At 39.7% G+C, this 72089-nt stretch overlaps 1 pseudogene; it reads right to left on the reverse strand.

Annotated features, from left to right (window-relative positions):
- Positions 1-32945: 32945 nt before the first annotated feature.
- LOC149210477 (uncharacterized) lies at positions 32946-33690 on the reverse strand (annotated as a pseudogene).
- Between the last annotated feature and the right edge of the window lie 38399 nt (positions 33691-72089).

Below are 72089 nucleotides of genomic sequence, written 5' to 3' on the forward strand. Positions count from 1 at the left end.
GAAGGTTTCACATCAACTCAACAAAAACTAAGGATTTATTTGACTTGGATTTGATGAATTCAAAATCAAACTCCTATAGGATGAAAATCAATTTGGAATATTCCCCCCAGCAATTGATGTGAAAAAATGTATATCATAGGGTTGCAATCTAAAACAACCATTTTTTTACAAAGCAGGATATCGTGACAGAATCTTTGGACAACTTGGATAGCTGCCAAATATAACTTTTTGACATGGGTATACTTGACCTCGGTATCATCAATATTCCAACTCAAGTAATATATAGGAGGCTCAGTTCCTACATCATCCCAATACAATTGTGATGGTAGTAATTGTTGCAGTGGGATACAAGAAACAATCACGTCATTAAACTGGGGGATATAACAAGGATGCCTGAGTTAGTACATCTTTCGAGGAATAAAACAATTTCTGAGTAGCATCATCCTAATGGAAGGGAACCCATTTCTTTAACATGTGAGTGAATCCTTTGGTCAATTCAACATAGTTAGGGACAAACCTATGTAGAAATGTAACCTTCCCTTGAAGTCGTCAAAGCTGAAGGAGGGAAGAAGGAGAAGGAAGATTGCTGATCACCTAAACTTTCAACAGATCGATACGAATTCCATGTTTTGAAACAACAAAACCAAGAAGCCAAGTAGAACTAACACCAAAAACACATTTGTGAGGATTGAGTCGAATATTATAAATGTTACATCGTAAAAAGATGGCCATAAGATGCATCGGGTGGCTAGTCTGATGTTTTGATTGAGCAAGAAAGTTGTCCAAATAAGATTGCACGATATGTTTTATGTCGAGGAAGGAATAATCCATTGGCCTCGAAAACATAGCCCCAACATTATTTAAGCCAAAAGGGAGTTTCTAGTATGCAAATGTGCCACGGAGACAAGTGAATGCAGCTTTAGGTTGGTCCGTCGGGAGAATGTTGATATGATTATAGTCGGAGAAACCATCCATAAATGAAAATATCTCACAGCCATCACAATCATCAATAATATATTTGATGAATGAGGTGGGGTAATTATCCTTTGGACAAGCGTGATTTACGTCCCGATAATCAAAACATACAATCATTTCTCCCTATTTCTTCATGACAAGAACAATGTTTAACACTAAATCAGCTAAAGGTACTAGGTGGATGAAACCAACGCGTAGATTTTTTTTAACTTTAGCTTTAATTGCGACAAAATTCTTGGGATGGACCAGATGGAGGCATTGCCAAACTAGTTTGGCATGAGGATAAGTTTTGATTTCGTGCACCACGATGTTTGGATCGATTCCTAAAATTTCCTCCTAAGAGCAGGTGAAGACATCTCAAAATTCCTAGAATAGGACTATATAGGTCTTAATCTCATCTGGAGAGCAAGACACACAAATGTGTAGATTCCTACCAATGTCAGGTTTGGTCGAGACATCGAGAGAGATAGTCTCTTCAATATTTGATAGGTTCTTCTCGGAATCAAATTTGTGAATGGATACAGAATTTGTAGAAAACTCGATGATATTGGGTTGATATAGGTCACTTAGATTATCCTCAATGGAATCTGGTAAGGAGGAATGATCATGATTGTTGTCCCATGACACATCATCTAGCATCATAATCTCCATGATGCTTTCATCGATAGGAAACACTCAAGAGAAAATTTCTAAGGGCGTGCCATAATCCAATGAACAATCAACCGAATTTTTCAAAGAGGATAGATTAGAACAAGTCGCACAAGCCAAATAAATGGTTTTTTAATCAAGATCGATGGGGCTAAGTGGCATACTGTCACCAAAACAATTGATATTAGACTCATCTGGTACTATCCAAGGGCTAGTTGGAATAGTAGAAGAAGATATCATATTGATATAGGAAACTGAAGGAGAGTTGTCAGGAAGAGAAGGAGGAGGAAGTGAAAAGGTTCCCATGAGAGAGGAGTCCTTAAGTAGTCCAACCTTGACATATTGATACAGGTGTAGAGCTTCCCCTACGTGAGGGACACTTCTAGTAAGTTGAGAACTAGATGAAAAGAAGGCAAGTTGATCAATTACTGTTATACATTCTTTATGAGGAAAATTGATCATTCATAAATAAGTCAAAACGAAAACAACCATGGCATGAAACCATGTGGTACCCAATAGAAGATTATAGTCTAGCGGTCCATTCATAACTTCAACTTCTATGGATAAAAATTTACCTCCTAATTGTACTCATAGCGAATTCAAAATTCCAAAAGGTTTATATGTTCTTCCATTGAAAGCCTTCATGGTGGCTGGTGACTAACTCAATTGAGGAGAACCAATGACCTTCCAACAAGATAAGGACATAATTTTTATAGCACCATTTACAACCCTTCGTATTTGTGATGCTTGGTTTATGGCCTAGGGCAACCCCTCCTTCCAGACTTGGTCCAAACATATTAAAAATAGTGTTTTATTCCCTGTGTGCTACTTTGCCCTGAGATAAAAGCGTGTGCACATGGGTTAGTCAATACCCAACCCACGTATATGTGTTAAAACACTCAAAAAATTAAATTTCCTTAATTATCGGTAGAGTTCATGGGTTTTACCTGTTTATTACCTCCTATTGCCGATGGCCCAACTGTTTCCCAATTGTTTCCCATCTAAAAAACTAATTGGGAGAAGTATAAATATACTTCTATTGGAAGGCCTAAAGGAGGAAAAGAGATAGAGTTATTATACTGAGATTATCCCTCACCCAGTCTGATGAATCCCTATGCCTCATGCACTTCCCCAAGCTTCAGGAAACCCTTGTTTCCTTGATTATAGATATTCTCCCTCTTGCTTGAGATATAATGGTGTTGGTTATAGAAGAATATTGTTGAAGGGTGGGATAGGACAAATCTAGAGGATGGTTCCACTTGGAGCCAGAAGAAGAAGACTCAGGTGAATTCTCTCCATGTTATTTATAGCTTACTACAATAAAAGAAATGTTGTCTTGTTTCCGAAATTGACTTTGTTTATGCATCAAATTATGTTGTAATTCATATATGAATGTTGTTTTGATGTATGATCAATCATTTGCTGATATGATATGAAGTTAAATTTCGTGAATATACTTTACTTCTACATTGCTATGTATGTTCCAATTGAATGATTTTCAGGTTTCAAGAACACCAAGAGTTGCAGAGGGTCTAAACCTTGCGGGACTTACTCGAACTAAGGAAATCTAGGTACAGTCGCTCTTATGTAGTTTGTTTATATAAACATTTTGCCTGAGTTGTATGAGTGTTTCTTGTTGTAGTTTGCTTCTACTATGTTGGGGTTCTAAACCAAAGCCCTAGGGTACTTATTCCCGTAACAGAATTGGTGACTCCACTGGGGATAACAATCTTGTTATTCCTAGTTTGGGTTATTCAGTGTCAATCAGGGCTCAGTCTTTGGTCTGCTTGTTGTTACAGTCTTATTTGGTCTACTAGAGTCTCAGACCTTAATTCTGATCTTTTTTATCTGGCTTTGTTTTTTACTTTTATTGCAAAGCTTTTTATACGCATTTTACTCTGTTTACAGTAGCATATACATGCTTGTTTCTGTGAAGTGAACATGCATATATGCAAGTTTCCTATATTAGAAATGCGTGTACATGCCTCTGTGCTTGAACACAGTCACGTATACTAATTTTTGCATTGTTTTTTCAAATCTCTCTGCCCAGATAGATTTGTTGCCTGGTTTGTTTAGTCTCTGTGTGGTCAATTTCTGTCTGAATAATTTCATTATTCTGCAAGCTTACTATTTCGAAATCTCTTCCTCATTGAAAAGATTTGGCCTAGGTTTGCTTTTTGAGCGAGTTTGTAATTGGTGTTTTGGCACACAAGACTTCGTTCAAAAGTTCTTGATTGTTCTGGTCCTCCAAAACTGGAGACTTTTTTCAGTCTCAATGTCAAGCTCGGTTTTTTATCTACTTGCTTTGCTTTCCTTCACTTTGTGGCCTTATAGCTTTTCTTTCTTTTTAAAAGTCTTTTTGACAAATTTGAAAGTATTTCTTTCCTGGCTTCTTGGTCAGTTTGTCATGCTCTTTGCTATTGTTTAGGTTGTTTAGTACAAGTTGAAGCCTTTTTTTCTCAAGTTTTCATTCATCGTCGAGTTTGTAACTTGCAAAGACTCCTTGTGCTCTCTTTTCGATCTTTGAGTTTTAGTAGCATTTTGAGTAATTTCAAAAAGTGGTTTTGGTTGTTTCTTGAAAAAGAAAAGATCTCAAAAAACATTGTTTTTGTTTTCTTTTGCCAAGTTTGATTTTGGTTTCTTTTGGTTTTTGAAAGTGAATTGTGATCTTTTACGATTTGTCCTTCTTGTTTGGAGAGAATTTTGTGTTCAAAATTTGTATCCTCTTCAATACTTAAATTGGCTAATTAATAGTTATAAACAATTGCTTTCACTTTTTTAGAATGATTTAGGATCTTGCATCTTCATTATACCTTGCATTAGGGTAGTTTGCATTGTTAAAGCATTCGTAGTCTTTTTAGTTTTTGGGTGTGTGAAGTGTGTTTCAAGAAAAGAAAAAGAAAAAGTATTTTGCTTTATAGAAGTTTCGTAGAACCCACGTAGAGATCTCTTTTCATCAAAGAACAAATGATTGCATTCATGTAGTTAGTTTTTCATTGATTTCTTTTGCGTCATATAAACGCCATTGGTTTCACTTCCATCTATACCCTTGACTTAAAAGAACAACCATTAAAATGAAGCACTTAATTAAAATAAACTAGAACTTTTGTATTGTCATCAGAATACACAAACAAGTTTAGGTTTATTAGGGCCTTGGATTAGGTGAGAGAAGAGTTAACTCTCCAAGGCCGCTCTAAATTACAAAACATAGAAGTTTGATTAATGAGCAAAATCCAATAGCGTTAGGGAGACCAGAAAAGCTCCGTAACTGGGAGTAAAGAATGAGGGTTAGTGAAGATAAGGATGAGAGATACCCCCTCTCTTAATTTTCAGATCCTACCTCACGATTGTTCCGCCCGGCTTCTGATACGAGTTGGTGACCATAGTTGCCTATCCTAGGAACCACACAGGTGGCTGCAGAGGGGAATCCCGTGGCACTTGAGGTTGACATTGTGTCATGTTCAACAGTACTTCTGGAGGGCACCCTTGTGAAGCTTGGGGGCTTGCATAGGCAAAGGATGTTGTTTGGAGGTCAGCGTAACTACCTCTAATACCTTCGCTAGTAGGCCTAGGACGTAATTACCCTAGTCTATTTTTGGAAGTCCCTTGTTATTAACTTTCTCATATTTTGGTGTCCGGTCCTAATCACCCTGAGCAAAAATAATTGAGATTTGTTTGATTACTGATATCTTTAGGGACATTTTAGTGAGTGTTCTTTGCTCCTAGTTAGCCTAGCTTTATAATTTTTTGAGTCTTTAAGTAGATATTTTAAATAATTCAAAGTGGATGACCGACCATCTCGACGGTCTAGGAGACTTCATGGGCTATCACCTATGAGTCCAGAGCCTTCTCCTAGAAGGCGTAGAAGATATTCTGCCAGTGGTTTTCAACCAGTGGCAGCAGGTGCATCAGAGATTGATCCTCTGCTTGGGGGCATTAATTCACAATATAGACTTGGTACCAGTACAAAGTTAGAGAGGAACACACCAATTCTTTCTCAAGTTCTCTTCTAGTCGGAAGATAATATCGAAGTTGAAGAGCTTTCAGAGTTGGTTGTGGCTCTGAATTCTACTCTTCCTCCTGATCATCTGCACATTTTTTTATACGTTGGAACTCCGACTCATAGGCCTTCGAGCCAAGGTTTACATACATATATTCCTTCGATGACCACTGCTAGAAGCATGGCACCTACAGCGAGTGTTGTGAGCATACAAAATCCCATATCTGTACAAGGGGGAGGAACCATTTCCACCCCTTCTATTACTCCCAGCACAACTATATTTGGATCTACTTACATTCCATCAATGAGTGGATGTTCTCAAGCTACTGCATCTAGTTTTGGAATTTTCCCTTTTGGAATGCCATCTCAAGGGATTCCTTCAGTTCCTTTGAACATACCATCAACTACCTCTGCATCCAAGATGAGTGGATTGGCTTCTTTTTAGGGTTTCCCATTCGGAAGTGGTCATATACCACATTCCAATCCAATAGTAGGGTCAATGCCTTTTCGTTTTACAAGTCAAGGTAGTAACCCCTTCCAGAGTTGGACAAACCCTACGGTTAGAGGATAAGAGTTGGGAATCAAATTTTCGACCAACAAGGGAACGTGCCGTATTCTTCGGTTAATTCGTTTCAGAGTTTTCCACCCTCTTATAGCACATGTAATCCTTATCAATGGTTTTCATCTCCTTTCAATACTTTGTTAGCGAGTAACTTCACTGGTTATGGGGGACTTTTGGCAGGAGTTGGTCAAACTCTGAATTTTGCTGGGCCACAAGGACCGCTTTTTGGTTCAGCAAGCCCTATGAGTTACTTCAGGCAACCTGGTGCCTTTCAAAATCCAGGTCATTCTTTTCAGACCTTTGGGAACCCCGCCCACTCAGGATGGAATTCCCAAGGTCCCCCATGAATTCCTTTTCTAGCCACGCTTAATTTTCCAGACTTAACTAAATTAATGAATGATCCAATTAGGTACAATTTGGCTTGGCCTCCGATCCCAACTAAACTTCCCTCGGATGTTGCAAAGTTCAAAGGGAAGAGTGGTGAATACTTGGGAGACCATGTGACCACATTTCACTTATGGTGCTTTTCCAACTCCCTGATAGATGATTCGATCACGTTAAGGTTATTTCAACGCACCCTGACTTGAAATGCGGCCAAATGGTATATAGAGTTGCCAGGGGGCACCTATACTTCTTTCTATGATTTGGATACTATATTTCTAACCATTTTCAGTTGCCTATCCGATATGAAGCCAGAACTGAACTTCTGGCCAACTTTCAGCAAGACAACGCAACTCACATTTCAGATCACATCCAGGAATGGAGAAGGAGAAAAAGGCTTATCAAAGTTGAAATCCCACTAGAGTTCCTTCTCGAATGGTTTCTCAAATCCTTACAACCTGAGATCTCAAAGGATGTTTCTCTTTCTGGCGTTTATTTGGAAGAGCACGCTATTTTTCAAGCCCAGAAATTAGAATTGATATACTCTCAGTTTGAGACTCTTCAGAAAATTCTACTTGATGCTCCGAGGTCTAAGGTGGATTTATCCAAATCAAAACTAGGCCCCCACGCCGATGGTATAGTTGGATCAATTAACGCTAATACGGTGAACCTTTTGAATCAATTGCAACAGTTGTCTTTAAAAACTGCTTCTTCTAACCAGGCAACACTGTCTACACCTACACCTTCCCAACCTACCTCTATAAACGTCGTCCAAACCTCTAACCCCAAAGGAAATAAAAAATCTGATGGGAAGAGGAAGGGACGAGGTAAGAAGAAAAACCAGGAAGGGAAATGCAATGCAAACAAACCCGGCAATGGTGCCGGTGGGGGTAGAAAGAGTCCAAGAAAAAGGTTAAGTTTCCATGCAAGTTATGCAATGGAAATCATCTAACTCGCCTTTGCCTTAAGATACAAGATGCTCAGTGCCTATTAGTGCAGCAAGGGTCCTCTAGCTCCCAAGCTCTCCTGACTAACCCTTTTCCCCAAGGGCAGCAATTACTTGCTGGCGCGAATTCGAATGCTGGTACCTCCGTAGTGGGCAACCAGGAAGGGGAAAATTCCTCAAATGTTTATATTATGAACTCTCATGTCGACGTTGCTATGAGAGCACGCGATTATGGTGAAATGGAAACATCTATCACTAAATCTTTTCCTGAAACCACATACCCACTTCATATTGAGTGAGTCTCTATTGAGTCTATACCTTGGATACCGAAAGGTTCCATAAAGCACTCGACTATTAACCCTAATGCTAGGGCAGCCTAGAACTACTCGATTGTAGAAGATCTGGCTCAAAGTCCTTGTGCTATGTCTGCTTTGGAGGTACTCTAGTCATGTCTTGCTTAGAGAAGTGCTTTGCTTTCAGCAATCGGCACAGTAGATCCAAAGAGTTCTTTAGTGGTCACTTTTGATATGATGAATGTCAAAAAGAGACTTCCTCACCATATGGCTTTCCATATAAAGTCCACTTACCGAAAGACCAATATTTTTCGGACAATTATAGATGAGGGAGCTTCCACATCTGTAATGTCTATGTCATGATGGAAGGCCATTGGATCATCTTCAGTTATTCCTTCAACGACTCTCCTGACAGCATTTGGTGGACATTCTCATAGGCCACACGAGATTAACCTAGCTTTTCCTATATGTGTTGGGGGAAAGGTCGTAAATATTGAGGTAGAAATCGTTGATGCCAACCTGGATTATAACCTCCTCTTAGGTAGGAATTGGATTTACGAGATGGGTGCCATAGTTTCCTCTTTATTCCACATCCTCTATTTTTCTCATGAGGGGAGGATTGTTAAAATTGACCAATTGGATTATTCTCCAGTTGACTCCCATGCAACTTCGGATTCTACCGTTCCATTGGTGGACAATGCCCGTCAACCTATTGAGAATTTAGGAGTTGGTATGTACTCTTCGTTAATGGGTATATTTGACCTTCCTGCTCCTATAGCTAGAATCAATGCAATTTCATCCTCTAGGGAACCTTCACGGTTTCGAACTCATTATTTTTCGGATCCTTGGACCTTACCTTCATCTATCACCACATCGGATGGTGGCCAAGTTGGTGGAATGGCATTTCCCATGTCTGCAGTAGAACTTAGCTATCAATCTATCATTAACTCTATAGACAACCATCCCACTCCTTTTTCACAAGAGGAGTTAGATAGCGATGTGGCTCCGGCTTGGACCCTCAAATCTACTTCAGCTCTGGATTGCTTGGTTACAGTCTCACCATCTGAAGAAGAAATTCTCGAGGCAATGATGGGTGTGGATCAACCATGGGAAGATTTACATCATCATTCATATTTTCTTCCTCCATTGCATGAAGTTGAATCTAGGTTCTCCAATTTGCTTACTAGTGATGTTTGTACATTTTCAAACCCTTTGGCTCCAGCACAATTATCTACCGAAGGTAATATGTCGGTTATCTCATGAACTGTACCTATAAACATCTCTAGGAATCCTAACATCATAGAAAATGTCTTCATCGAAGCTGATTGTTCCCCTGAATAAATTCAAATCTACACCGACCTCTTTAAAGATTTTAGAAATGTGTTCACTTGGTCTTATGAGGAAATACCTGGAATTGATCCATCTATAGTCCAACATGAGATCAAGACGTAGGAAAACGCCAACCCCATTTGTCAGAAACTTCGACCGGTCAATCCTCGGAAAGCGGTAGCTATTAAAGATGAAGTTGAAAAGATGCTTAAGGTGGGTTTCATGTACCCTATTCCTCTAACTGAGTGGGTTTCCAATCCAATCCCAGTAGATAAGAAGCAAGGAACGATCTGAGTGTGTATCAACTTTAGGGATTTGAATAGAGCTTGTCCAAAAGACAATTACCCCACGCCTTTTATTGATCAAATTGTTTATGAATGTGTGGGTAATGAAATTTTTTCATTCATGGACGGATTCTCTGGTTACAATCAAATTACTATCCGTCCAGAGGACCAACACAAGACAACGTTTATTTGTCCCTGGGGCACGTATGCATACAAGAAGATTCCTTTTTGTCTTAAAAATGTTGGAGCTACTTTTCAGCGGGCCATATCTTATGCTTTCAACGACATCAAACATGTTATCAAAGCATACTTGGATGACTTAGCTGCTCGTTCTCAAAAGAGAATTGATCATCCCAGCCACCTTCAGTTAGTTTTTAAGAGATGTTGTTTTATAAAATTCGATTGAATTCGAATAAGTGTGTTTTCGCGATCACATCTGGTCGGCTATTAGGATTCATCGTATCGACTGAAGGGATTCGAGTAGATTGTTTCAAGGTTGAGGCAATAATTAAGTTGCCTCCCCCATCTTCCATTCGTCAACTTCAAAGTCCCCAAGGAAAGGAAAATTTCTCGAGGAGATATCTATCAAATTACACCGAGATTACCAAAGGATTTCTTATGCGTTTGCCTAAGAAAGAAGTTCCATTTTTATGGGACGACTTTGTGCAACGATATTTTGATGCTTTGAAAAAGGCATTAATCTTTGCTCCATCATTGAGTCCACCATATTATGGCAGAGATTTCCTTCTGTATCTCGCTGCGGCAAAATTAACCATTGGTATGGTTATGGAAGATGATGCTCTCAGTGAGAATGTAATCTACTACTTGAGTCGAGGCTTAGTAGGGCCTGAGCTATGCTATTCTCCTATCGATAAATTGGCCTTGGGAGATTTCCATGCTCTCTAGCGGCTTCGTCATTACATTTTGTTGCGCAAAATGTTCATCTTAGCGGCTGTCAATCCTTTTCAGTTTTTCCTCAGTAGGAGAGTTATTGGGGGCAAGTATAATCAGTGGATTTTTATTTTCCAAGAATTCGATCTCGAGTTCTTGTCAGCCAAATCTAAGAAGTCATTGGTTTTTGCGGAATTAATTTCAAAGCTACCTTGTGAGGAAGCCATTGTTTATGAGGAAAATTTTCCCGATGAACATTTATTCCTCATTTCTACACAAGATCCCTCGTATGGAGATATCATTATATATCTCCAAACTTCAAAGTTCCCACCAACTTTCTCCAAAGATGAGCATCGAAAATTATGTCACCTTGCCAAAAACTATGTTATCATTGGTGATACATTATATCACAGAGGGGTTGACTCAATCCTTAGGCATTGCTTAAATTTGGAAGAAGCGAAGTTTGTACTTAATGATTGCCACAATGGAGCTTGTGGTAGTCATCTATCAGGGCTTGCGACAGCCCATAAAATTTTGCGTGCAAGCTACTTTTGGCCTTCAATTTTCAAAAACTGTATTGAATCAATCAAATGTTGCCACCCTTGTTAAATCTATACTCGGAAAGTGCGCGCACATCCAGCTCGACTTTTTCCTATTATTACTGTCGGTCCATTTACGAAGTGGGGCATTGATTTCATTACTTGTAATCCGCCCTCCGCGTCGAATCACAAGTACATCATTGTGGCCATAGACGACTTTACGAAGTGGGCTCAGACGATGCCTACTTACAAAAATGATAGTGAGACAACAACCTTGTTTCTCTTCAACTAGGTTATTTCACGATTTGGTATCCTTATTGGTCAATTTAGTGAGGTCTAAATTGCTACTTTAAAATGTCAACCCGGGGTTCGTAAACTGGCGAAGTGAAGTGTACTATATGTACTAGATAACCATTTCCTTAGTCTTTTGTCGTTTTTAATTTTTTAAGTTTGTTTTTGGATTTATCTTTCCCTAATGTGAGATGATGAAAAGGTGATAAAGCAAGTGAAATATGGATGATTATGGTGATCTCTAAGTGGTTTTCCAAAACTTAAAAGAAAGAAAGATTTAAAATAACTGCAATGAAATCAATTCTTAAAAAGAAATAAAGACATCAAACAATGAACTAATGACATCGGCCCAGTATCTTTGTTGTTGAATGAAAATGAAAGTGAAATCTACACTAAATTCAATTAAGAGTAAGAACAACTAATCCACACTATTTCAACTCTTCAACTCAATCTTCCTTGTGAAAAGATATCATGAAATGTTAAGCAATGTGAAATCTAAAAGAAGTTAAACTGCATAAAAGAAACTAATCGCACTACTTTAACTCTCTTGACCTTTTGCCTTTCAGCTTAATTTACCCTGTGAGAAACAATCATGAACAAGTCAAGCAATGTGAGATCTAAAGCAAACTAAATCAAGCTATAATGAGTGATATTCTGGTTCCTAATAAAGTTATTTGATTATAGAAAGAAACCGTTAACAGATGAATAGCATGATATCTAAGAGCAGAAAATAAATGTACAACTTAAGGAAATGAGAGTACTGGAAATCAAACTTCAGAAAACAAGAGTCAGCGACAAAGACAAGATGATCTCGTATGCCAATAGTTATAAAAATAAAAGGTGAAAAATTTCCCCGGGCTGCCTAAGAAAACCTGCAGAAAGCACTGATCAGTTGTAACCATAAAAGAGTAGCAATGAAAATGTAAATCAACAAAAATCAAAAAGCTATGTTATGTACAGCTAATATACATGATGAAATAAAACGCAACATTTAAATGACAACTGTACATCTAATATACATGAACAAGAAAAAAAGCAATGCAAGAGTTAAAGGACAACTGTACAAGGCTTTAGTGAGCAGGGGCCCTCTGCCACTTCAGTCGATTCAACGAACAGCTACAAGCTTAAGTTTAAACCAGTCTTCTCATATATTAAACAGCAACGTAAAAGTGCAGTGGGGAAATAAAACAACTTCGAATTACATTACAAGAGATTAACTTTTACAGCATTCATGGACGCGTTATTTATAAGGAAAGAAAGCTAAACAAATTAACTAAATATACGCTATTAACCACGCTACCAGAGACACGTAAATCCTCTTCAGCCCGGATCTAGGTAACTGTCATCATGTTTATTAAATTTGAGAGGTATGGCTGTTGGATTCATGCTACCAGGATGTCTTCGTGGCTAAGGACTATGCCATGTAGCTTCACATGCTCAAAAACAGAGCTACGCAGAGCCGTGCCACCACTGAACACTTCCGTTGACTATCCTTTTTCCCTTGTTTGACCGCGGGATTTTATGGGCGTGCTGGATGATCTGGAGGGAAACGTTCCATGTCCTTGACTCCTGTAACTTGCCCATGTGGCTCGTTTCTTCAGAGGACACCTGTAGCATGGTGTTTGACAAAATGGCTGCGGAATCCTGTGTTGGCTGCAAAAATCTGGGTCGGCTGCGGAAACTAAGAAGCTTCCGCAGCTGTCTGAACAAAATTATAAACCAAACAACAGTCATCAGCGTAGTTAGAAAACCATGTCAAAAGCTCTTTTTTAAACTAAAATAAAATGATTTAATCAACTTGGTGGATGAAATGAGTGGAAAAAGAAGGCTGAGAGGGTGTATAGGAAGGTGCAGGTTGGAGGCTCAACATACCCCCACTGTGAAGGTGTTGCATGTCCTCATGCAACCAAAACTTAGTTATTTTCCCTTAATCCATATGCTCTGAGGCTTCTGCAAGAACATCTAGCCCTCTTCTCTTTCTCTTTGATGCTAAAATGGTCCTTGGTTTCCTGACTAGACATTTGAACTTAAGATTAATCAATGCCCTGCTCAACTTTTTACGCTTTTTCTTCAGCTTCCTGTTCTTCTTTTTCCATAGTCCTAAATGGAGCATAGTGTTATCATGGACAATCTTGTCTACCTTACTCTGCTCTTTGAGTGCTTCGTTTTCCTGTTTGATGTGCCTATTTAGGACTTCCAATTCAAACACTTCCTGTTTTAAAGACTGTACTTGTGCATCAAGTGGCAAGGTGGTGCTTAGTCCTACAGCTGATTGTTCCAAGGACTCTAGGTAGTTATATACCTCTTGCTGATTAGGATCTACTTCAGGTGTCTTTCTTGGGCTAGGCTCAAAATCAAAATCTGGTGGAGGAGGAAGACTGTCCTCTCTTTCTGGCCGAAAAGGGCTTTCATCACGTGGAGGACTTGACTCAATGTCTGGCTGAGCTGGAGCTTTTTCAGGTGTTTCTTCACCTAAATCAATGAAGTGTGATTGTTTTTCTTGGGTTACACTCTTCTTTCCTTTTAGCCTACTGCTCCTCCTCACGTGTGGACTAGTGCTCTTTTCCTGTGCACTCTGTTTTCCTTTTTGTTTCTTTGTTATGGCAGCAGCTTGAAGATGTACTAATCTTTCTGCCAAAGTTTGAGAATCTTCCTCTATGGATGGTTCAGGGGATGGATATGTTTCTTGAATGGTTATTTTGCCTTTGTCCTTCTTCTGTTTCTTGTTTTTAGCTCCCTCTTCTTCTTATTTCTGAATAGTTTCCTGAATGTCTATTGTAGGAGAGTCTTGGGCTGTAATATTCTTTTCTTTCCTCCTACTTCTCTTTGGAATTTTTGGGGAACTTCTTCCAGAGGCTTCAGTCAGTTCTTGGAAGTGGTTTCTTGTCAAAAACTTTTCCCAAGTATCCTTATTGTTTTTCATCTGATCTTCAATAAGGATTTATATGAACCCGTGATGGTAAAGATGGGGTTCAATATTGCCTACGTGTTTTTGAACAGTAGAGCTCATTTTCTTCAAGCTTGATAACAGAAAATAAGGCAAATTAAGGGTATAACCTTCCATAAAATTCATCATTAGCCTGGCATGATACATGTACATGGAACCAAAATGACCCTTGCATGTGATAAATTTCTGGATAAGTAATAACAGAGGGGACCATTCTTCTTTTATTGCATGCACGGGGATTCCTTTTGTAAATACAGAGGTATCCATACCTGGGTTTTGGAGCATGATCCTCCATCCTTGATCGTCCACACTTCTATTTTTGAACCACCTTTCACCTTCTTGTGGAAGACTTGTTGCAGCTGCTATTGTGGCCTCGGTCACTGTAAATTTTAAGTCTCCTATCTCCACTGCCTGTCCATTAAAGGACCGTGCAAAGGCTTTAGTCACTTCTTTGTTATAGCCCCTGAAATTTTGAATGAATCTCAGCCACCTTGCTTTCTTCAACGACTCCTTCGTTTGAGGATAACCCTCCAGGTATTTTGGTCCTTCCAGTTCAGCTCTTAGTAGTTTTCCCATTCTCGACTTTAAATTCCGACTGAAAATTCTACTGCGTATGAAGGTTCAGGAAAAAAATGGGTTGATTACGGGATTCTTAGGGTAACTGGAGTGGCCATAATTGAAGTTCAGGATGGATGTGGTGATTGCAGCCAGGGTTTGGAGCAAGCTGTAGTGGATGCAGCGGAAATGGATAACAGGGAATGGTATGAGTACCGAGGGAGTAAAGGGTAAGCAACAGTAACGAGTTCAACATCGAATGCATGCAGGAGTGAAGTGATAAATGGGCAGAATAACGACTGAGTCCTTTTGGATTAGATGACTTGCGCACACGTCTTAGCAGACGGCTGCGGAAATTATGGTGAAGGAGAGTCGTAGTACAGTCGGTCACGTCTCAAAAGTACGGCCAATAAATGGGAGAGCAGTCCATCTCGAGTTTAAATTTAGAATGATCATGGGACCGATAGAAATGAATAAGGTGTGTGAAAGAGGAGTGGTATGGGGCTTACCGTATCAAATCATTTCATTTAGTGGAACTTGCCATGGTTTAATAACTATGCATAATAATTAAATTGAATTGTTATTTGGTAGAGATTTTTGATCATACCTTTGGAAGTTTATCATTTCTTGATTAAGGCTTCTGACCCATTGTTGTTTTTTGATCTTGAAGATGCCCCATGTCTTTGCTGCACTTGGTGATGATGACACTAACCCTTGACTGTGATTTTTTTTTGAAAACAGAGTGATGCTGGCTGTAAAGATAAAGTGATACTGGCTGCGGAAATCGTTTCTGGCTGCGGAAACTGATTCTGGCTGCGGAAACGGTTTCCAGCTGCAGAAACTAAGACAACACCCCTTTAACTGCACAAAGATAGTTAGAGAAGAACTAACTAAATAAAATAGTCTTGAGAGGGACTTTTATTGATGGAATGAAATGAAATGAGTGGAATGAGATAGAAATGAAGTGGAGTGAAGATGGAGATGAAAATGAGATGGATGAACTAAAATGGCAAATGAGGTGGAGTGAAGATGGAAAGAAAGAGAGACCTTTTTTTTTTGGAAAATATAGAGTGTTAGGTGCCCCTGATTTTCACTCTACATTTTCTGTATAAGACTTCCAATCTATGATTGGTTTTCAGGCTTATACAAAAGATTTTTTTTTTTCTTTTTTTTTTTTTTTCAACTGAAAGAAACAAAGACTAGGTTGATGGAGGAGAAGGATTCCTCTCCACCAGCCTCATTGCAGAATTTTCTTGAAACATTTTGACAAATTCCTCTTTTGAGAGTGGCTTATGATAAATTTTCAATCGGTGGCCATTCACAATGAGAGGAGTTTGAAACTCATCAATGGTCTTGACTCGAACTGCTCCATTGCTAAAGACTTCGTCAATCTCATATGGTCCAAGCCATTGAGTCTGAAATTTTCCTTTGAAGTCTTTAAACTTGGAATCAAACAGTAATACCCAATCTCCCTTTTGAAACTTTTTCTCTTTGATATATCTGTCATGCCACATAGTTCTTTGGTGCTGAACTAGATCAGTCCTTAAAATTTCATCTTGTCTTATTTCATCTAGCTCATTCAGCTGCTCCATTCTGTGCTTTTGGGCTTCTGATAGATTCATCCCCAACTGAACTTCCATCTTGAAATTCTTGACTTGAAACTCAATGGGGAGTAGGACTTCTTTCCCATAAACAAGTTCATAGGGAGAATGTCCTGTTGTATTCCTCCATGTAGTTCTATAGGTCCATAAGGCTTCAGGAAGCCTTTCTGCCCAATCTCTTCTATGTAGATGAACAGTTTTGGTGATGATGTTCTCAAGGACTTTGTTTGTAGACTCCACTTGGCCATTTTCTTGCGGATGGTACGGAGTAGATTTTCTATGCTTGATTTTGTATTCTTCCATCAGCTTCTCCATCAAATTAGATGTGAATTGACTTCCCTGATCTGTTACAATTTCTCTGTGGTTGTAATGGTATTTCATTTGAAAGAGTTGGTCTCCCAACTCTTTGGCAGGTGTCACACCTCCTGACATATTGTTTTGCATATTTGAAGAGAGAAGGCCAATAATATCCTAAAGAAAGGATTTTATAAGCTGTCCTCTTGTCAGCGAAGTGCCCACCGCATGGCTCATCATGACATGCCTTGAGGATTTCAGGCATTTCATCTTCCCGAACACATCTTCTGATCACACAGTCTAGCCCTGTTTTGAAAAATTCATTAGAAATCCATGAATAACTCGAACTATCCTGAATAATTCTTCTCCTTTCATTAGGAAATAAATGTGGAGGTAGTTTCCTTGTAACCAAATAATTAGCAATATCTGCATACCAAGGAGTTTTAGTAGTTACTGTAAACAAATATTCATCTGGAAACTTATCCTCTACAGGAGAATCTTCATTAGTATTTTGGATTCTAGACAAGAAATCAGCTATTGTATTTTGTTTCCCTGGTCTATCCAACACGGTAATATTGAATTCTTGTAAAAGTAAGAGCCATCTGGTAACTCTGCCATTAGTAACAGGTTTTTTCATTAGATATCTAATTGCAGAATGATCAGTATGGACAAAAGTTTCATAGCCAGTTATATAGTGTCTAAATTTATTGATTGCATGAACAACAACTAAGAACTCTTTTTCAGTCACAGTATAATTTAACTCAGTGGGAGTCAAATTTTTACTGGTGTAGTAAATGGCATAAGAAACTAAATCCTTTTGACCCAACACAGCTCCTAGAGCTGTATCTGAATCATCTGTAGAAATATGGAAAGGAAGTTTCCAATTCGGCCCTCTCAAAATGGGTGCTTCAGATATTCTTGTTTTTAAAGTTTCAAATGCAGATTGACAATCAGGATCCCAATTGAATTCACAGTCTTTTGTAAGTAATTTGAAGAGCAGAGATGCTATCTTGGTGAAGTTTTCAATAAATCTTCTATAATATCCAGTAAATCCAAGAAAACTTCTAACATCTCTTTGACAATTTGGAATAGGTAACTTGGAGATGACTTCAACTTTTGATCTATCAACTTTAATCCCATCTCACGAAATATGATGTCCTAAAACAATCCCTTCAGTAAACATCATAAAACATTTTTCATGACTTAATGAAAGATTTGTTCCTTTACATCTTATAAGGACTTTTTCCAAATTTTCTAATGCCTCTTCAAATGAATTACCATAAACTGTAAAATCATCCATATAGACCTCTACATAATCATGGATTAGATTTGAAAAAATTCCTAGTACTGCCCTTTGAAATGTGGCAGGTGCATTACATAATCCAAAAGGAAGTACTCGGTAGGCAAAAGTTCCCCATGGACAGGTAAATGTGGTCTTGTCCCGATCTTCAGGTGCTACCTGAATTTGATTATAGCCACTAAAACCATCCAAAAATGAAAAATACTTTTTGCCTGCTAAAGTATCTAATGCCTGATCAATAAAGGGTAGAGGAAAGTGATCCTTCAAAGTTGCTTTGTTTAATTCCCTGTAATCAATGCAAACCCTCCATTTACCATTCTTTTTAGGTACTGTAACCAAGGGAGAAACCCATCGGCTATCTGAAATTGGATAAATGAAGTTTACATTAAGTAACTTTTGGAGCTCTTCTTTCACTATCTCCATAAGGTTTGGATTCATCCTTCTTTGAGGTTGTCTGATTGGCCTACTGTTTTCCTCAATGTAGATGTGATGAATGCAAGTCTTAGGGTCAATACCTTTCATATCGGTATACTCCCATGCAAATGCAGTAGAATGTTTTTGCAAGATTTTGGTTAGCTCTTCCTGTTGTGATTTTTCCAAGTTTTTGTTGATATTCAATGTTTTTCCTGGAAAAATCTCAATGGCAAAACTACCAAAATCTTCCATAGAGAAAAGAGACATTTGTCTAGATGATAGACACTCAATGTAAGAATCCAACTGAAATTGTGTGTGATCATATTCTGAAGATGGTTCAAAGTTTTCTAATGTGTTAAGAATTTGACTATCTTCACTGATCTCAGAAATGGTAAAGACAGGTTGTATAGTATATTCATCATCAACCCACTCATTATCTCCTATTTCTGTAATTGCTTTTGCTGGAGGATACAGATTGAACTTCTTTGTCGAATTACCATCAGAAATATACATATCCCCAGACCTACAACTGATAAAAGCATCAGCTGTCGCTAGCCAATTTCTTCCTAAAATAAGAGGATGTCCTCCTAGATTACTCTTGGGAGTTAAAATCATGAAATCGACTGGATATTCCCAAGAGTCTAAGGAGACTGGAATGTCTTCTAATACACCATCTGGTTTGATAATTGATCGATCTACAAGTTGCAGTAAAGTAGGTGTAAAGAGAAGATTAGGAAGTTTTAGCTGTTCCATAGTCTGTCTACTCATAATGTTGATAGCAGCCCCTAAATCAATCAGAGTATTTGGAATTTCAATTCCATTGATATGTGTTTTGACAATTGGACTACCGGGATATATATACTTCTGCATGGTAATTTTTCCCATCATGATATCTGCAATTTTCCCTACCAGGTGGATTCTTCTTGTGTCTCTTGGTTTCTTTCCTGGTCTTTTAAGGCTCAACTCCTTTATTGTTTTTGCTAGAATAGGAATCTCTTTAATGGCTTGTAACAAGGGAATCTTGATACAGACATTCTTCAATTCATCTAGAAAATTATAGTCAGGCAACCAAATTTGTTTTTCCACTCCTTTGTCAATTTGTAATCTTTCAGGAAAAGGAGGTGTGGATAAAGATGTAGGTTGCTCAACTATGGGAGTTGTGGGGGTTAACTCTTTTTCTTTTTCTTTTTGAGTGTTTGGGTTTTGAAGAGATGCTTCAGAACCTTTATTGGCTTCAAGAGACTCTTCCTCAAAAATGTCTTGTTTTTGGGCATCTATAGAAGGCTTATCTAAAATTCTACCAGATCTGAGTTATACATCATTGAGAGGAACAATCATATAGGTAGGAAATTGTTGTCCTTCTACCATATAAGCATTTTGAGGGTTTTATTATTGGGGTTTGGCAATGGCTGGGAAGGAAGTTGATTTGACTTCTGTTGGAATGGAAGCAAGGGTTGAGAATTTGGATTCCGTTGAGAAGGTTGTTGTTGTTGAAATGGTAATGATAATTATGGATTTTGATTTGGAAATTGTAAAGCTTGTTGATTTGGAAAAGATGGAGGATATTGATAAAATTGAGAAAATCTTCCATAAGGATTTTCCATACCTTGTGCCCATTTTTGAAAAGGATTTTGAGATTGGGACCAAGATTGCCAAGGATTCCAATTTGGTGGGTTTTTAAAGTTCATAGAGTTGTTAAACCCTTGATTTTTTTGCCCTTGCCAAGGTCTCCTTGCCACAAAACAGAGAGACTCAATTGTATTTGGATCTTCTTGAAAGACAACTTTAAGGCCAAGGATTGAAGGACAATCCTTGGTCTCATGATTTTCTGAACAAATTACACATGTGTCTACAACTTTTGCATCCAAGGGACATTCCCTTAGAGCATGTTTTTTTCGGCATTTTGGGCAAAAGATGGCCAAAGCCTCAGCCTCTGCTTTCTGCTTATTATGTATCTTAAGGGTGTCTAGTTGTTCACTAAGACTCCCTAAGATATCAGTTTTGAATTCATCCAGCATATTGCCAATCTCAGCCCTACTTACTGAACCAGTTGCAGATTTATTTGCTCTAATGAGAGAAGGATCTCTAGGCCCCTTTTTAGTTTTAGATTTTCCCCTTGAGAGATGGATACGTAGCTCAGCTATATCATGGAGTGAAAGTTGAGATATATCTCCCTTCCCCATTATGTTCAGAATGTCTATCCATTCATCTCTGATGGCTTTTAATAGAAGGGCTTTTAAGGTATCCTCATCTACATTACTCATTTTTTCTCTTTTCAGGTTGTATCGGAATCTTTCAAGCAAATATTCCAAGTTTTCATCTTCTCCTTGCACCATTTTGAATACCTCATCCTTGTGATTGGTGGGCATACAATAGTCCAAGTACCTATCCAAAAATGTTTGTTTCATGTCATTCCAAGACCTAATGGATTGAGGGAGTAACCCCATGAACCATTTCAAAGCTGCTCCTTTCAATGTTGAAGGAAACAGTTTGAGTTTTTGAGAGTCTTCCAAATAATCATAAGTTCGACACACGACCTCAAACTCAAATAGAAATGTTTCAGGGTCCTCATTTCTTATCCCATGAAAATTTGGGAGGACAGATGGTGAGATGTTTTTCATGGTTGCTCGAGAGTCTTCATCAACTATAGGAAACCCAAATGAGTTATCTCCATCTATATTTCCCCAAATGTTACCTCTACCTTCTCCATTATTTCCTCCTCCACCTCCTCTACCTCTACCAAATCCGTTTACTCGTTCCTCTGTCATGATAGTTTCCCTAGAGACTTCAGAGTCCTCTAGTTCCTCTATTAATGGTGAACAAGGAGGAATTCCTCCCTCTTCTTCCTCAGGTGATTCTACTTCTTCAATTACAATTTGTCCTCCTGTGGAAGGAAGGAAAGGGTCTCTTCCGAATTCATACTCGATAGATGGTGTGGGTGAGTCAACTACTGCTTCTTGAATTCCAGGGACCCTAGGACTAGGAGTGTGGGTTGGAGATGATGAAGATGTCTCTTTTCTATCCCTTGAAGTGGATGGACTTGTAAAAATCACACTCTTAGCCCTAGCTAAAAACCTTCCCCTAGAATCTCTTGTTCTATGCATGTCATTTTTATTTTTTCTTCAAGTTGGGGTAATAATTCCTTTTTTGATCTTCCAGGTCACTCTAGGTGCAAGAAGAGAGCATACTCAAGAAACTATTAAACCAATAAATTTCTCTTTTTTGATCCTCCAGACCACACTAAGTGCAAGAGGAGAGCATACTTTGAGAGGTTATCAATTTTCCTTGAAATTTTATTGTTTTTTTTTTAGAAATTGGCTACCTAATTTCACTTCCCCGGCAACGGCGCCAAAATGTTTGGTCAATTTAGTGAGGTATAAATTGCTACTTTAAAATGTCAACCCGGGGTTCGTAAACTGACGAAGTGAAGTGTACTATATGTACTAGATAACCATTTCCTTAGTCTTTTGTCGTTTTTAGTTTTTTAAGTTTGTTTTTGGATTTATCTTTCCCTAATGTGAGATGATGAAAAGGAAATAAAGCAAGTGAAATATGGATTATTATGGTGATCTCTAAGTGATTTTCCAAAACTTAAAAGAAAGAAAGCTTTAAAATAACTGCAATGAAATCAATTCTTAAAAAGAAATAAAGACATCAAACAATGAACTAATGACATCGGCCCAGTATCTTTGTTGCTGATTGAAAATGAAAGTGAAATCTACACTAAATTCAATTAAAAGTAAGAACAACTAATCCACACTATTTCAACTCTTCAACTCAATCTTCCTTGTGAAAAGATATCATGAAATGTTAAGCAATGTGAAATCTAAAAGAAGTTAAACTGCATAAAAGAAACTAATCACGCTACTTTAACTCTCTTGACCTTTTGCCTTTCAGCTTAATTTACCCTGTGAGAAACAATCATGAACAAGTCAAGCAATGTGAGATCTAAAGCAAACTAAATCAAGCTATAATGAGGGATATTCTGGTTCCTAATAAAGTTATTTGATTATAGAAAGAAACCGTTAACAGATGAATAGCATGATATCTAAGAGCAGAAAATAAATGTACAACTTAAGGAAATGACAGTACTGGAAATCAAACTTCAGAAAACAAGAGTCAGCGACAAAGACAAGATGATCTCATATGCCAATAGTTATAAAAAGAAAAGGTGAAAAATTGCCCCGGGCTGCCTAAGAAAACCTGTAGAAAACACTGATAAGTTGTAACCATAAAAGAGCAGCAATGAAAATGTAAATCAACAGAAATCAAAAAGCTTTGTTATGTACAGCTAATATACATGATGAAATAAAACGCAACATTTAAATGACAACTGTACAGCTAATATACATGAACAGGAAAAAAAGTAATGCAAGAGTTAAAGGACGACTGTACAAGGCTTTAGTGAGCAGGGGCCCTCTGCCACTTCAGCCGATTCAACGAACAATTACAAGCTTAAGTTTAAACCAGTCTTCTCATATATTAAACAGCAACGTAAAAGTGCAGTGGGGAAATACAACAACTTCGAATTACATTACAAGAGATTAACTTTTACAGCGTTCATGGACGTGTTATTTATAAGGAAAGAAAGCTAAACAAATTAACTAAATCTATGCTATTAACCACGCTGCCAGAGACACGTAAATCCTCTTCAGCCCGGATCTAGGTAACTTTCATCATGTTTATTAAATCTGAGAGGTATGGCTATTGGATTCATGCTACCAGGATGTCTTCGTGGCTAAGGATTGTGCCACGTAGCTTCACGTGCTCAAAAACAGAGCTACACAGAGCCGTGCCACCGCTGAACACTTCCGTTGACTATCCTTTGCCCCTTGTTTGACTGCGGGCTTTTATGGGCGTGCTGGATGATCTGGAGGGACACGTTCCATGTCCTTGACTCCTGTAACTTGCCCATGTGGCTTGTTTCTTCAGAGAACACCTGTAGCATGGTGTTTGACAAAACGACTGCGGAATCCTATGCTGGCTACAGAAATCTGGGTCGGCTGCGGAAGCCTGTGTCGGCTGCGGAAACTGAGAAGCTTCCGCAGCTGTCTGAACAAAATTCTAAACCAAACAACAGACATCAGCGTAGTTAGAAAACCATGTCAAAAGCTCTTTTTTAAACTAAAATACAATGATTTAATCAACTTGGTGGATGAAATGAGTGGAAGAAGAAGGCTGAGAGGGTGTATAGGAAGGTGCAGGTTCGAGGCTCAACATATCCCAAGAGAGATTGTCACTGACCATGGCAGTCACTTCCAGAATCAACTGATGACCAAATTGGCTCTCAAGATGGGCTTCCGGCAGGAGCATTCGTCTTCATATTATCCTCAGGACAATGGGAAAGTTTAAGACGTGAGTAAGTCACTTAAGACTATCCTGCAAAGGGAAATTGACAAATATCGATCCAATTGGCACATCATGTTGTACCTGACACTCTAGCATACCAAACCTCAGTGAAGACTACCACCGGTTTTACACCTTTTCAATTAGTTTACGGGATGGAATCTATTTTTCTTATCGAATGTGAAATTTTGTCCCTTAAGCTAGCTGTAGAACTTCTTCTAGAGACATCTAGTCTTGAAGAATGACTCGTTCATTTGGAACATCTCGATGAGCAGCGTCGAGATGCAGCCGTAATAAACAAATCCCATAAGAAGAGAATTAAAACCTAGGATGATAAATTTGTCCGTCCTCGAGTGTTTTCTGAAGGCGACCTTGTCTTATTCTATGACCAAGACAAAGACGCCCTGGGGGTAGGCAAATTCAAGTCTATGTGGTATGGTCCCTTTGTAGTCAAGCGATTTTTGGGAAAAGGGGCTTACAAATTAATTGATTTTGAAGGGAACAAGCTGGCGAAGCCCCGAAATGGGCTCTACCTTAAGAAGTATTTTGCTTAGGTTTCGGCCGAGCAATTGCTTGTTTTTACATATTTTATCTTTGCACATATTTGTCTGGTGTTTTGTGATATCGACATTTTTTGATCTGCTTTGGCAGGTGTTGATGGATGATTCGATATATTTCGGATTCACCGATGGTGCTAGTTAGCACACTCGGAATCTTGCTTCCACGGCTTGGGTGATTTATTATCCATCTGGCCAGTTGATAGTGTCAAGGGGAGTATGTATTGGCCTTGCTTCAAATAACATTGCCGAATATACCTCCGTTATTAATTTACTATCCAAAGAAATTTCTTATGGGATTGATTTGTTGGTAGTTTATCTAAACTCACCGCTGGTAGTGTCATAGTTAAATAACATTTATCAAGTTCGTGATCCTTACTTATATCAAAAGAAATTGAGAGTGAGAATGTTGCAACGATCATTTATTTATATTACATATGTTCACATTCCACGATCTGAGAATTCACTAGCAGACTCTGTTGCTAGTCAAGCATTAGATTGGCATATTAATCATTCCACAAATTAAACAACATCAAAAAAATTGAATCTGTATATATATCATAAAATCGTCGGTATATAGATAAAGTGTTTAAAAAATAATATACAGAATTGGGACAAAATTCCCTCATAATTTGGGTCCATGCCCATAATCATGTCCAGTCATACATAGGTCTGTCTATCGACCCAGCTCAAGATGAGCGGCTAAAAATTTAACTACTACATTGGCTACACGCCGAAGTATGCGGACCCAGTCTTGTGGTACCCCTACCACGTGGCACTGCATCTCCTCAAGTAGATCCTCTATGGCTATCATAGGTACCTGGTGAGTTAGTCTCACCAAGTTTCTCTGAACTCCATATAGGACTCTCTCTGTCTCATCTACTACCTCTTCGGATCCTCTTCCACGACGCCTGTGCCTCAGAAATCCCTCTAGTCTCACTGGACCCACATCTATAACATCATCATTTTGTCAGTCTTTTGTCTCATCAAGAATATTTCTAAGTTCATTTCATATTAAAAAATCCAAAAAATATTAAAAATTTACAAAAACTTAAAAAATTGTTACCTATGTCTCGCCATGCTACATTTGGTTGCAACACTAAGTCTGGATCCCCTCGGAAATCCATACCAGCATATTGGTAGTCATCAACTACGATGATCTATTGCTCCCACTAGGTGAAGAAATCATCATCAAAAGCCGTCCTAGGCACGTCCCTGCCTCCAAGGTGTTTCATCAAGTCCGCCCATCTACCGATCCATGGATCTCTAGGGCTGTTGATGGAGACAAATACTTTGGGACGTAGCCCAAGTACCTTCTCAAAGAAGAATGAGCATAAAATAGTCCCATATCCAATGTTCTTTTTCTGACCCTTCTCAATAGAGGTCAATTGGCTCTTCATGTTGGTCAAAAGAGGTGTGCACCAGTCAAATACCATGGTAAGGGATTCCACTACCAAGCTCATGGACACTCGTGATGCCTGATGCAGTGAAGCTAATCCATTTACCCTTGCAATGGTAATAACAAAATCCTCAGAGAAACTTTCCACATGTTTGATTGGAATCTGACTTCCAATATTCTTTGGGTGTCCATCACAGTATATATGTACATAGTCTTCTACTGAAAGGCTACTTCTGGTCTTGCTAGTCAAATGCACAACCTCCCCTCTTCGGGAGAGACCTGTAATAAAGTAGATGTCTTCAACCTCAATCTGTAGAGGCATCTAGTATATCATGAAGGCATCATCTTCTACACTCCAGTAGTGGATCAGTAGTTCGAGCAAGCGAGTGTTGGATTTCATGTTTGGCATTTTGAAGAATTTCAATAAGCCACAGCCTCTCAGAGCATCTAGTGCATTTTGGTCATTTATTACCTCATTATCAATTTTGGTATGCTCTCTTTCCCTCCATGTGATGTTCATCCTACAAAATAATTGAGTTTCAACTGTTATTTTTTATGTTTAAACTTTAACTCGTGTACATGCGAGTTCCCTTTACACACAGTCGCGTGTAGGATCGTCGTATATGCGGGTTGTTCACATCCAACCCGCGTGTACGTAGAGTTTTATTTTTGGGCATAAATTCCCATGGGCAAAACTTTAAGAAAACTTATAAAAACTATCAAAAAACATTACAAGCATGATTTGAGGGTTACTTGATAACTTTGGTGTGATTTGAATGGTCCAATTGTTCAGAGGAAAGCTTGCTACTTTCTGATCCACAACTCTTTGCTCCAAACAAAAATGAAAAAACTGTGAGTCCAAAAGTCATTATATAACTTTGAAATTGCAAAATATTTTTTCAAAATTTGATTTCTGTCTCATGGATGTTTTGACTTGTGGGCTTGGATTGTAAAGAGTGGGTTGTTTTTCCAGGATATTTCGGAGACTTCTTCAAGATTTTATTTCAGCCCCATGACTGTTGACCCATCATGGCATGTATCATTCACTCACTGGCATATAGGTTAGGGAAAACCATTTTTACGCTGCATCTTGCATACTAGCCTCCATTCAGCGATACATTAGCTATAGGGTTGAACCCATCGTATCTTGGTTAGAAAACCATTTTAACTCACCGATTCTAAAATCATGGTACAATGGTAGAGCCATCCTCTACATGGGCATCTTAGTTAGAACCTCGTTGACATTGATTGCCCATGCTGCTATACTGGGTAGGCTCAGGACTCTTGTTTAGTCCCACCATGACTTAAGTGTTGAAGAAACATTCTCCTTTCTTCTGTGCTAATTTCTGGTTCCTTTGGCTCCTTTGTGTTGAGTTTTACTGTTTCATTGCATTTTGACTATTTTCACCTTTTTGCCTTGAGACAGCTTCACTTGGACTCGTGTTTAAGCCATTTATTTGACTGTGCCTTCTGCAAAATCAATCATGCAATCACTTAGCTTTTGCAACTTGATGCGTCCTTTTACCCGTGGAAAGAGCATCCCTTTGAGTTTCCTTGACCAGTTTCACCTCCCTGCATTGAGCATAGGAATGTTCCCCTCCCAGGAACTCGATCATCTGTTTCTCTGACACTCATTATTTCCACTATACTATAGCATTCTTTTATTCTTTTTCCAACTTAAAGAAAAAGAAAAAAAAATTATATATTCCAAAAAGATCAGGAACGAGACAACATTTCCATATTTTGTTGGTAGTTAGAGTCAGTCGTGTCGACCTTGAACAAAGAACTCAAAAGATAGTCTCTCCTCCATTTTGGGCGGGATTTAGTTTGACTTAGGTATGCCTTAAACTTGTTGTTGAGTTAGTACTCCTTCGATTGGTTACCTCTTCCAATCATATGGAGAGTTTTCTCATGCCTCCTGCATGACGAACTTGTACAGAGTTATCATATTCTGCCATATAGTCATCATTGAGTCATGCTTTGGTTTAAGGGAAGTAAGCTTGAGTTGGCCTCTCTGTGGTGTCTCTTGACCTATTTTTTAGTCGGCCATCCCTGGTTGTCAGTGTAATGTTGTCATCACATCATTTATATTGGTCCTTCGCTCGTGCCGGTTTGAGAAAGTCTCCATTGACTTCTCGCTAGCGGGTCATGTCCTTATCAACGATGACATATTGCTCTGAGGGCAGGCCTAGAGCCACACCGTACCCCTATTTTCATTATTGATAGGTCACCTTATGCTCAGCATCGATCAGTATCATAGGTCTTTGAATGAGTGGTTTCCCTTGTGTTTGAAATCAACTTTCATTATCACACATTGGGATTCATGCAATGCCGTAGTTTCCATTTGAACCTATTGGTGGATTCCTCGCCTTTTTGTTAGCTTTCATTATTGGTTGGTTCAAAGGGTTTCTATCATGCGCTAGCGACATCTTGTGTACGTCGAAAACATGCTTCAGTTGGGTTACTACATCATTTTCGTCTGATTCCTTCCACATTATTGGCCTACGGGTTACACTCGCACTAGATTGATGAAGGATGCCTTAATGCCTTCCTTCTAACGGGTCTTTTCCTACTGACTACAACTCATTTGCTCTGGGACAAAGACCTAGAGTCCATTTGGCAGTACCTTGGGGTTTGCAATCATCAGTGGCAGATTCCTTTGCTATCGACAGTGGGAAACCATCATTGTAACATGATTGATAGATTCTTCTAGGTGTTTGACTTCAGCTCATTTATTCACACTTGTTAGATTGTACTGGGCACCTTGACTCTAATTTTCATTATTGGTGAGTAGTCTCGCGTTTGCTAATGGTATACATCAATGATGGGTAATCAAACAATTTCTCACATGGTCAACCTCAGATCATTTATTCCCACTGTGTAGAAATGTACCGTGGTGGTCGATGAAGACCTTGGGTTGCATCAACATGTTTTGGTTCACTTGTTAGTTGCTCCTATTTCTGCTAGTTGACACCATCCACCTTATATGTTGCAGTTCTTCACAGCGACATCTTATATGCTAGCATTCGAGTTGTGATGTAGTATCATTTTATTCCATCATGTTCATTTGGTACTATTGGGATTAGTTTTGGACATCAGTAATTAGCTTCATCCTTCAGCATCATTGATTTTCTTCTTATATGCGATATTCAGACATGTACTTCTTTTATCACGATCACATGATCCATTATGTACTTTCATTTCTTTATACTTGTATACATATTGGATCCGCTTGTAATTGATATGCGAACATGATTTACTTTCTCTGAGCATGGGTATGCCCACCTCAGACAACATTTTCTTTCTGATCTCTTTTGATGGCTTGGTAGGCTGAATTCTGGTGAAGTCCTTCTTAGTCTCAACAAGATACTTTCCATACACTTAATACATTTTGGCCATCATGTACCCCTTCTAATGTCATATATCAGGGAGCATATTTTATAGCACCATTTACCACACTTGGTATTTGTGATTCTTGGTTTATGGCCTAGGGCAACCCCTCCTTCCAGACTTGGTCCAAATATATTAAAAATAATGTTTTATTCCATGTAAGCTACTTTGCCCTGAGATAAACCGTGTACACGTGGGTTAGTCAATACCCAACCTGTGTATATGTGTTAAAACACTTAAAAAATTAAATTTCCTTAATTATGGACAGAGTTCACGGGTTTTACCTGTTGATTACCTCCTATTGCCTGTGGCCCAATTGTTTCCCAATTGTTTCCCAAATAGAAAACTAATTGGGAGAATTATAAATAGACTTCTATGGGAAGGCCTAAAGGAGGAGAAGATATAGAGTTATTATACTGAGATTACAGCTGACTAAGTCTGATTAATCCCTGTGCCTCATTCACTTCCCCAAGCTTCAGGAAACCCTTGTTTCCTTGATTATAGATATTCTCCCTCTTGCTTGAGATATCATGGTGTTGGTTATGGAAGAAGATTGTTGAAGGCTGGGATAGGACGAATCCGGAGGACGGTTCCACTTGGAACCGGAAGAAGAAGACTCAGGTGAATTCTCTCCATGTTATTTATAGCTTACTGCAATAAAAGAAATGTTGTCTTGTTTCTGAAATTAACTTTGTTTATGCATAAAATTATGTTGTAATTCACATATGAATGTTGTTTTGATGTATGATCAATAATTTTACGATATGATATGAAGTTAAATTTCATGAATATGCTTTACTTCTATACTGCTATGTATGTTCCAATTGAATGATTTTCAGGTTTGAAGAACATCGGGAGTTGCAGAGGGTCTAAACCCTGTGGGACCTACTTGAACGAAGGAAATCCAGGTACGGTCGCTCTTACATAGTTTGTTTATATAAGCATTTTTCCTGAGTTGTATGATTGTTTCTTGTTGTAGTTTGCTTCTGCTCTGTTGCGGTTCTAACCCAAAAGCCCTAGGGTACTTATTCTCGTAACAATAATACAGATTGAGACTCCCTCATCCATAATAGAATGATGGATGTTGTTACCACGAACAACAATCCGGATCATGAAAGCTAACTGGGTTGGAAGTCGAGGTGAATAGTTATCATGATTGAAAATGACTAGGTTGGAATCCAAACGATCAATACATCCGATAGCAGAAAGCAAAGCCTTATTCTGGATTGGACAATTTTGCAACACCTAGAGAGTGGACATGGCAGATGGAGATTTATCCAAGTCCTCAACTACATTGTAATTTTGAGTCCTTCTCACACGAGGGCTGAAAGCAGATTTATGAATAATGCCTTTAGGAGGCTTAATGGTTAATTCCATAGGAATCGTAGGCAGAGTAGGATTCGATGGAGATGCAATAGAAATGGTAGGTTGATCAAGAGCCTGAACATTATGGGGATTCACATTAACACAGTCCTTACTGTAGGTGGCCACCATAACATCAGATTTTGTCTGAGTGGAGGAGTGTGTTATCACACAATCGTGTACTAAGGGCTGCTACTTAGTAAGATCTCATGCAACTATTTCAAACCAGGCTTTAGACTAAGGATTAGCCTCCTTAGTCAGAGAGGGCTCTCTCACAGATTTTGATATGGATTAATAACAAGAAAAGATGTCTAACTCTTCAAACAGTACATAAAAGTAAGCTGGTTGGAACAACAAAATAACACCTCTTCCATTGGGCTCATGGAGTCAAACACCTCTGCAGTAAACTATTAACTACTCAATCATGGAAGCCAAGGCATATAATGTTTAAACACTCAGAAACATTTCTCAAAAAGAACCTCAACTCATAAACATACACAGGAAGTCTGAGCACTAGGTGAATTCATAGTAATTGCATGTCTATTGAGATGTAAAATAGAAAGAATAAAGACAAAACCATATATATTCTGAGCCTTTGAACACAAGATGAATCTTGGGAAGAAAAAGTAATCTTTCTATTACTGTCAAAAGTCTTTTACATTAGCCAATATAAAAACTCTGTTTTTTTCATAAATCTCCAACCCCACTTACATCAGAGTTTCTCCTATATATAGGAAAACCTACTTAACTACTTCGAGTCTCCTCCTCAAGCATGAGGGGAGCTCGATGACCTATCATTAACTACCCTTATCTATTTTTAAACAAACTCATTAAATACATAAAGTATTGAGCTGTAATTACAAAGAGTCCTAATCACACTAAAACTCTAACTTCATCTCCTCGTATGCCTGATTCCTTTCTTGATCTTTGACAGCTGTCTTTTGTTGGTTAGGCTCAAGATGATTCAGCTACAGATGCAAAGAACGCTGACTTTGGATACCTGTAAGCGCTGATGGATCATTTATCATCAGGATCAAAACACCTATTTTTAAGGTCTCTGTCTCCTACCATCCTCCGAAAATGTAGCAGCATGTTCCCAAATCTTTAATAACTCAAAGTATGGAATGCTGCTACCAAACACCATGTCTCCAGATGAGCTGTAGGCTGTATTGATGTACAGGTGTCTCTCTTCTAACATTCCCGGTCAAACTGTTTATTCTGCATTGAAAACATCACCTACAGCAGTTTCGTAGCGCGCTACGAAACTGCTGTGTGATTTAAAAAACACAGTCTTCCTCTAAACTCCTCACAAAATTGAATAGCTGCTGTTGCCATTCTTCAGTTTCACCTTTGCTATGCTGAGATTCAGAATCACATTCCCTGTAACATGAACCTCCAACAGATGGACCAACTGCACATAAATCTTTTCGAGCTTCTGATTTGCTTTGGCCTGAACTCTTAGAATTCCAAATGCGTGCTTTCCCAGAAAACTCAATTACCCATATCTTCTTGGAAATGACAGTCTCCCATTGAAAGTAACAAGAATACATTTAGAATACATAAACTCGAGAACATAAAGTGATATCCAAGAAAAATTAATGTACATAAAGCCTGATGCTTTAGCCAGATGATACAACAAGCTTTTCCAATTTTTCAATATTTCACTGGTTGCCCCACTCATTTTCCCAGCCATCTCTTGAGCCTTCTTTATTTCCGTCACGATTTGAAAGTTCTTTCACCAGGAAATGATGTATTGTTTGCCAATATCGATCCCCGCCAACATACCAAGTATCCATATGCATACCTGTTGGGAACTCTACAAAGAAGCACCTTAGATTCCGTTTAGCTTTTTCATATAGCCTGCGCATGTGTGAAGGTGGAACCATCTCATCCCGAGAGCCAGATAGGAATAAAATTGGTTGTTCGACCTGATCTATAAGATCAATAGTATTCCATGGAGAACGAACCAGACAATTTAAAATCCTTAGACCCTTGGAATCAGTGCCTCCTATAAACCACTTAAGAAAAGGTAACAAAACTCCAGCCATGTCCAACACAGATGTAAAAGTATTCTCGAGAATCAATGCAGCAATAAAAAACTTTGTCGCTATCTTAACAACATCAAGATCCATGATATCAAAATGCGCCTTCCTCTGGATTACCTTTCGCATATATTGAACTACAACTTTAACAGTGAACTTTGGGAGGCGAATCTTGTACACATCAACCAGCTCCATACATTAAGCTTGTTACAGCCCAGAGAAAGATTTTCGTTTCTTCTTTAAAGCCCTGCAAACTTCATCTGGAACCGGTTTATGGATATCCTTATAGAGTCCGCTCATTGTTAATGCTATTGACAAAACCTTCTCTGCCACCCGTTTGCGTGAAAAAAGAACTCTTGTGGAGCTAAGCCACGAAGACAATGAACTACATCTCTCTCTGGCACTTCATCAAACACTTGCGCCCCAAACATAAATGCTATTCCATTGAATTTGCCACCTGTCAATAATCAGTTTCACCCACCGCGGAAAGAAATCTCCACCGGCCCAACAATTTTGACTTCAAGTCTTTTTTGAAAAGAGAGAGTTGAGATATCTCCTTTAATTTCGCATACTGCCATTGGCTCTGGCATTCTTATCTGCTAGGCTCTGAATACGTTCATTCCCTTTGTAATTTCCCCACTCGCAACGTTCTCATTTACATTTGTATTTTTCGATGATTTGGGCTGAAATCCTTTTCTAGCACGTGATGACTGCTTACTTTTTGCTCTTGTCACGTATGACTCAAATCTGAGATCAATAATTTCAATGATGCCATCACCTCTTGCTGCAGCAACAACCTGGTTTTTTTTTATCCATATTTTCCTCTGGAACCGCCAAAGCATGAACAAAAGGGGAATTACAAATTTGATTTGTACTCGAGGCATTTTCTGCATTTTCTGTGGTGGGAACTGCAGCGTCTATAACCATTTGTTGACTTCCTCTTAAAAAGTCCCATGCTACAATTTTTTAATCTAATCCCCCAGATATAACTTCCCATGGCCGCCAAGGATGAAACTGCACAGAGCTGCAAATATTTGTGTGTATGGATCTGAGTGTTTTGTAAAGGCAATGTTGACGAATGTCAATAATCTTTACTTCTCTACTGTCATCTGCAGCCGCAAGAAAAGATGACTTAAAGTTCATAGTAATCTGATTTATGTCCTCTGTATTGAATGTGTACTTTTGCACTTGTCCACTGGAAGGTGCCATGCGCACATCCAAGCAAGTAACTGTGTTTGCATATGCTGCATACAAAATATCATCATTTCCTGGACTGAAACAAACAGAAGCAACCGGTTCATGTATGCGCATCATTATAAACCAAAACACAGAAAATAAGTACATTGCGGTTAGTATTCTTTGTCCATGATGGTTCCATAGGTACAAAATTATGCCTCTGCATGCTGGGATGAGTTTAAGTGTCTTTGTATGATATGAAGAACCAATAGATCCATTAGCATCATTGCAATAGCTGTCCACATATCTATTGAACAAAGATTGCTGCCCAAATGGCTGTATGATAGGCATTGGTCATGCATCCATCAATGAACCAATTATTGCACCCTTTCTAAGAAACTCACACTGACCAAACTTAATGACAAGCATCGATGATGACTTCTTGAGAACATGCCACCTGTGAAATGTATCCGCCCCAGAACTATTTTTGCATGACAGCTACTATGGATTCGAACAAATCCCCCATTTCGTAGCACGCTACGAAATCACTAAAACAGGCTGCACTACGAAACTGCTAAAGGATCCATGCGCTGCGAAAACACTTGGTCTTTAAGCTAATCTGAGCAAATTTTTGGAAACAGAATTTTCAATGATAACAGAGTGCATTAAAATTGAGCTAGAGGAAGAAAGGTCACGAGCAACCATATGAGTCTCCTGATTTGGAAATGGACCAGTCAACACAACGGGTCAAGTAGAGGATTTTAGAAACTGGTTTACTTCCACTTGTTGAGGATAGACATGATTGAAGTGCTCCTCATTACAGGTCAAACATGGATAATATGGATTTCGTTTTTCCTTAGAAGATTGATTTTTTTGTTTATCTTGTAGAGGAGAATATTTCTTCTTTTTACCCTTACCTTTCTTCTTACTTCCTAGTTTACGTATAGATTTTCCTTTATTAGATTGAACGACATTGATCTCGAAAGTAGAAGCCACAAGATGAGTGGATGGAGGGTTTTGGGCAGTGGCAGAAAGAGCGACACCATATGGTTTACTCTTCGACTGCGAGCTGGAAGAACCAATCACACCATTAGTAGCATGTGATTCTTTACCAAGAGGAGGAGGAACAACATTGGAGGGTCTCAAAGCATTTGGTATTTTCTCATAAAGCGTGCTCGATTGGGTATAAATGAGATCAAATACTGGGCACGGGCATTTACTTACTCTTACTTCACAACTCCGCCCTTAACTACATCCTCTGTGATGGATGGTAATAGAGATTTAATGAACTATTCCACTAACGATTGATCAGGAACATACATTTTAACCAGTTGACGACGATGTCGACGCTCATGAATTTGATAATAAAAAAAAGAGTAGCATTATTTTGTTTAAAATTGGTCAAATGTTTTGTTCCAATCTCATATGACATGGGTAATTGGAATGGTGTTAGGAATTTAGTTTTTAAGGAGATCAAGTGATTGAACGAAGCTCTAGGTATTTAAATGTACCATTTAACTGCCAAACTAGTAAGCATGCACTAGGAAAGACACAAACGAATGGAATCATCATTAAGGGAGTTCGAAGAAAACCACAAATGATAAGTCATGACATGTGTGGATGGATCTTCTCTAGGATTCCCATTAAGTTTGGAATATCAAAAGGAAATTTGGTAGTAATTATCAACCACCATGGAGAATGAATGATGGGATCATTCATGAGTCAAGTCAAATCTGGCAGTTCAAGAGTTGCCACTAAAGGAAACTTCTTGTTGAAATCTAGTGGAGGATACCCTAGATAAGATGGGATATCTTGAGAAATAGGTATTTGCGCTCCATGATAAGGAATATTATGATAAGGAGGGACCTAGGTACTAGGATAGGGAGGATTCTGATAACCATAATATGCATAACCTTGTTGTCCAGTTCGAAGATAAACTTGTGAATTCTGGAATGGTATGGTTTGGATTTACTAGTGTTGATAAGGCACTTGAGGGATACCTTGATAGGATTGATACTATTTCCCTGTGGGATTTTAAATCATACCAACATAAGGTGGAGTCGATGGAGGATGTGCCATACCATATACAGTTTGTCCTACCGAAATTTAAGGAATTCCTTGTCCACGTTGTTGAGACTGTAAGTTACCTTGTCAAGGATGACTAAATGAAACCTGGGAAGTACCAGATACCGATGGGACTGATTGAGTCATAGGTGCAACCTATAAAGGATGGATTACATTGATTTGATCTTGTTGAGGTATAGATTGATAGGTAGGAATTTGGGATGCAAATGGCACGGGTTGAGAAATTAAATATGGATCCACGAACAAACTAGATTGTATGGGAAAAGTAGGTTTCCAAACACTAGCAGCCATTCCAGAAGATGAAGGATTCAAATAAGGCTAAGAGATAATCTGTGGTATACCTATGAAATTTTTTCCCCCCTGCTAAAGGAGGAGGGGGTAATGGAGGCAACTGCCCCCCAGATGGTGGGTACCCAACATAAGGAGAATTGGGTTGTTGTAGGTATCCATGCCCACTAACATAAGGGCCATCCTGTTGTTCAACTATATGTGTAGGTGGAGGAGAAGGAATAGATTATATAGTGTTCATTAAAGAAGTGCCAAATGGAATTCCATAAGCAAATAACATGGGAGAGTTCCATGGACTAGATGTTGCACCAGAGAAGGTACCAAACAACGATTGATAACCAGGTGGGATGGACGGGCCACCATACAAATGTGTCTCTAGTGATGTCACAAACATGGAGGAGGTAGAAAAATTGGTTGTCTCAACCATAGTGGCAGGCTGGGAAACCATAGCGGATTCAATCATGGTTAACAATCCCAAAGATGATTTCCATGAGAAACTCACGGGTGATTTGAAAGGAAAAGAATCAAATAAAGGAGTTTGAGATGGAGTCTAAGGAGGAGGAAGAGGATAAACTTGATAAAGATGATGAATCCCTCTCAAATGAACAAGAGAAGAGGGATGAGATTATTCCTGTGGGATCTCCTCAATACTCACAAGACCTGGTGGAAGTGGTTCACCATCAGGTCCAAGATATATAGTTTGTGGTTGTGTCTAAGACAAAGGAAGAGAAGATGAAGGTCTTGAAGTAACATGTGAAGATGGCTGAGGTACCTCAAGTTGTATAACCTTAGGTTATGTTAGGGTCCTATAAATATAGGAGTCCTATATTTTTAATAAGTTATTCCTCCCACTGGGATATTGTAAAACGTTATTTTTCATTTTTAAATTTGTTTAGCTCAAAAGAAAGAAAAGAAAAGAAAAAGACAAAAAAATAGAAAAAATAGAAAAAGAAAAAGAAAATAAATGGGGATAAAAAATGTATGTATGAAATAAAAAGAATAAAAGAAATAAAAAATAAAAAATAGAACCCCTATGGCATGTCAGTCAAAAAGTCTGCTTTTGACTCAGAGAAAGGGAAGTTTCAAATGACATCTTTGGAACCCATAGTTTCATCCCTCAAAGGTGTTGAATATTATAAGGCCTCCATATTTTTAGTTGACACTAAAACATTTCATGCAATCGATCAGATCAATTTTCATAAGTAGGTAGGTGAGATGATTTATTCAAATCTAACAATCTATGCCATGGTTACTTCAAAATTGCAAGTTTCACTAAACAATATGCACTCACAACTGAAGATTGAGAGGATGTCCTCAATGGCCAAAGACACTAGAATCAAAACATTAGAAGAATTAGTTATTAAACTAGGATATGATCCTAGTGATGTCAAGGCAACAGAGGAGGTGAACAAAAGCAAGAATGCAGACATTCAAGCTCTTAGGAAACAATTTAAACTCCCAACTATAGAACACCCTTAGGCTAAAGAAGTCACTAGTTTGGAGATGGAGAAAGAGAAGTTGTTTACAATAGTAGTGAAACAAAATTCTCAAATACATAAAATGGAACAAGACATGGAAGCACTACTAAAAGAAAGAGAGAAATGGGAATCAATAGGAACATTAACAACGGGGACTGTAACCCAAATTACAACACAAGTATTAGTCTCAGATTCCTCAGAAAAGCTAACTCAAGCTTTGGGGGAATTATCATTGAAAAACAAAGAGATGGAGAAATTGTTAGCAGTGCTCACCAAGATGGAAGAAAACAAGATAAAGGCAGACAATGCATATTTGGAAGAAGTACAAAATAACTTCAAACTTATTCAACATATTCATAAGTATGAAGATCATTCCATCATTATTCAAATGTTGGCAGAGGAAAAAAGCAACATTTGGCACAATATTAATGCCAATGTTACAAACTTGTGGCCTTCCATCCAAATTATTGTTTAATAGTATGAATTAGTGCAAAGCGTCAAAGTAGCGATGGAGGAAACTAAAGATGATATTGAACAGAGGTTAGAAGAAGCATAAAATATCATAATGTTGGAAATAATACTGAGAGCAGGGGGTGAATCAGTATTAGCAAGCCAATAATATTTCATTTCCATATTGAGATTCATATACGCTACTTCAGTTAATGAAACTTCCGTGTATACGCAACTGTATGTAAGGCAACTAGCGTATACCCTGTAAACTTATAATTTAGTTAATTCTTCATATGTTGATCATTAATCTGTGCATCAGAACCATATAAACAGTAACCAGGAGCAGTAAAAATAGAACAGACAGTCACACACATGAACACAAGATATAAGGTGGAAACCTAATGTGGGTGAAAACCACTCGCTGCAATCGTCTCTATCTTCCTTTTAATAAGAAGCTTATTTTTACAATTTTTGTATTGGTGCAGTCTTATACCAGTATGCAAACTTCTACCTGCAGAAGGCTACAACCTTCTCTCATTCTCCAGCTTCTCCTAGAAGGAAGCTACAACCCCCTAGCTCTTGTACTAGCTAATGTGTTTACTAGTATATAGGCGTTGGCCTATAGAAGGCTACATCCTTCTCTTTTCTTCCAGGGACCACGTTTCATAAATTTTCAAATTGGATCCATCAATCAAACATCAAATATATCTGCATCAACCAATTTCCTTTGCACCAACCAAAATTGAATCAAACAATCACTTCTCAGAATACTGTGACCAGAATAATGTAACAGTAACCAGAACCCAAGATAGAACCCAGAACACTACAACAGTAAACAGAAGTAGCTAAAGCATATTTTATGAGGTGTACGCTACTTCAATGTGTCGAACCTGCATGCATATGGAATTGTATCAAGGAAAACCTACGTATATGCTCTTTTGAAATGTCGAACCAGCGTGTATACATGCCTTTGCTATACTGAACCTGCGTACTGATCTGTAAATGATTATTTAACCTTTACAATTATTCGGACATTAGTTATACCCAGATCATCATATTTACAGATTACGACATGTGCCAATTATTCAGATAAAAGATAAAAAACCACACAAATATACTTCTCTTCAAACCTTAAGATCTTGACCCATCAGTAGAACTTATCCTTCATTAAGCACTCAGGTTCATCCTTGATTCAGACCAACTGTGCACCATCACCCAATAACCTGTATTCTAGATCCTTCTCTTCATTGGATATTCAATTCATGAGTGCCTTTTCCAAATGATCTTCTCCTCCTTTTATAGTCTTAGGCCTTACTCAATACCATGGTCCAAAACCACTTAGAATCAATACCTTGGACCAAATACCTGGGGTCAATACTTCGAACAAGATACCTCGGACCAATACCATGGACCACAATACCATGGACCAAATACCATGGACCAAAACCAAGTTTTCCAACATGTACGCGCCTTTCCTTCCTTGAAAGTGCGTGTGTACGCTATACGCTCCTTTTGGTTTGTGAACCCACATGTACACATGGCTTGGTCAATGGGGAACCTATTTATACCTCTCTTTCTTCATTCTGTGAGTCGGAACTGTGATCTGTCATTTGAGTGATTTGCCATCAAGGACAACACCTGTGTCATAGCACCAAATCTATGTCTTAATTCCAATAATCTCTCCATTTGGACTTGATGGCAACCCCAAGTCACTCTCCCCCTCTGTCATCAAGGGCAAAGGGTTATGCTCCCCCTGAGTTCACGCTGAATTCTCTAATATGCTAAAGTGTGTTGTCCATGCTCCCCCTGAATATAAGCAAGGTCTGCAAAAAGATGTTCTACAAGATGAACATGACTCTATACATCATAAATGACCTTCCTATCACCAAATACTTATACATACATCCATCTCCCAACCAAGGGGGGATATACCAAGATTAACACATCCACCCAACCAAGTGGGGATATACCAAATGTTTATACAAAACAAGAACATTACATCATCCATCCCATGCATAGTGGGGAGTCGTTTCATGACCTTGATAATAAAAGATATACATGACATAGAGACAAAATATCTAAAACAAGACTATGATAGTTATCAGCAACTATCATCAGCAGCATCTGTCAATCACCATCCAGACCAATAACCATGATCTCCCTCTACGCATGTTCCACCTTAATCAAAATCAACTGTGAATTTGTAACAAGATCTTCTAAGATAATGCCAACAATGCATTATTAGAAGTATATGCTCCCCCTAAACCTGTGCCAGATGATCACTGCATGACCCATATCAGACTCTTTTTATCCCGAGTCTGGCCCACTTTTTTCTTCAAACCAAAATATATGCGACTGTATCCACAACAAACGGTGTATGTACGTGGATACGCTTCATGAAACTTGCGTACAACCACTTTTCTCTGAAACAGATAAGTTTCAATAGCAAGATGATGCATCAACTACTCCCAGCTTCTGTATGAGATATTCAAATGTCTCTTTCGGAAGTAGTTTGGTGAATATATCAGCAACCTGTTCCTTAAAGGGAACATACTCCAATTTGACCTTTTGTTCAAGCACTTGTTCACGGAGAAAATGATATCTGATAGGTATGTGCTTGGTCTTGGAATGCATGACTGGATTCTTTGAAATATTGATTGCACTTGTATTATCACATAGAATGGAGATGGGTGGACTACATGTGATCTGAATGTCTTGCAATATTTGCATCATCCAAAGGTGTTGTATGCAACAAGATGCAGCAGCCACATATTTTGCTTCAACTATAGATAATGCAATTGAACTTTGTTTCTTGCTAAACCAAGACACTAATCTAGAACCCATATAGAATGCACCACCACTAGTTCTTTTTCTGTCATCCACGCTTCCCACCCAATCTGCATTTGTATATGCATGAAGTGTAAGATCTATATCTCTAGGATACCATAAACCAAAGTTCTGTGTTCCTTGAAGATATTTGAAAATCCGTTTGACTGCCTGAAGATCTGATTCCTTTGGATTCACTTGGAATCTTCCAACTATTCCTACTGCATGCATGATGTCTAGTCAGGTACCTATTAGATAAAGCAGACTGCCAATCATAGATCTGTAGGTTGGTTGATGTAATACTGCTCATTCATCATTTGAACTGAGACTGCATCCTGTTACCATAGGGGTACATACTGGTTTAGAATCTTCCATGCCATATTTTTTTAAGATCTTCTTGAGATACTTGGTTTGTGATAGAAAAATACCATCTTTATTTTGTTGAACTTGTAAACCGAGAAAATATGTGAGCTCACCAAGCAGGGACATTTCAAATTCTTTCTACATTACCAAAGTAAAGTTTTGACTCATGGCTTCTTCATTGCTACCAAAAATGATATCATCAACATACACAACAAGTATTAGCAATTTATCATTGTCAATCTTTGTATGAAGATTGCTATCAGTTGATCCTTTTAAAAAACCTTGTTGATGGAGGTATTTGTCAAGACGGCAATACCAGGCCCTTGGAGCTTGTTTTAGACCATAGAGAGCCTTTCTGAGTCTGCATACAAGTTTTGGATCATTTCCAAGGATGAAACCATCTGGTTGTTCAATATATACTTCTTCTTCTAAGTCTCCATTAAGAAAGGCAGATTTTACATCAATTTGGTATACTTTGAAGTTCTGAAATCTAGAAAGAGCAAGGAACATTCTTATGGCTTCAAGTCTAGCAACAGGTGCAAAAGTTTCTTCAAAATCTATACCTTCTTGTTGAGCATATCCTTGACAAACAATTCTAGCCTTGTTTCTAATAAATTCTCCATTTTCATTTAGCTTGTTTTTGAATATCCATTTGGTTCCTATGATATTCTTATCATGAGGTCTAGGAACTAATTCCCAAGTATTATTCTTTTCAATTTGCTCAAGCTCTTCATTCATGGCCTTGACCCAACATTCATCTTTGCATGCTTCATGTACATTTTGAGGTTCGATGGTGGAAAGCAATGCTAGATAGCTTGAAGCTTCTGTAATAGTTCTTCTTGTCTGCACACCTGCCTCTTTTTGTCCCAAAATTTGAGTCTCTGGATGATTTTTCTGAACATACCTGGATGGAGTCTTTTCTTCTACTGTTATCTGTTCTTCTGGTGCTTCATTGGTTTCTTCTTCAAAATTAGTCTGATTTGATGTGGAAGGATAATCCTCATCTTCTTCATAATCTTCGGTTTTTACCTGCTTTGGATTTTTGCCTGCTTCATCAACCACAACATCAATACTTTCAACAATTTTCCCAAGTCTTTTATTATAACACTTATATCCTTTACTTCGGGAAGAGTAACCAAGGAGAATGCCTTCGTCTGCTCTAGGTTCAAACTTGCCAAGTTTTTCATTAGTCCTTTTTGTTAACACCCAGGTTGTTCCCTATGACTCCCAAGGGAATACGGCCGGGGTAACCACTAACCAATCTTTGGACCACAGTTTCTAGCCAAACTGTAATCAGAGAGGGCTCTCTCTTTATGATTTGTCTCTGTTTTGATAGTGTTTTTAGGCTAGCTATAAGTTCAGGTTTGTTTAAGGTTTTGGTTGGATGATAATTTCAGTCAAGGTGCTTATGCATTCTCCGAAGTGTTCTAGTCCATTGGGCTATGGAGTCAGTGATCCTTTAGTTATTTTGAGGTGCTGAGTGATTTGCTGTAGTGATGCTACAGAGCCAGATTAGTGTCTGAGAACAACCTTTATAATAGTGATTAAGTGGAGTGTATCCAGTTAATGCAAGGCAGTGAAGAATCTTGCAGTGAACTACTGAAGAAACACAAGGGGAATATTGTCCTAGAAGCAATTAAGAATTTCTAGGTAGTATTCATACTTATAGAATCAATATAGACATGAGCAATTAAGAATTCATGTGCATAGTAATCCCGAAGACAAACATTTACAGTAGTAAAAATTGAGTACAAGGTGTAGTGAAACAAATCCTGCACTATTCTTTCTTTTTACTGCTAGCTTAGTATAAGATGAGTATGATTTTGACAAACCTAAGTAAAACAAGAACATAGTTTGGAGAAAACTTGTTATTTCATCAGACAGCACAGGAATTCTGCATCAGCACATGGAGCATCATCCAGACATCAAATACTTTGGGAAATCATTGAGCTCATCCAGCCCTTTGTATTAGATAATTCTGAAAGTGTACAATACATTTGTCTCGTAGAGAAAATTACCAACCCCTTATGAGTTACTCAGGGGAGTATATATACAAAATTTACATCAAAAATATCAGCGAATGAGTTAATATATCATTTATGATATGCTAATCTCTGGAATGCAGTAGTTGAAGGAGTGAATGCTGCAGTAATTCATTAATGCCTCAGCTGTCAAAATAGTCAGAAGATATTTGGACTTTATGGCTGTTAAAGTCGGCTGGAGATGTGTTGTCTGAAACTTGGATAGCTGTCGTTCTCTGTGTGATGAGTCACTTTTTAGCTGCTTTAACTGCTGACACTTGTCATGTTATTTTTCTTGTAGTGACCTGGAGCTGGCAGTGGCCGAATGACTGAAGCTATCGTGGCAAAATCTGAAGCATGAATTGCCACCAATCCTCCTTAGGCATTTGATGTCTGCGCATCTTTATCAATGTTTCCTCGGCCTCTGTATGTCTATAAAGATTGGGAGGGGTTTCAAACAGGTGATTCACTTCATTCTCAATGAAGAACAGGCCTTCAAGTTTATCATATAAGCTTTGTCCTGTGGGAGGCCCTGTTTGTTCAGATGAACTGCCAGATGCAATAATCTGATTTTCAATAGTGGTTGCCATTCTGTTGGCCATTTGATCTGGAGAGATCAGTTTTCCTGCACCACTTAGTAAGCTGGGCAGGCCTTTTGCTTGCAGCACTCCCATTTTAACTTTGTATTCCTCCACATCTGCTTGCATCTCATAGTACTTCCTCTCCACTGTTTGTATATAGTTCCTGAGAGTTAGTACCTTCTTGGCAGAGAGGACAGCTTTTGTTCTGTTGGGAATGCCTATAGCTGCCAATTCCTCCCTTTCTTGCCTGTTCAGGAAGTCTATCATTCTGTTTGCCTGCTCTGCTCTGTTCCCTAGCATTGTCTTGGCCTTCTGAATTTCTGCTTGAGCTTGGCCCATTAAATCCATCTACTTGTGCATTATTTTTATTGACCTCCATTGTTGTTTGATGGATTGGCCAATTTTGGCCCATAGGATTCTTTTTATGTCGGCCATAGCAATCTCCAGATTCGGCTCTTTCTCTAAGGCCTTTATCTTTTCCTTTTGGGCCTTTATTTCTCTGCCCTGTTTTGCTACAGTCACTTTGGACTTGTCATACTTGGCATCCAGTTCTGCCAACTTCTCCTTGGCCTTCTTTATTTCATCTACCTGGATCTCCATTGCTTTGACGGCCTTGGTCAATTCCTCTACACTTGGGCTGGCATCTGGAGCTGCTGCTGTTCCTGCTGCTTCTGTTGTGGGGGCCACTGCTGCCCCTGAAGTTGTTGTTGTTGTTGAAGTAGTTGGAGGAGCTTGGGAAGTGGATTCTGCCTATTTATCTTGTAGTGCTCCTTCCAGCTCTTTCTCCAATTCCCTGATCCTCTGGTCTTGCTGCATTAGGAGGTCTAGTTGGTCCTCAGCCTGTTTTTGCTTTTGAAGTTCTGCTGTTTGAGGGTGCTCTGTGGGCTGCAGCTTCAACCTCTTCTTCAATGCATTCAGATCATCATCTTTCTTCTTCATGAGGGCCTTCACACCCGTTGGATCACTAGGATCATGTCCTAGATCAATGATGATCTCCTCAAGAGACTTTATTCCATTGTCTTTGGCCTGAGAGGACATTCTCTCAAAATCCAACTGGGTGTTGGTGTTTTTTAGGGACTCCTTCAGCTCATGGGCCATGGTGGCCTTTTCTACCAAGGTTGCATAGACCATCTCCCCAACTTGCTTATGGAGTTCAATCTGGTCCATAGGATGTATATCTCTGGCTAGGACCTCCACCCTCGTCTTTATAAAATCTGCAGCTGTCTTAGGCTGCGGCCCTTTGGGCTTAAAGTGGCTGAAGATTATCTTTTCCTGCTGAATGTCATATACCGACATTAGCCTTTCTTGCTGGGCTGGTGTTGCATCTATGAATTGCTTGTAGACCTCAGCCCTCAGCAGCTCATTCTGAGCTTTTATTTGTTTGAAAGAAGCCGGTGCTCTTGGGCTTCTTGCTTTGTTGGGAATAAGAGGACACCTCCAAACCGAGCTGTAAAGTTTGCTCCTGCTGAAAGGAGCTTGTACCTGTATGCTGACTGCCCTCCCTGTCTTTTCTTGCACTGTCCAAGACATCTTCAGTAATGTCTTCTACCTCTGGGGAGTCTGCTCTTTGCCTTTTGGCTTCTGGCTGGTGGGAGGACCCACTGAGGGGAGTGGACTCTTCTCTATCTGTTTTTGTTACCCTTTCCTCATGTGCTGGGGTCTGCAAAATTGGGGCAATCAATGTCTCAGTTTGAGGTGGTGGTGTTTGCATTATTGGAGCTGCTGGCAGCCCAGTTTGTGGTAGGACAGTTTGCCCTTGCTGCTGCTCTGTTTGCTGCTTTGTTACAGGGGCAGACTTTTCCTTCACTGCTTCCTCCTCTGCATCCATTATGCCTTTGCCTTTGTCTGTCACCGGTGCTGATGTAGAGGGTGCCTGTGGTGCAGTCCTTGTGGCCGAGGTCCCTTCTCCCACTGAATAAGGCGGTCTGAAAGGTACCTGCTGCACATAGTCTAGGTCAATAGTTTTTTCAAGCTCCCTCCTATTCTTTAGCATTGTCTCTTCCTCAGTTAAATTTTCAACTAGAGTATCCATCTGCCATTCTTGCAGGTTGGCATATTTTTCAATGTGTGGGTACTGGCAATGCTTAATGCCTATAAGCCTATACTTGTTTCTCCTAGCAGTGATGAAACCTTCAGGGTCATAATGGACCCACCGAAAACTATAGGACAGCTTGTATTTATCCTTAAGGACTAGGTCTGCATCTTCCCACCTGGGGCCCAACTGGTGTTTAAACTTGAGGTGGGCCTTCTTTTTGGCGCTGTGGAAATGGGTGAGGTCGGACTGAATCAACTGCCTGTAATATTCCAAGGCAAATAACCTCATAGGTACATATTTTGGGAGCCTGTATGGACAGAGCTCACAGCCGTAGATCCTAATGACAGTATGGTTCTCATATAGGTACCAGTCACCTATTTTATATTTTTTGGAAAGCTGCAGAGCTTTCTTTATCTCATTTGATATTCTGGGAGGAGGGGACCTTATCAATAGGCAAGAGACTGGGTATACAAATTGGTCAACAAATTCACAGTAGGTATAGGGTGAATTTGTGACTTTGTGATAGACAGAGGTCCAGAAGATGACAGATCTTCTTTCCCCTTTGTGATCCAGCTTTCTGATGTAGCATGGGAAGGCTTCAGAATGATAGTACATGAACAGGTGGTAAATATAGGCCGAGTACTTGAAGACCCCCTGTCTGTCCACTCTGCTCAACTGATCATGAATCTTGTTAGCTATGAACTTAGCAAAGTTATATTTGCGGGCAGGGGGTTGGCGTGGGCTGTAAGCAGATAGCAATACCAGCATTGTTTTATCCACATACTCACTATTTTTGTATCGCAACACATAGGCAATCATGTCCAGTAAAAGCCTGCCTACATCATTGAAATGGACATCCAGGTAGGGAGGTGGCCCTGTAGGCTGGCACTCAGGTCTCATGAATGTCCTGGTGACCTTTTGAATCTCCTCACTGGTCATCTTTTCACCAGTCTCCAGAAAATAGTTCATGGAAAACGGGATCAGCAACTCTGTCTGATCAAAATGTAACATTTTGTTGATGGACTCAGCATTAATGTAAAAAAGGATCCTCCCAGATGGAGTGCTAATAGCTCTGTGCTGCACATCATAGTTTTCAGCACATAGGTGAATGATTTCAGGGAAGACATTTACAGCTGGGAGACAATAGTATGGTAGGTTTGACTCCCATATCCCATGTGTACCATGACCATCCTTATAGTCCTCTCTCAATTGACAGAAGGTCTGCAAGAAGTCCCTGCTACCCTCAAAGTCTTCTATAAGATAGTCCTTGCCAGCAAATGCCAAGGCCTCCAGCTCTTTATTTGGTGGATTTAATGGAGCCACACTGAGGGATGAGGATGCAGAAGCAGCCATTATATGATTTGATTTTGAGTAAAAAGGAGTTAATGGCTTGCAAAGTTTTAAGAGCTCAAAATGCCAGGTCAATTGTAGTCAACGCCTGAACTGTGTTTTATAATGAAAAACACACAGTCTTGTTTCTGCAGTTTTTTGACAAGTTCAGAGGGATTGTGAAATGCTCAGGGCAATTTGCAGAGGGTAAGAGGAATTATTTAGGTGAAAGGCTGCAGCTGGTGTGTTCACCCGGCAAAAGGGAAAAATGCTGGGCGCTTCAAAGGTAATTTCACAGTTTTTACCCGCAAATTGACTGTTTCTATGTCGAATTACAGAGCTGGGGCAATGCAGATTGCCTTGGCTTACTTTAGGTAATAGGTGTAGAGCTTATATGAATTTCAACAGGTATTCTAATGGCAATTTACAGAGAATTGGTAAGCATGGGCCAAACAGAGGAATTACGGTGAATACCTGGACAGAATGCTTAGACAGCTTGCGGGCCGAACTCTGAAGGTTGAAGTGATGAGTCTGAGCGAAAGCAATTTGAATTTGGAGGTCTGGAGTCACTTTGGCAGCTACAACGGCTATCTCCTTCTTCACGCGAAAATGACATTGAAAATGCCTCAAAACATGACTTTAACGATAAAATTCGGAGAAATAAGGTAATTGGCGCCTTTCCGCCGATGACGTCAGCATGATGTCATGGCAGGCCCGGGTACGGAGGTGACGTGGCTACTGAGGTGTAGGCTAGGGTGGCAGGACACAGTGGCGGGTGGATAGGGTGGCAAGGTTACGTGGAGGGCCACACGGCGCAGGGGCCGGGAAGGGCGCTGCGTCAGGATGACGCAAGCATGACGCAAGGGGGAGGCGGTAACGGGATGGTGGTAAGCGGGTTCCCCGCACCACCTTTGCGCAAAGGCGGTATCTGGGAGGGGGCTCCGAAAAACCCCACCGCCTGCCACGCGTCCCTTGTACGGGGTGGAAAACCGCTTTCCCCGGACGCTAAAGGTCGGCAGGTCGGGGAGCGAAAATGACCGCCCACCGTTAGATCTGGGCGGCAGAGATCGGACGGCTGGCGGGTCCTCCGACGGATCGTGCAGGTTGGGGGGGGGGCCGCTGGTTTATTTAAATATTCAATTAAATACTTTTGGCAGAAAACTTTAGGATTGAGGGTTTTCGTGAGTTTTTTGGGGTTTTTGGGTTAATTTGTGAAAAAAGGGTTTATGGAGGGTTTTAGCAGCGGTGAGGTTAGGGCATATAGAGAGGTTATTACTCCTAACGAGGGGTTAGAGTAATCCCTTGACAGGGTTGAGCATAGTCCCAGGAGGACTAAAGTCTCCCTTAGACAAACCTATTTAGCTATAATGCTAAAAGGAGGATATTTATAGAATGCTTGGGGGTTTATACACCATAGTGTTATTATAGTAGGGAAAGGGGAGCATAGGGGACTTAGATAATAGAGTTAGGGGTTAAATATGGATAGAAGAGGTGAATGAGGAGTGAAATGACCAGGTTTATTTGAAAACCACTTAGTTGTAGGAGTAGATCAAAATAAAAACATTTTTAGACAAGAAGTGTGGCTTTTAAGGGGCTAAAAACCCCCATAAAACCATGAATTCTTCCATGAATCTCGACTGATGATGGGATGTTAGTTATGAATGGGAATAGGGGAAGAAGGGAGGTTAGACATGCTTCTTTGCTTTGCTGCCACCTGATAGAGAAGAAGGACCTCTCAATCTATTGACTTTGCTTTGTGAAATAGGCTAGCTCATCTTCAATTTGCAAGGAATGACACTTCTGCAACCCCATCTGCCTACCCATCTTACTTGCCTAGCATTTTTTGTTTCTTCTTGGAGGGTGCACTTAGACTTGTAGACCCTTGCTTGCCTTTTCTTTTCTCTGGCTTTTTCTTTTGATTTTCTATCTACTTCTACCCTTATTTCTTCCAAGGTTCCAGATTAAGCAGTTGGGAGCCTTTTTTCTCTACCTAAACTACTTGTCTGCCAAGATTAAATAGTTTGGACAGACTTCTTTCTCTTTTCTACAACTGAAAATTTAAAACATGGCATGATCCAGATTAGGCTGTTGGACCATCCATCGAAATTGAGACAACATCAAGCTATATACACAGATTGTTTTCTCTAGGAAATATGTGATCTTTGCATGATCAAAGCAGAGCATATTTGGAACTTTTCATTGTCAATCATGAAATATGAAACCTATTGGTATAGGTAGCTAACAGTGGCTCCACATGGGGATGGTTTTTCACTCGAAAGACCAAGAACAGCAGGTCAGAATGCCTTGGCCCATTGATTTCCTTTATCAAAATTTTGAAGCTTGATGCTTTGAAATGTCAAAATTTTGTACTTCCCTTCTTGGTAGACTTCTTGATCCTATTTACCTTTTGCTAGTAGTTAAGAAAACTTGAAAAACTGCATTTTACATCTTAACAGGAAATAATATATACATCTGGATATGTACAAGGGAAAACTCATGCTGCACTTATGGGTGGTAGTCAAAATAGTGCTTGAGCATCCTGCCATTCACAGGACCTTCACCCAAATCAGTTTCATTAAGACTCTTAAGGAAATAAGTGTTGTTTCCTTGTACTGCTTGGACAGCAAATGGTCCTCTCCAAAGGGAATCAAATTTTCCATGTTTTCCCTTATCCTCTCTTCTTTAATCCCACTTGAGGACTTTGTCACCAATGTTGAAATCTTCTGCCTTAGTTCTCCTATCAAAGACCTTCTTTAATTTTTCTTGTAGAACTTGAACTCTGCTGAAAACTTGATCTCTAGTTTGCTGTAAACATATTATTTGATTGATCCTTTTTTGCATATCATTTGGTTCAGCTTGGCTTTCTTGAAGAAGTTTCATAACAGGCACCCCTAGTGATGAAGGGAATTTGGCTTCTAATCCATAAACCAACTCATATGGGCTGGTCCCAATTGATCTCTTGGTTGTTAGTCTATCTGCCCATAGAGCATTCACAAGCTTCTTATGCCAATTCTTTTTATTCTCTTCTAGCACTTTCTTTATAATGTTCATCAGGCTTTTATTTGATGACTCAGCAAGGCCATTTCCTTGGGGATAGTATGCAGTAGAATGGCCCAAGGTAATGTGAAATTTATGGCAAAAGTTCACCATCTTCTTGGATCTGAAAGCAGCGGCATTGTCTGTTATTATTTTTTCAGGGCAGCCAAATCTAGCCAATATGTTGTTCTCCAAGAACTGAATGATAGTGGAATCATTTGCTTGTCTGCATGGAACAGCTTCAATCCACTTGGTAAAGTAGTCTGTGGCTGTTAAGATCCATCTATGTTGGCCTGAAGATGAGGGATGAATTTCCCCAATGAAATCCAAGCCCCATTGTTGAAAAGGTCTCTCTGTTGCAATAGGTCTTAAGGGAAGTGGCAATAACTTTCCATTTCCCTCAAATACTTGACACTTATGACATGAGGTGGTGAATTTCTTGACATCAGAGAACATGGTGGGCCAGTAGTAACCAGCCCTTAGTATTTTATCCACAGTGGACTTCCAGTACAAGTGTCCACCACAGTCACCTGCATGAAATTCTTTTATGATATTGTCAGTTTCATTCTCAATTAGGTAGTTTAGCAATATTCCTTCATGGTTTCTCCAAAATAAATTCCCATCCATAACACAAAATTTAGAAGCTTTCATTTTCAAGAACCTACATTTAGTTCTGGACAATCCTGGGGGAGCACACAGGTTTTGCAATACATAACATATGTCAGAGTACCAAGGGGATTGTTCAAAGGCTGCATTGATCTTTGGAGTCGCCAGCTCTGGTTCACTGTCCAGCTGGTTAATGTCTAGGGCTTGGAAGTTTGCTTCTGTCATTAGTTTGGCCAAACCTTGCCCTTTTATTAGCTTTGTAGGTTTTATCTCAATATCAAATTCCAAGATGTTGGCAATCCATTTTCCTCTTCTGCCCTCTAGGTTTTCTTGAGTGAGTATGTCTTTTACAATAGGACTTGGCACATATGCTATAACATGTGAATAAAGGATGTAAATCCTAAAGTCTTTGATGGCTTTGACCAAAGCATAAGCTTGCTTTTCCATGATTTGATATTTTAAAGGTGCATCTCTAAGAGCTCTGCTAAAGAAAGCAATTGGCTTCTCATTTCCTTGGTCATCTTTCTGCAACAAAACAGCAGCAATAGTATGCTGGGACGCAAAAGAAAAAATGATAAATTCTCTGACAAATTGAGGATTAGTCAAGACCGGGGTTTGGGTAAGAGCCAACTTTATACCTTCAAAGGCTTGATTTGCTTCAACTGTCCACTTTACCTTTGAATCTTTATTTTGCATGTTATTTAGTAATCTGATTAGTTCTGCTAAGTTTGGGATAAACCTTCTCAAGAAATTGATTTTTCCCAAAAAACCCTGCAATTCTTTGATATTTCTTGGGTGGGGCATTTGTAGGATAGCTTGTATCCTGTCTGGATCAATTCTAATGCCATCTTTTGAAATGATATGTCCTAGTAGCTTACCTTCTTCCAAACCAAATAGGGATTTCTTGGGATTCAAGGAAATTCCATATTTCCTACATGTTAAGAAAATCTGCCTCAAGTGTTTTAAATGTTCTTGGTCAGATTTTGAAAAAGGTGTGAGGTCATCTAAGTAGATGACTAAAAATTCATGAATCTCCTTGGCAAAAGCAATATCCATTGCTCTTTGAAATGTTGCCCCTGCATTTTTCAATCCAAAAGGCATTTTTACATATTTGAAAGTTCCCCATGGGGTTGTAAATGTAGTTTTGTCTTGATCATCAGGGTGTACTAAGATTTGATTAAATCCTGAGAATCCATCAAGTAATGAGATCCTTGAGGCCCCTACTACTCTTTGGAGAATGTGATCCATCTTGGGTAAGGGATAGTTGTCTTTGAGGGATACTTGGTTCAGATTTCTTAGATCCACACACAGCCTTATTTCACCAGTTTTCTTTCTTGTAGGGACTAAGTTTGAGATCCACTCAGAGAATCTAATAGGTGCTATGATGCCTGCCTTGAACATTTTCTGTACCTCCTGTTCCATTGTTGGGAGAAGCATAGGATTGATTCTCCTCAATTTTTGTTTAAAGGGCTTTTGATCAGGCTTGAGAGGGATAGTATGCTGGATAACAGAGGTATCGTAGGACTTTAGATCCTCATAACTCCATGCAAAGACATCCTGGAACTCTTTAAAGAGGTCAATGTATTTAGGCCTTTGATCAGGAGGTAAAGATGCAGACAATTTTATTATTTTGGGTTTGTCAATGGTACCAATGTTGCATTCTTCGATGGCTGCATTTAAGGGCTGCATTTTTGGTTTTCTGGGAATATCATTTGAATCAAAAATGTCCTCTAATGGAGTCAGGCCTGTTGGAAGAAAATTGTCTTTCAGCTCAATGATTTCAGCTTCAGCATTGGGCACCTCTTCACAACTGATTTGGTGAATTTGCTGAATGTTTTCCTTGTTGAAAATAGTTGGATTTAGCATTTGTTTTGTTGTTCTAGGTGATATTGGGTAGTTGGTCTGTTCAAACTGTATTTGTGATGGACTTGCTCTTTCAAGTATTTGTGATTGACTTGCTCTGTCAGTGTCAATATTTAATCCTGCAAACTCCTGTTGAAGCGTTAAAAAATTGTTTATTTTCATATCATCCTCAAATACTTGCCAATCTTTAACATTGTTTGGAATGGAGGGTCTATGTTTTATCTCAGCTGTGAAACAAATGTTAGGTTCCAATGGTAATTTTCAAGTACTAGCAAATGTGGCCAAACTATGAGCATGCAGGTTGTGGGTTCTAGGAATTTTAGTGATTTGGAATTCAGAGAAAAAGTTTAGTACTTCAGCAATGTTACACTAAAAAATGTCACCGTGACTATTTACAGTTAGGATGGCTCTATCAACAGTCATGCTACCCTCTTAGGCAAGTCTTATGCCTCTGCTCTCCATGTCAAACTCCAAAAAAGAGAGAAAGTCTTTCTAAATGTATTTATCTCTGGGGATGCAGGTTCTCTCAACCTTACCTGCGGGTACGCACCCAATGTTCACAAAAGTTGCGTCTTTGGATGCTCTGTATGTAAAGGGGCAGGTGCGTCCCCCTGTAAAGGTTAAAATGCGCAAGTTTCATCTTTAAAAAGTCACTTGTGGTCATTTCTAGAGCATTCTAGAAGGTTTTTCGACGTGTATTGAGCGCCTCCAGATGGTTCATGCACTCCTACCAAAGAGGAACTTATCCCATCAATAAGGGAGCTATCCCATCCAAAGAGGGGATGATCCCATTGATGGTGGACCTGATTAACTTCCTCTTGAGAACTATAAATACAGCCATTGGGCCAGAAGGAGGGGAGGTTGAAAGCTATACATTTCTAAGGGTAAATGCTGCAGGAATTAGGACTCCCATTTAGAACCTTGTGAGGAGAGATTGCCATCTTTGCTTGTTCTATTTGGAAGTGGGTGAGCTTTGTCAAAGTAAAGGAGAACTCTTGATGGACCCTGGGAGGGACTTGCACAACACCAAGGCTCAGGTTGTATTTGTTCCTTTTGTTACCTATTAATGCAAATGAGTCCATTCTTCTCAATAACTTCTTATTTATGAGTTGTTTCATGTACTCCTTGGTCTATGTGTTAAATATGTTTTATTCTATGAGATTATCAAGTGCTATTTAATCGTTTGATTGTTAGTGTATGCAGGTTTCAAAGTGAAGGAGGAGCTCATCCGGATCAGCGGAGCTGGACTGCTACAACAGCGTTGGATTACAGGTAGGATCTAAACACTTGATTTCCCGTATAGTAAATGCATGTTTAGAGAAGGATTGCTCTTGTTTGTCTTGTTTGTCACTAGAGATTCTTAGGCTCCTAGGGAGGTTGGTTGTGTCCGCACAATCGACTCTTTCCGCCTGACAAATTGGCGACTCCACTGGGGACTCCATTGATGTGAAAGTCTTTTCCTTTGTATGCAACTTTGATTTGAGAAAAGTCATTTCTTTTCTGGTTTTTGGTTCTGTGACTTTGTTTTTGGGTGGGTTAGCTTAGGGTTAGATTCAATTTAGTTTTTCTTGAATTTTCCAGTAGGACGCACCCTCTGAGTATTGCACAGTGCGTCCCTGGACGCACTGTCGCTGTGTGCACAGAGCGGGCCCGCACCTGGCTTAACTGGTTGCCTGCGTCCCCTGCTAAAAATTAAGAAATTTCCATTTTTTGCATTTTTTCTCTTAGATTTTGCTTTTTCTTAGTTTTTTCTGCCCAGATCCACTGGTTTTCGGCCATAAATCTTCACCTAAGCTTGTTTCATTTGCATTCCTGCTCTAAGCTTTCATCAATTGGGTGTTTTGAGTCTCTTTTTTGAGAAATTCTTAATTTGTTTTCCTTTGGTCATTACTTGGAGGTTTGTCTCAGTCTTTTCACAATTTTGCATCTTTTTGCTTTTGTTTTTTCAAAAAAAAATTCTCCCTCATTCGTCGGGGGGGGGCTAAATTGTGTATGAGTGTTAATCGCCTTTGAGTGTTTTTATTTTATGATCTTTGGAACTCTTACCCAATTTTCTCGGCTTGCACTTGATTGGTTCTTAGATCACATTAGAATCATCTTGCGTTTGAGGATTCTCTTGCATAGATCACATTTGCATAATTAGAATTCTCATTTTCAGAATATGAATGAAAATTGTGCATAGATTACATTTGCATACTTTTCAAGTGTATTGTGCATAGTTTACATTCTAAAAAATCAATTGTAGATTTAGATCAGCTTTCTTTGATTTGAATTTACACAAACAATAAAAATAAAAAAATGGTTTGGAATTGATTTGCATTAGTTTTTCTTGATCAAATTAGTGCATTAGAGAATTTGTTATATTTTCTCTTAGTGATCAATTTTTTGCATTGTCGGAAGTGAATGGAAACTCTCTCCTTACTTTAGTTAGGATTCATCAAATTGAAAAGATTACATTATCATATTTGATTGCATTCAGTTGAGTCGGGTCATAACACCATTGGTTTCATCTCCATTTACCCCTTTGAGTAATAACAGCCTTAATAACACAACGCTTAATTAAAATTCATCTAGTGATGTTTACATTTCTAGGGCTCTGATACACCAACATAGCTTAGGCTAGTGTCTTGGAGTAGGAGAGTAATTAACTCTCCAAGACAGCAAAACCAAACAAGTAGCTCATCTTGTGGTAAGATAAATCCAACTGTTACATTTATACTCTGGGAAAGCTCCTCTTAAAGGAGAAGCACGAGCTCGTGTCCGAACCAGTGAGGGGATCAATCCTCCCTCGTTGGGAACGACGCCAGACACGCACGTATTACAAACGGTAAACCTCAGATTAACCATTGTCGAGGAGCCAGAGGTCACTTTTCGGTAAACCTTGGATTATTGTCAAGGAGCCGGCAAGGGGATTGAGCTTGATACTCTGCCCTTGCGTGCTGTCGGAGTGTAGACTGTTCCCCCAGGTGCATTTGTTTCTGTTGGTAACCTTAGTGACCATTATCTTTAGGATTCTACCGAGGTGACGGTGGAGGGAAGATCCCACTGTACCTGGAGCAGACGTCGGCTAGACTCACTTGGATTTTCTGGGGGGTTCACTTCACTCGAGACGGTTAAAGTGGAGGAACTTGGTCCAGTCTATTCATTAAGCAGGTTGCCGGGGTAACTGTTCCACCCACCACTTCTGTACTGAATTCGGCGATGTTGGGTTTCATCACCAACTAGTGTTTTCGGTCCGGAAGGCTACTGTTTGTGTGTGGTTTGACTCCTATATTTGATAGCGCGTGTTAATTTGTTTGTTTTTACTTTTAGAGACCATAGGTGTGAATTGTGAATTTTAATTGTTAGGTGTGAATTGTGAATTATTAATTTTAGTTTTAAAATTGTTAATAAAATTCACAGAAGTTGAATATAATGGCAAATGTTCCGGAATTTATCAACCTAGGAACCCCTCCTAACGAGAATCCTAGTACTTTTCCTTACTTTGGAAATGTTGGTCCTCCTTATATGGCTACTTTGTCATTACCTGGATTTACAATAGGTTTACCGATATGGTTATTTTCAACTTCGTTGGCCCAAAATACTCCAATTGTTCCATCTCAACCGGATGCTTCACCTCAACAGAGTTCACCATCTCAACATCACCAACCTTCTGTTGACCCTTTACCTTCTTCGCCTAATTTTTATTCCTCCATTTCTTCCTCTTCGCCTGGTAAAAGCCTTGATGCTAGTAACCAGGAGGCTAAGAAGAAGAAGAAAGGGAAGAAGAAGAAGAAGAAGAAGAAGAAGCAAGATAAGAAAGAAGTCAACCAATCAACCACGACTATAAGTGTTAGTTGTGTTGAGGAAAACTCTGACATGCATCGTAAACCCAAATACCCTTGCAGGCTTTGTAAGGGTGACCACTTCCTGGTCAATTGTCCTGGTATTCCAAAGGTCTTGGAAGTATGGTTAGAAAAATCTCATCAACTTTCCATTGATCCATCAACCAGTGATAGTCAGGTTCCTGGGAAAAAGGGTAAAGTTAGGTTTCCTTGTAAGTTATGCAAAGGGAGTCATCAAACTCACATTTGCCCTCACATGGATGAAGCCTCAACATTGTTGGAAAACCTTATTATTCCACAGCAAGAATTTCCAACTGGTTACCGTAAACTTTCTCCCAACCCACCGTCAACTGACGGAGTGGTTGATTCAATTTCACATTCATTCGATCACACTCTTCCATTGGAGAGTGAAACTCATGTCACTCAGGTTGATGATCCATTAGTTGATCAAGTGGTTGATTCATTTTCACATTCGGTCGATCCCACTTTCCATTTAGAGAGTGAACTTCATACCGCTCAAGTTCTTCTTGTTACATCAGATTCTTCTATGCCAGGGGGCATTTCACCTGTTTCTACAGAACCCCCTCCAAGTACTGAGGTCTTTTCCTTTGATTGGAATAGACTGACAGAACCTCGTCTTCCTTCCTCCATCCCTTTCCAAATCATTGTCAAGGCTGGTGGTAGGGACATACATCGCACTCAGGTAGATGAAGGTGCTTCTGTTAGTATTTTATCCTCAACTGTTTGGAAAGCTTTGGGTTCCCCTCAGCTTGCGCCTATTATGCAGAATCTGAAAGCTTTTAACATAACCATTAGTGAACCTTTAGGGATCCTTCCTAAGTTTTCCATTACCTTGGAAGGTAAAACTGTCTGTATTGATCTTATGGTAGTTCGGGGTCCCTTGGATTTCAATTTACTCCTTGGGCGAGACTACATTTATGCAATGAAAGCTGTCGTATCGACACTCTTTCGCGTGATGTCTTTCCCTCACAATGGCAGTATTGTGACTGTAGACCAGCTTTCGTTCTCTAGTCTTGTCTCAACGACCAATAATATGACACCCCTAAATGGTCCTGATTCTAAAGTGGTATCTACCCTGCCACGGGTTAATTATGTGGCAACTGGTCCCATGTTTTCAGTTACCGATGTCAGTGAGCCTCTCACTGTTTGCTCATCTTCCTTTGATTTAGATCCGGTAATTGACATGGAAAACTCTATGGGATTACTTGAACACGATATTCTTATCCCTTTTGAGTCCCTTGACATGTGTTCCTTCCAAAGAAGTATTCTTCCTTCTGATGAAGACCTCTTGGAAGCCATGATCAAGGTGTGTCCATTGACATGTCTTCCTTCCAGTTGGAAGCCATGATCAGTGAGCGACGAGGAAAGTTCCTTTTACTGTGTCAACCTCGTTAAAAAATGAATCAGTGTGTACGAGGAAAGTTCCTTTTACTGTGTCAACCTCGTTAAAAAATGAATCAGTGTGTACGAGGAAAGTTCCTTTTACTGTGTCAACCTCGTTAAAAAATGAATCAGTGTGTACGAGGAAAGTTCCTTTTACTGTGTCAACCTCGTTAAAAAATGAATCAGTGTGTACGAGGAAAGTTCCTTTTACTGTGTCAACCTCGTTAAAAAATGAATCAGTGTGTATGAGGATAGTTCTTTTACTGATTCAACCTCATTAAAAAATGAATCAGGTAGATTTTAGGATATGTAGGTAGATTGTAGAAAGTAGGGTTTGAGGATAGTTCCTGTTACTGAGTCAACCTCGTTAAAAAATGAATCAGGAATGAGGATAGTTATTTTCTTGTGTCAAACTCCTTAAAAATGAAACAACTCCCTTTTCAAGTTAAATATTGAAAGTAAACCTTCATTCCATCCATCTGGTTGAATGAAATGAAGCCTGGGGGGCATGTACCTCGTTTTGCATCATTATACTGGGGGCATGCGAAATTTTTGAGCATAGTTCCTTGTCTTGTGTCAAGCTCGTTAAAAAATGAAACAAGGGTAGGTTAAGTAGGTAGATTGTCGAGAGTAGTCATGAGCATAGTTCCTTGTCTTGTGTCAAGCTCATTAAAAAATGAATCAAGGATTTTAGAGCATAGTTTCTTGTCTTGTGTCAAGCTCGTTAAAAAATGAAAGTTTTTAGAGTAAAGTTTTTGTTAGGTAGATTGTAGAGAGTAGTTATGAGCATAGTTCCTTGTCTTGTGTCAAGCTCGTTAAAAAATGAATCAAGGTTTTTAGAGCATAGTTCCTTGTCTTGTGTCAAGCTCGTTAAAAAATGAAACAAGGGTTTTGAGGATAGTTCTTTTCCTGTGTCAACCTCACTAAAAAATCAAACAACTCCCACAAGTCTTTCCAAGATCTTGAAAGTAAAGCTTCATTCCATCCACCTCATTGAATGCAATGAAGCTTGAGGGGCATGTACCTCGTTTTGCGCCATTATGCTGGGGGCATGTGAACTGTAACAAGCATAGTTTTTCGTTTCAAGCTTGCGTAAACATGAAACCGAATCCGAGCATAGTTCTTTTCCTGTGTCAAGCTCGTTAAAAAATGAAACAAATCCTCCTCTACTTGAGTCGAGAGATTGACTAGATCTCATAGATGTTAAGTTGTATTTTTAGGTTAGTTATTTAGGTTTTTTGCATAATTTTCTTACAGTTTTAGGTCGGGTCTTTCAAACGATCTCGTTCATGAACCTTCATTTCATCCAACTGGTTGAATGAAATGAAGCAGGGGGGCATGCACTCTAGCAAGTTACGCTTAGGGGACATCAAGCACAGTTTCTCTCTGTTTCAAGCTTGTTTAAAAATGAAACCACTTTGAAGCATAGTTTTTCTTTGTTTCAAGCTTTTGTAAAAATGAAACCTATCTTGAGTCAATTTCAGTTATTTTCAAGACTCGTTAAACTCATGAAAATCCCGAGATTATTTTGCTATCTTTCATTCTTGTAAAACAAATGAAAATACCGAGTTCTTTCCGTCTTTTCCTGCTCGTAAATTAAATTGAAAGTCGGCCATATGAGTACATTTTTATCATTTTTTCAAACTCATTAAAACTTACGAAAAGGTGAAAACCATGAGTACATTTTTATCATTTTTTCGAACTCGTTAAAACTTACGAAAAAGTGACACCTCAGAGTCATCTTTTAAGCTCTTTTCTGACTCCTAAAATATGAAAAGATTGCCGAGCGTTTCTTTTACACTCGTCAAAACGGAATTAAAAGACGGTCCCCTTATAGCTCTTTTCTGACCGTAAAATCAGGAAAAGATTGCCGGGTTTTTGTCGTTTCAAACTTGATACTGGAAATAAAACGGCGTGTCCTTGATCGCTTTTCACTTTTCAGGTCAGTGACACTAATTATGAAAGTACTCCTTGGTCACAAGATCAAGCGGTTCCCCCAAGTATTGTTTTATACTTTTTCGGGCTTGAGGGACACAAATCTACGAAAAAATTCAATTTGGAGTCTTCTTAAGTTTTTAAGACTCTCTAAAATTGAAAAACGCCGAGTTTCTCCTATACTGGGCTTGTTAAACATTTCACAGTAAAGGACCTGTTCAATTACAAACAGGAACGAACCACTCCTTCCTAGGGTTCGAATCAAAACTAGGTTGGACTCATCCGAAGGATGAGCTTATAATCAAGCATATGTTATCCTCCTCAAGCTTGTTAAAAATAAAGAGGTACTTGCCAGAAATGGTGGGGGAAAAGAGAGAAGAATGAGCCTATTTGTTATCTTTTGTCTCAGAAGAAACTTTATTACCACTCTTGGACACGACACTTTTCATTCACCTGGGTTGGGAAATCCTTTACCTCACAGTTGATCAAACCACTTTGAAAGTCTTCAGCCGGGTTCCAGGGATTAACTTTGAGTCGTTTATCACCAAGCCATCTGTTGTGTCGTTATGTGTTCAAGAGGTCTGCAAGCAAAACTTTCATCTGCAAAATACTTGTCATCCATTTGACCATCCTTGAGTCAGTCCTTACAGCAACATTTCTTCAACTTGAACAATGATTTCGTGTTGTGGGCTTGCCTGCAACGGGTCGCTCTCTATCAACATCAGCACATTGTCTAGAGAGATGACTTAGAAATCGTCAGTACCTTGAAGTCTACATGCATCAATGGCAGGTTTCTCGCCTTTGACGTCAGTTTACATCATTGACTTTCGATCGAAGGATTCCGTGAAATGTTCGACATCAACTCATTCATTCACATCTCATGGATTGTACTGGGTACTTTGAGAACCATTGACATTACTGGTGGCCTCTCTCACGCTTGTTAACAGTTTACATCATCGACTGGTAATCAAGTGGTTTCTACCATGTTCGACATCAACTCATTTATTCGCATGGCTAGAATCGTACCAATTCGAGAAGTAGAAATGAAGAACCTGGATCTAGTTTCCACCATCCAGGCTGCAAGGAGTTTTGTATTCATTATCTAAGTAGACTAATCATAAACAGATGGCTGCGCCCATACTGTGTCTACAAAAGTCTATGATTATGATGTACTACAAGATCATTCCTGTATCAGAGTAGTTAGTCTGTTAGTTAAAGTTTTAATCTGAGTATGGGAATGCCTACCTCAGTGATGATATAATCTTATACATTTATTTTGTGTTGAAAATTGCAGGTTCTGACCAGGCTCTCCATGAGATAATCCTTGAAATGATAAAGCACTTCACCCTTCCTAGATAATACAAAACCCTAATCTATTACAGGCTTCGCACTTTAGGGGGCAATCTATTACACTAAAAAATGTCACCATGACTATTTACAGTTAGGATGGCTCTATCAACAGTCATGCTACCCTCTTAGGCAAGTCTTATGCCTCTGCTCTCCATGTCAAACTCCAAAAAAGAGAGAAAGTCTTTCTAAATGTATTTATCTCTGGGGACGCAGGTTCTCTCAACCTTACCTGGGGGTACACACCCAATGTTCACAAAAGTTGCGTCTTTGGACGCTCTGTATGTAAAGGGGCAGGTGCGTCCCCCTGTAAAGGTTAAAATGCGCAAGTTTCATCTTTAAAAAGTCACCTGTGGTCATTTCTAGAGCATTCTAAAAGGTTGTTCAACGTGTATTGAGCGCCTCCAGATGGTTCATGCACTCCTACCAAAGAGGAACTTATCCCATCAATAAGGGAGCTATCCCATCCAAAGAGGGGATGATCCCATTGATGGTGGACCTGATTAACTTCCTCTTGAGCACTATAAATACAGCCATTGGGCCAGAAGGAGGGGAGGTTGAAAGCTATACATTTCTAAGGGTAAATGCTGCAGGAATTAGGACTCCCATTTAGAACCTTGTGAGGAGAGATTGCCATCTTTGCTTGTTCTATTTGGAAGTGGGTGAGCTTTGTCAAAGTAAAGGAGAACTCTTGATGGACCCTAGGAGGGACTTGCACAACACCAAGGCTCAGGTTGTATTTGTTCCTTTTGTTACCTATTAATGCAAATGAGTCCATTCTTCTCAATAACTTGTTATTTATGAGTTGTTTCATGTACTCCTTGGTCTATGTGTTAAATATGTTTTATTCTATGAGATTATCAAGTGCTATTTAATCGTTTGATTGTTAGTGTATGCAGGTTTCAAAGTGAAGGAGGAGCTCATCCGGATCGGCGGAGCAGGACTACTACAACAGCGTTGGATTACAGGTAGGATCTAAACACTTGATTTCCCGTATAGTAAATGCATGTTTAGAGAAGGATTGCTCTTGTTTGTCTTGTTTGTCACTAGAGAGTCTTAGGCTCCTAGGGAGGTTGGTTGTGTCCGCACAATCGACTCTTTCCGCCTGACAAGCAACAACAGGCCTATAAGACCTTAGTCTTTTGTCATTGGTGACAAAATTTCCCTTCACTTGTTGGATAACTAAATCTGAATCACCCATGATTGAGACCCTGGCAGCTTGCAAGAACTTTACTAACTTGAGGCCTAGTAAAAGAGCTTCATATTCTGCCATGTTATTAGTACATCTGAAGTTTAATCTATAGGCTCTGCCTTCTGCATGACTGTTTTCTTTATTGTGTACCCAAATTCCAGCTCCTGCCCCTAATTTGTTGACTGAGCCATCAAATTCAAGGAACCATAGAATATCCTGTTGGGAAGGAGATTTAATGATCTATTCATGGGCTGGCAATGTAAGTAGAAGTTTTGGTTTTTCATCTGGCTTGTCTTCTAGGACAGTTTCATCATTTGATTGGGTATGATTGATATTTAGAGCAGCAGTAGTGTCTAGTATTTGATTGACTGTTGTTTCATGGGTGGTAATTCTTTCATTAAAGTCTTCCTCCTGTATGAGTATTTTGGTTTCAACATCATTTTTTGAGAGAGTTGTGTTGTCATTGAAGAGGATGTATGAGTCTATGTCTGAATGGACAGCATATATGGGAAAATTTTGAGGCTTTTCTTCACTGCTGACCATGTATTTCATGAGTGTTTCTCTGTATAGTCTTTTTGGTTGCCCAAAAACAGAGATGGTGGCATATGACATGTCTAATTGTAGGGAACCTTGGAGTTTAGCTCCCCATGATCTTGATAACAGCATCCCATACTTAGGTGGGATATCAGCAACTACAACATCCATTAGGATGGTTTTGTTTGGGTATTGAACCAGAGACACACATAAATCTTTTATGAGACCCAAACACTTGACTTGGCTGGAGTCAAAGGAAAACAAGTCCTTGTATGGTCTTGTTATATCTAGATTCAATCTCTCCATGACTGCTTTTGGCATGAGATTGTGAGAGGCCCCTGAGGCCCCTGAGGCATTATGTAATATTTTATCATGAATATGTAGGCTGACATAAAAAGGTAATACCCCTGTGACTACTATTTTTCCAACCACTTCTAGGCCAAACAGTAATTCTGGGGTATCATCCAATACATTAACATCATCTTTGTTGCTAGTGAGTTGAAGGGACTTATTGATCTGTTGTTTATAGATGTCATGCTTGGCTAGTTCTGAGAGAGGAATTGCTATTTTTAGTTTGCCAATTTCAGTTTCTAGGTCAAAGGGTTTTTCAGATTGGGTCTTAGGGTTGTGGATAACAGTCCTTTCCTTGTTCACTAGATCTTCTTCTTGATTTTTATCTTGATTTTGGGACTTGTCATTTTTACTCATCTCTCGAGGAGTAACATTTAAATTAAGGTGGGAGGATGAAGTAGCCACAGGCTGCTGTTTTGAGGAGAATGGTTCAGTAATCTCTTCAATAATTACTTCTTCTGCAGGTGAATTTGTTTTGTCACTAGGTTCTGTGACTATGGCTCTTTTAGGCTGCTGATTATCCTTTACCTTTTCAGGCTGATTTACATTTACAGTTCTGCTCCTTAGCTTGTATTGTTTATGGACTTCATAGACAGCAGTGTCATAGCCTTGTTTAAAGTCAAAGGATTCACCTGATTTAGTTTGGAACAGTTTGGTTTCATCATCCTCATGATCTTCTTGTGTTAAGAAAACTTGACTTTCACCATCTAGACCCATTAAATTAATCTCAGGATCTTCATTGGGCTCAGGTGATGTGGAAGTTTCTACATAATTTTCTTGGAAAGGGGGTCTTATGTCTTGGTCAGCATTGGGCTTGCCAGTGCCTGGGTTTTGAGTTCTCCTAAAATTCGGATTCCTAGGAGGGTTGTTTTGTGGTGCTTCCCATGATGATTTTCTCTCAACCGATTCCACCCTATCACCCAATCTTTTCATTCCGGTGAGTATTGCATCCAGCTTTTGATCAAAAGCAGAGGGTTCCTCTTTGAAGGCTGTTCTCTTTTCCAACCTTGCTCTGTTTCTTTTAGCAATCAGGTTAGCTTCCACTGTGACAGCAACCCTCTGGGCCTCTGCAAGGGATTGAGGATCTCTTTCCTTTAACTGATAGGCCATGTCAGGGTCAAAACCATCAGGGAATTTGTACAAAGCTAGATCAGGAGGGGGTCTTAAATTTTGTGGGATTGCGTTATATACATTGTTGAATCTTGCACAATACTCCAAAACAGTCTCTTGGGGACCTCTTTTGATAGTGTCATATTCACCAAGTATGTGCAGAGGATCCTTCTTCTTTTCCCATCTGCTAGTAAAGGCTTGATACAGTTCATCAGGAGTTGTGATGGAATTTGCATTCAGGGATCTAAACCAAGTTCTTACATCCCCAGTTAGGCTTTGAACAAACATCCTCATTCTCACACTGTCATCATCTATTTCATAGGTCTCAAAATGGTCTTGCATCCTTTTGGCATGCTGAACAACTGTCAAAGGGCCATTGGAGTCAAAATATGAGATTTTGGTTTGGTAATCTTGGGGTAGAGCTGCAGCATTAGCTGGTATTTGCAAGGGTGCATATCTGTTAGCCATATTCACAAGGTTTGGGGGATTTACAGGGGCAACTGGGATAAAAGGAACGGTGTGTACTACAGGGGTAACAGGTGTTGCAGCACCTAGAGTGTTGTTCAAGGGGATAGATGCAGTGGGTGAAGATGTGAGAGGAGGACTTTGAGATGTGGATGGTGAACTAGGGGAACTAGGGGTAGACCGGAAAAGGACCTTGCATGGAGTAGAGATGAGGCTGGGGTGATCTGAATCTGAGGTTAAAACAGCAGGTTGCTCCTGCCTTTGCTGCCTCCTAATGTTTCTAGGGATAGTATTTGGATTATCAACAATGATGGGTGGATTAGGGTCAGGGTTTGCCCTAGTATGCCGTGGATTTTTCTTGGGAGCCAACTTCTAACTGTTTTTAGGATTTTATAGGAAGTTTTTATATCTGCAAGGACTGGATAAAGATTTTGAAATGGCTATATATATTTCAAAGCTGAGATGAAGATTCACTGAAAAAGATCTTCCCTAAAAGCTGTCAATGTGACACAGAAACAGTTTTGAAGGCCTCCTGACTGATTTCAGACTTGATTTGTAGCTTTGAGAGATGCATAGAGATTGGAAGATCCTAAGAGGTCCCCAGCGGAGTCGCCAATTATGTTAACACCCAGGTTGTTCCCTATGACTCCCAAGGGAATACGGCTGGGGTAACCACTAACCAATCTTTGGACCACAGTTTCTATCCAAACTGTAATCAGAGAGGGCTCTCTCTTTATGATTTGTCTCTGTTTTGATAGTGTCTTTAGGCTAGCTATAAGTTCAGGTTTGTTTAAGGTTTTGGTTGGATGATAATTTCAGTCAAGGTGCTTATGCATTCTTCGAAGTGTTCTAGTCCATTGGGCTATGGAGTCAGTGGTCCTTTAGTTATTTTGAGGTGCTGAGTGATTTGCTGTAGTGATGCTGCAGAGCCAGATTAGTGTCTGAGAACAACCTTTATAATAGTGATTAAGTGGAGTGTATCCAGTTAATGCAAGGCAGTGAAGAATCTTGCAGTGAACTGCTGAAGAAACACAAGGGGAATATTGTCCTAGAAGCAATTAAGAATTTCTAGGTAGTATTCATACTTATAGAATCAATATAGACATGAGCAATTAAGAATTCATGTGCATAGTAATCCTGAAGACAAACATTTACAGTAGTAAAAATTGAGTACAAGGTGTAGTGAAACAAATCCTGCACTATTCTTTCTTTTTACTGCTAGCTTAGTATAAGATGAGTATGATTTTGACAAACATAAGTAAAACAAGAACAGAGTTTGGAGAAAACTTGTTATTTCATCAGACAGCACAGGAATTCTGCATCAGCACATGGAGCATCATCCAGACATCAAATATTTTGGGAAATCATTGAGCTCATCCAGCCCTTTGTATTAGATAATTCTGAAAGTGTACAATACATTTGTCTCGTAGAGAAAATTACCAACCCCTTATGAGTTACTCAGGGGAGTATATATACAAAATTTACATCAAAAATATCAGCGAATGAGTTAATATCTCATTTATGATATGCTAATCTCTGGAATGCAGTAGCTGAAGGAGTGAATGCTGCAGTAATTCATTAATGCGTCAGCTGTCAAAATAGTCAGAAGATATTTGGACTTTATGGCTGTTAGAGTCGGCTGGAGATGTGTTGTCTGAAACTTGGATAGCTGTCGTTGTCTGTGTGATGAGTCACTTTTTAGCTGCTTTAACTGCTGACACTTTTCATGTTATTTGTCTTGTAGTGACCTGGAGCTGGCAGTGGCCGAATGACTGAAGCTATCGTGGCAAAATCTGAAGCATGAATTGCCACCAATCCTCCTTAGGCATTTGATGTCTGCGCATCTTTATCAATGTTTCCTCGGCCTCTGTATGTCTATAAAGATTGGGAGGGGTTTCAAACAGGTGATTCACTTCATTCTCAATGAAGAACAGGCCTTCAAGTTTATCATATAAGCTCTGTCCTGTGGGAGGCCCTGTTTGTTCAGATGAACTACCAGATGCAATAATCTGATTTTCAATAGTGGTTGCCATTCTGTTGGCCATTTGATCTGGAGAGATCAGTTTTCCTGCACCACTTAGTAAGTTGGGCAGGCCTTTTGCTTGCAGCACTCCCATTTTAACTTTGTATTCCTCCACATCTGCTTGCATCTCATAGTACTTCCTCTCCACTGTTTGTATATAGTTCCTGAGAGTTAGTACCTTCTTGGCAGAGAGGACAGCTTATGTTCTGTTGGGAATGCCTATAGCTGCCAATTCCTCCCTTTCTTACCTGTTCAGGAAGTCTATCATTCTGTTTGTCTACTCTGCTCTGTTCCCTAGCATTGTCTTGGCCTTCTGAATTTCTACTTGAGCTTGGCCCATTAAATCCATCTGCTCGTGCATTATTTTTATTGACCTCCATTGCTGTTTGATGGATTGGCCAATTTTGGCCCATAGGATTCTTTTTATGTCGGCCATAGCAATCTCCAGATTCAGCTCTTTCTCTAAGGCCTTTATCTTTTCCTTTTGAGCCTTTATTTCTCTGCCCTGTTCTGCTACAGTCACTTTGGACTTGTCATACTTGGCATCCAGTTCTGCCAACTTCTCCTTGGCCTTCTTTATTTCATCTGCCTGGATCTCCATTGCTTTGACGGCCTTGGTCAATTCCTCTACACTTGGGCTCGCATCTGGCGCTGCTGCTGTTCCTACTGCTTCTATTGTGGGGGCCACTGCTGCCCCTGAAGTTGTTGTTGTTGTTGAAGTAGTTGGAGGAGCTTGGGAAGTGGATTCTGCCTGTTTATCTTGTAGTGCTCCTTCCAGCTCTTTCTCCAATTCCCTGATCCTCTGGTCTTGCTGCATTAGGAGGTCTAGTTGGTCCTCAGCCTGTTTTTGCTTTTGAAGTTCTGTTGTTTGAGGGTGCTCTGTGGGCTGCAGCTTCAACCTCTTCTTCAATGCATTCAGGTCATCATCTTTCTTCTTCATGAGGGCCTTCACACCCATTGGATCAATAGGATCATGTCCTAGATCAATGATGATCTCCTCAAGAGACTTTATTCTATTGTCTTTGGCCTGAGAGGACATTCTCTCAAAATCCAACTGGGTGTTGGTGTTTTTTAGGGACTCCTTCAGCTCATGGGCCATGGTGGCCTTTTCTACCAAGGTTGCATAGACCATCTCCCCAGCTTGCTTATGGAGTTCAATCTGGCCCATAGGATGTATATCTTTGGCTAGGACCTCCACCCTCGTCTTTATAAAATCTGCAGCTGTCTTAGGCTGCGGCCCTTTGGGCTTAAAGTGGCTAAAGATTATCTTTTCCTGCTGAATGTCATATACCGACATTAGCCTTTCTTGCTGGGCTGGTGTTGCATCTAAGTATTTCTTGTAGACCTCAGCCCTCAGCAGCTCATTCTGAGCTTTTATTTGTTTGAAAGAAGCCTTGGTGCTCTTGGGCTTCTTGCTTTGTTGGGAAGAAGAGGACACCTCCAAACCGAGCTGTAAAGTTTGCTCCTGCTGAAAGGAGCTTGTACCTGTATGCTGACTGCCCTCCCTGTCTTTTCTTGCACTGTCCAAGACATCTTTAGTAATGTCTTCTACCTCTGGGGAGTCTCCTCTTTGCCTTTTGGCTTCTGGCTGGTGGGAGGATCCACTGAGGGGAGTGGACTCTTCTCTATCTCTTTTTGTTCCCCTTTCCTCATGTGCTGGGGTCTGCAAAATTGGGGCAATCAATGGCTCAGTTTGAGGTGGTGGTGTTTGCATTATTAGAGCTGCTGGAAGCCCAGTTTGTGGTAGGACAGTTTGCCCTTGTTGCTGCTCTGTTTGCTGCTCTGTTTGCTGCTCTGTTACAGGGGCAGACTTTTCCTTCACTGCTTCCTCCTTTGCACCCATTATGCCTTTGCCTTTGTTTGTCACCGGTGCTGATGTAGAGGGTGCCTGAGGTGCAGTCCTTGTGGCCGAGGTCCCTTCTCCCTCTGAATAAGGCGGTCTGAAAGGTACCTTCTGCACATAGTCTAGGTCAATAGTTTTTTCAGGCTCCCTCCTACTCTTTAGCATTGTCTCTTCCTCAGTTAAATTTTCAACTAGAGTATCCATCTGCCATTCTTGCAGGTTGGCATATTTTTCAATGTGTGGGTACTGGCAATGCTTAATGCCTATAAGCCTATACTTGTTTCTCCTAGCAGTGATGAAACCTTCAGGGTCATAATGGACCCACCGAAAACTATAGGACAGCTTGTATTTATCCTTAAGGACTAGGTCTGCATCTTCCCACCCTTCTTTCTTGTTCATGATGAAGGGGCCCAATTGGTGTTTAAACTTGAGGTGGGCCTTCTTTTTGGCGCTGTGGAAATGGGTGAGGTCGGACTGAATCAACTGCCTGTAATATTCCAAGGCAAATAACCTCATAGGTACATATTTTGGGAGCCTGTATGGACAGAGCTCACAGCCGTAGATCCTAATGACAGTATGGTTCTCATATAGGTACCAGTCACCTATTTTATATTTTTTGGAAAGATGCAGAGATTTCTTTATCTCATTTGATATTCTGGGAGGAGGGGACCTCATCAACAGGCAAGAGACTAGGTATACAAATTGGTCAACAAATTCACAGTAGGTATAGGGTGAATTTGTGACTTTGTGATAGACAGAGGTCCAGAAGATGACAGATCTTCTTTCCCCTCTGTGATCCAGCTTTCTGATGTAGCATGGGAAGGCTTCAGAATGATAGTACATGAACAGGTGGTAAATATAGGCCAAGTACTTGAAGACCCACTGTCTGTCCACTCTGCTCAACTGATCATGAATCTTGTTAGCTATGAACTTAGCAAAGTTATATTTGCGGGCAGGGGGTTGGCGTGGGCTGTAAGAAGATAGCAATACCAGCATTGTTTTATCCACATACTCACTATTTTTGTATCCCAACACATAGGCAATCATGTCCAGTAAAAGCCTGCCTACATCATTGAAATGGACATCTAGGTAGGGAGGTGGCCCTGTAGGCTGGCACTCAGGTCTCATGAATGTCCTGGTGACCTTTTGAATCTCCTCACTGGTCATCTTTTCACCAGTCTCCAGCAAATAGTTCATGGAAAACGGGATCAGCAACTCTGTCTGATCAAAATGTAACATTTTGTTGATGGACTCAGCATTAATGTAAAAAAGGATCCTCCCAGATGGAGTGCTAATAGCTATGTGCTGCACATCATAGTTTTCAGCACATAGGTGAATGATTTCAGGGAAGACATTTACAGCTGGGAGACAATAGTATGGTAGGTTTGACTCCCATATCCCATGTGTACCATGACCATCCTTATAGTCCTCTCTCAATTGACAGAAGGTCTGCAAGAAGTCCCTGCTACCCTCAAAGTCTTCTATAAGATAGTCCTTGTCAGCAAATGCCAAGGCCTCCAGCTCTTTATTTGGTGGATTTAATGGAGCCACACTGAGGGATGAGGATGCAGAAGCAGCCATTATATGATTTGATTTTGAGTAAAAAGGAGTTAAATGGCTTGCAAAGTTTTAAGAGCTCAAAATGCCAGGTCAATTGTAGTCAACGCCTGAACTGTGTTTTATAATGAAAAACACACAGTCTTGTTTCTGCATTTTTTTGACAAGTTCAGAGGGATTGTGAACTGCTCAGGGCAATTTGTAGAGGGTAAGAGGAATTATTTAGGTGAAAGGCTGCAGCTGGTGTGTTCACCCGGCAAAAGGGAACAATGTCGGGCGCTTCAAAGGTAATTTCACAGTTTTTACCCGCAAATTGACTGTTTCTATGTCGAATTACAGAGCTGGGGCAATGCAGATTGCCTTGGCTTACTTTAGGTAATAGGTGTAGAGCTTATATGAATTTCAACAGGTATTCTAATGGCAATTTACAGAGAATTGGTAAGCATGGGCCAAACAGAGGAATTACGGTGAATACATGGACAGAACGCTTAGACAGCTTGCGGGCCGAACTCTGAAGGTTGAAGTGATGAGTCTGAGCGGTTGCAATTTGAATTTGGAGGTCTAGAGTCACTTTGGCAGCTACAACGTCTATCTCCTTCTTCACGCGAAAATGACATTGAAAATGCCTCAAAACATGACTTTAACGATAAAATTTGGAAAAGTAAGGTAATTGGCGCCTTTCCGCAGATGACGTCAGCATGATGTCATGGCGGGCCCAGGTACGGAGGTGACGTGGCTGCAGAGGTGTAGGCCAGGGTGGCAGGACACGGTGGCGGGTGGATAGGGTGGCAGGGTTACGTGGAGGGCCACACGGCGCAGGGGCGGGAAGGGCGCTGCGTCAGGATGACGCAAGCATGACGCAAGGGGGAGGCGGTAACGGGATAGTGGTAAGCGGGTTCCCCGCACCACCTTTGGGAAAAGGCGGTATCGGGGGGGGGGGGCTCCGAACAACCCCACCGCCTGCCACGCGTCCCTTGTACGGGGTGGAAAACCGCTTTCCCCGGACGCTAAAGGTCGGCAGGTCGGGGAGCGAAAATGACCGCCCACCGTTAGATCTGGGCGGCAGAGATCGGACGGCTGGCGGGTCCTCCGACGGATCGTGCAGGTTGGGGGGGCCCGCTGGTTTATTTAAATATTCAATTAAATACTTTTGGCGGAAAACTTTAGGATTGAGGGTTTTCGTGAGTTTTTTGGGGTTTTTGGGTTAATTTGTGAAAAAAGGGTTTATGGAGGGTTTTAGCAGCGGTGAGGTTAGGGCTTATAGAGAGGTTATTACTCCTAACCAGGGGTTAGAGTAATCCCTTGACAGGGTTGAGCATAGTCCCAGGTGGACTAAAGTCTCCCTTAGACAAACCTATTTAGCTATAATGCTAAAAGGAGGATATTTATAGAATGCTTGGGGGTTTATACACCATAGTGTTATTATAGTAGGGAAAGGGGAGCATAGGGGACTTAGATAATAGAGTTAGGGGTTAATATGGATAGAAGAGGTGAATGAGGAGTGAAATGACCAGGTTTATTTGAAAACCACTTAGCTGTAGGAGTAGATCAAAATAAAAATATTTTTAGACAAGAAATGTGGCTTTTAAGGGGCTAAAAACCCCCATAAAACCATGAATTCTTCCATGAATCTCGACTGATGATGGGATGTTAGTTATGAATGGGAATAGGGGAAGAAGGGAGGTTAGACATGCTTCTTTTCTTTGCTGCCACCTGATAGAGAAGAAGGACCTCTCAATCTATCGACTTTGCTTTGTGAAATAGGCTAGCTCATCTTCAATTTGCAAGGAATGACACTTCTGCAACCCCATCTGCCTACCCATCTTACTTGCCTAGCATTTTTTGTTTCTTCTTGGAGGGTGCACTTAGACTTGCAGACCCTTGCTTGCCTTTTCTTTTCTCTGGCTTTTTCTTTTGATTTTCTATCTACTTCTACCCTTATTTCTTCCAAGGTCCCAGATTAAGCAGTTGGGAGCCTTTTTTCTCTACCTAAACTACTTGTCTGCCAAGATTAAACAGTT

This window comes from Pinus tabuliformis, chromosome 1_2, assembly GCF_031772625.1.
Source record: "Pinus tabuliformis cultivar Carrire ecotype Pingquan chromosome 1_2, CPIR1, whole genome shotgun sequence".
Taxonomy (NCBI): domain Eukaryota; kingdom Viridiplantae; phylum Streptophyta; class Pinopsida; order Pinales; family Pinaceae; genus Pinus; species Pinus tabuliformis.